Source organism: Lontra canadensis, unplaced genomic scaffold (assembly GCF_010015895.1).
Source record: "Lontra canadensis isolate GAN:19392208 unplaced genomic scaffold, GSC_riverotter_1.0 scaffold204, whole genome shotgun sequence".
In the NCBI taxonomy this organism is placed as follows: domain Eukaryota; kingdom Metazoa; phylum Chordata; class Mammalia; order Carnivora; family Mustelidae; genus Lontra; species Lontra canadensis.
The window spans coordinates 362,280-433,958 of NW_022631198.1; the positions used below are offsets into that span (position 1 = coordinate 362,280).

At 43.9% G+C, this 71,679-nt stretch overlaps 2 protein-coding genes and 1 non-coding gene across 5 annotated transcripts in view; 2 read left to right on the top strand and 1 right to left on the bottom strand.

The window, feature by feature from the left end:
• Positions 1-3,452: 3,452 nt before the first annotated feature.
• On the top strand, positions 3,453-34,269 carry SLC6A4 (solute carrier family 6 member 4). Its single transcript, XM_032848453.1, has 14 exons — positions 3,453-3,713; positions 15,152-15,605; positions 17,777-17,911; positions 19,057-19,276; positions 20,124-20,262; positions 20,800-20,934; positions 21,261-21,364; positions 22,633-22,760; positions 23,731-23,843; positions 24,472-24,603; positions 25,618-25,717; positions 27,603-27,703; positions 31,668-31,835; positions 34,088-34,269. The coding sequence occupies exons 2-14, from the start codon at positions 15,263-15,265 to the stop codon at positions 34,160-34,162; spliced, it is 1,893 nt and encodes a 630-aa protein (XP_032704344.1). The 5' UTR covers positions 3,453-3,713; positions 15,152-15,262; the 3' UTR covers positions 34,163-34,269.
• Positions 34,270-49,809: 15,540 nt separating this feature from the next.
• Positions 49,810-71,679, bottom strand: part of NSRP1 (nuclear speckle splicing regulatory protein 1) — a 58,136-nt gene continuing 36,266 nt past the window's right edge. For all 3 annotated transcript variants that reach the window (XM_032848429.1, XM_032848430.1, XM_032848431.1), the window contains 5 exons: positions 61,056-61,112; positions 55,926-56,054; positions 54,083-54,290; positions 53,007-53,115; positions 49,810-51,400 (listed from right to left, as the gene is read on the bottom strand). In XM_032848429.1, coding sequence (XP_032704320.1) covers positions 50,338-51,400; positions 53,007-53,115; positions 54,083-54,290; positions 55,926-56,054; positions 61,056-61,112 — 1,566 coding nt within the window. In that variant the 3' untranslated portion in view covers positions 49,810-50,337. The remainder of the gene's footprint in view (positions 51,401-53,006; positions 53,116-54,082; positions 54,291-55,925; positions 56,055-61,055; positions 61,113-71,679) is intronic.
• LOC116861703 lies at positions 70,871-70,951 on the top strand. Its single transcript, XR_004381532.1, has one exon. It is a non-coding gene; the product is annotated as a small nucleolar RNA SNORD116 (small nucleolar RNA).

A 71,679-nucleotide genomic window follows, 5' to 3' on the forward strand; every position in this document is an offset into this window, starting at 1 on the left:
CAAATGCCTCACTCTTTCCAACAGCTGTGTGGTATCCCAGCATTGGCTGTGCCAAGATTTCCCCCGGGGCCCTGGTTTTAAGGGCACCCAGAGTCTGTTGAGAGTAAAAGGCATTTCCGGTCACGGTCCTGCTGTGTGTGGAGCTGTGGGGAGAGGTGGAGCCCCTTCCTGTGGGGACTCGGGGCCTAGCAGAGGAGGTGGGCCTGTAGGAGAGGGGCACAGGGGCTCTACATACGGGGGGGCACACACACAGGGCTGCGGGGGCCCTTCTTGGGGCTCCATGCTTCTCCTGGCTTCCACTTCTCTGCCAAGGTCAGAGGTAAAACAAATCAGCTTGCCTCCAGAATGTGGCCTCAGCTCTAGGTGTTTACTCTCAGATGAGGGAATTCTGTAGGAAGGAAGGAAGGAAAAACCAAAAACCCCGGTTCAGAGATGTTATAGCTAGAACACGGGGTAGTCACAATAGCTGTCAAACGTGGAGGAAGAGGCCTTGTTTATCGGAGGCAGGCGGCTCCTCAGGTACGGGGCAGAAGGGGCCAGGAAAGGCGACCAAAGCATCTTGCTCAAGGCCGAGCATGAGCCAGTCCCGCATTCTTGCCGCTGCCTAGCACGTCCCCCCTCCCGGGACTCCAGGTGAGGCTGCCGCTCCCGTGCCCTTTCCTTGTTTCTTCTGGGTCCAGGAGGAGCAGCTGCAGGGGAACGCCTGCCCTGCCCTCTGAGGGGATGAGCGCAGGCCTCGCTGGGCAGCAGAGCTTGGCCTCCAGGCGCCAGCCTCCACACGCAGCTGAATGTGAACAGAGTCACCCAAACTATGTCACCTCCCTGGCGAACTGGGGGGCGGGGTGGGAGTTTGTGCCTCAGAAGGGATGGCACAGGCAGACCCATCCACTGCCAGGGCTGGGAATGCTGAGGAAAGGCCCAGAAGAAGGGGTGGGCCTCGTCTTGCATTAATGCATTAAACAGAAGGAAGGCAGGACAGACGGATGGCCCCAGGACTTCTGGAGGGAGAGGTTTGGCCTTACAGGGTTTTTCCTGGTCTGGCTCCACAGGGGAACGGTTTGCTGGGCCTTGAGAGACCCAGAACCTGGGAGTTCTTGATGGCCGTGTTTATGTGTGGTGAGGGAGAGGGGGCTGTGTTTCTTCTGCAGAGGCCAGAGCAGGTCGAACTGAGAGAAATTATTGCTGAACCACGGTTGCCCAGCGGCTCTTCTCCCGGTCATGGTCATGCAGGTTCACCCCAGTTCCGGGCATCTTCGACAGACTCATCGCTTTCTGGACACTGGCCAGTCGCTGAGACTCACAGGTTCTCCAGTTTCCGACTTCCACCTCCTCCCTGTTCGTACTGGTACCTCCTGGCCTCATTCCTTCTGATCTGAGGACCCCGTCTGCCTCCAGTACCCCCGCACCGCGGCCTGTAGCCTGGCTGGAGCAGACATGGGATCCTTCCCAAAATGCTGATTTCCCGCCAGTAGACGGTGACGTCTGTCCGCTCCCCCCATGCGGACGGAGGATGAGCAGTGAGACCAGGGATTTCACCAGGGAGAGTCAGCTCCTGGAGATGACTGGGAAGTGGTGACAATGACAGTGAGAGGAACGATAGGGAAGGGTTCGCTTTAGGGAGGAGAAGAGGGCTGGGTTTGAGGAGGAGCAAGAGGAGAGAAGCCTGGCCTGGATGGTCCAAGGCCAAAGAAAGACGATACAGAAGTCTCCCTTGGGAGGAGAGGAGCACAGGGGGGCAGGCCATGCACCTGTCAGCCTCTTCACAGCCCCGAGCTGGGTGGTGCCCACCATTCACAGGATCCCTATTTTACACACAAGGGACCCGAAGGCCAGACGGATTGAGGTAAGGGAACTTACCCTGTGTGGGAACAAACCTACATAGACGGTCCAGGGTCAGAGCTGAGATTTAATCCAGGCCCGTGGGATCCCCACTCTCTAGACCAGCACTGCACCAAAGAAGGCAGTAACCACCCTGGAGTGGGTATCAGGATCTAGAAAGAAGGCCAGGAGTGGTGGGGCCAGCAGTTTTATGATACTGTGGAGTCGTGTTAAAAAGCCACATTGGAACCAAAGTGGAGGACAGATTCTGGAGAGCCTTAGCCGAGGCCTAAAGTCACCCCCCCCCCCCCGCCTGTGCCCCCCCCCCCCCCGTCTCCTCTTCCCTTGGTTCTGCCCTGTCCCCTCCTTGGAACCGCACCCTACATTTCTGCAGCCCGTTGTTCATACTGTGCTTACGCATGAGTTTAATAAGGCCAAGCAGATCCCCGGGAGCAGGAACTTGTTCATCTGAAAGGGGATCCCTGGGGATTTGGCCCGAGATGAATTTCCCAAGATCGCCCAGGAATCACCAGCCTGGCTTTGCAGCCCTAAATGCCAGTCGGCTCACCACAACCTTGCAATCGCCCCCCTGGCGTCTAGGGGGCACCAAAGCCTCACACTGATTCCTTCTAGGGCGGGAGAGGCCGCCGGGGCCCCCGCAGACACCTGCTCAACCGCGCCGCGTATGTGCTGACTCGGTTCCTCCAAGTACATAGGGGCTGCAAGCTTGTGATTCTTTTCTTCCTTCTACTTTGCTCGGTCCCTGGCTGCCTTTGGGAGGAGGGTGATGGGCTAGTCTGTGCCCTCTCATCTCTGCCTCGGGCATCCCAAAGCAAGGACTCCATCTGTTCTTTTCAAAGGTTAAAAAAAATTCTAAAAATCACTTTTAAACTTAGATTTTTAAAAAAAAATTATCAAAGCAATGTTTTCACACGGTTCAAAACAATACGCCCCTGTTGAACCTCTTGAGATAATTAAAATACTGTAGAAAGTTCTTTACTGTAGCCACACCAGGGGCATATCCCCTCCGGCATCACCACCCGGACAATCTGTTCGATACAGCTTTGAAGCATGGCTAGTTAACCAAAGGAGAAATCATTCATTCATTCTGTCTGTCTGCAAGTAACTACTGAGCCACTAGGTCAGGGACTGCTAGAGGCCTTGGGGATGGCCAGAAATGAGACGAGGTCCCTTCTGGCCCAGCGCACATCCCACGGTGGGGCCGATGAACCCCAGGAATGCCAGGTGCTAAGTCCTAGGAAGAAAACAGAGCAGGATTCAGGGTGAGAGTGATGGGCAAGTGTCCGTGGTCCAGAAAGATCGCTCTGCAGGAGTGATTTTGAGCAGAACCCTAAACTTGGGGAGCAGCTGGTAGGGGTGGAAATATATCTGTCGGTTGGGGAGCGGCCCGCCCACCCACGAGGTGAGAGCGAAAAAGTTGGGATTCTTGGCTCTGTTGCGCCTTCTGCCAGTGCCCCCGCCGCGCGGGCTCTCTCGCTTCCTAGAGCACTGTCCCTCCCAGGGAGGGAGGCCTCCCCTCCCGTTCCTGGGGCCCCGCCCCGCCCCCTACCCCCTCCCTACGCGGTGCAGCCTCTCCACCCCTCCCCACCCCGCGCGAGCGCCGGGGCGGCCACCCCCACCCCGGGGGGAGCGCAGAGCCGCGGCTACGCGGGAAACGTAAAGTTTCTGCAGCTCAAAGTGACGCAAAAATTCTTAAAGAGCTCTTTGGCGGCGGATATCTAGAGATCAGACCATGTGAGGGAACGAGAGAGTACAAATACGGCCGCTCTGGCGCCCGCTCCGGCACAGGCAGCCGCGCCCCCGGTGCCTCGAGGGCGCGAGGGCCGCCCCGCCTCCGAGGGCCCTGGACCAGCCTCCCCACGGACTCCCGGCAGGTGGGTCGGCTTGCCCGGCTGCGAATCCCCACTCCTGCCGCACCCCACCCCGCGGGGGCTCCCCCGGGCGCTGGCTGGTGGGTGGGCGTGTGCGCGCGATGGGCTCCAGGCGCTGCCGCCGCCCTCGAGGGGAGCACGGGTGGGACAGCCGGCGCGCCCGGGGCAGGGCGCGGCCCAGGGGACCGGGGGACACTGGAGGGCTCCTTAGTCTGCCGCCCGCGGGGGCTGTTCCGATGGCGTGGGGACCAGAGCAAGACCCCGTGAAGATGTGCTTTAGGCTAAGCGTTGTCCCGCGCGTGGGGAAAAGTTGCTTTAGTTTCAGCTCGCGGCTCGGGTTTGGTCCCTTACCGCCGTGGCGGGCAGGTGGCTGCGTGCAGAGGCGTTTCTGCAGGGAGGCTTCTGGTTGACAGAAATGCCCAAGGATCTAGAAGAATCTCTGAACGGACTCTTAAGTGGGACGAGTCTCCGTGCGCCTGGGTTGTTCCCACTGGCAGAGCTGGTGCACGCTCAGCCCCCTCCCGGGCCATTCAGAATTTATGGGAATCTCAGACTCCAGCGAGCTGTTCTACAGGGTTCAAGTGTGGAACCGTCAGTTGCTGAAGAAAACGTGTGCATTTAAATATGTCAAAAACACTCTCTGGAGGGGAAGGACCCGAGGGAGCACGTCTGCTTTGGCCTTGGGTCTTTTGCGTAAAGAATTTCTGGTTCACTTGGGGTTCTGAAGAATCTGAGAGGGGGAGACTTTCTAAGAGTCAGACGTTACCAGCGTTTGTGTGTGTGTGTGTGTACTTTTATGCTCAATTTTGTCCAGAAAAATGAACCAGGTCAGTGGATTATTTATGAGTCCGCTAGCTCTCATCATGCTAAGACTGGATCAAGTATTTAATGTGTTTTGCCTTCAGTTACATAGGAAAAATGTCTAAGGAAGCAACATTGGGATTTAGGTTTAATGACACGGAGGGGCATTAGCGTTTGGGTTTTGAGCAGTGGAGGGAAACACACAGCTTTGACTCTGTCCTAGTCCTTGCTTTTGTGTGGAGTCGCTGGTGCCCAAAGGGGGTTTTCCTACCACGGACTGGGGTGGGTTTGGCTGCTCCCAATGCCCTGGGGAGAGTCCTGTTATGATAGGGCTAACTAAGCAAGCCATTTTGTATATGGGCTTTTCTTTCTTTTTTTTTTTTCCGCTGAACTCAAGCAAGAGCAGCTTGAGACTGCTTCACGATTCATCAGAAGGCCCCTCAGCGCTCTGATGATGCCCGTGGGACATTTCAGGAATCTAAGAGCAGGACAGTTCCTCAAACCCATTTCTCTCCATCTCTTGCTTAAAAAACATATACTAAGGGTGGCCAGAGGGGTGAGGGTGGGGACAGAGTGATGCTGAAGCTTCAGTGGAATCAGGAGAACCTTAGAAATTCCTCTGTGGGTGATATTTAGAGTTTGGGGAGTATTTTGATGAAACGCAGAGAAGCATGGTCAAGAGCTTCACAAATGGGCTGTGTGCCATGGTGTGGGGGTGCTTGGCTGGAGGGGGTCATCTCCGAGGGCAGGCTTGCAGAAACATCCCCGATGTCCCCTTCTGAAGAGAAACAGATGATTCCACGAATGAAGCCAGTTAAGGGCAGTCCCTTCTCCTTCGTACCACCAAATGGTTTAATTTGAGAGAACAAAGTCAGGGCTGCCTGAAGAAGTTTAATTTCAATTTGGCTTAATAAACCAATAGGATATGGTCATGATTTCACTTTTTTTTTTTTTTTTGAAGAAAGATGCCTGTGTGACCAAAGGGAGTAATTTTTCTGTCAGAAGCTACCTCACACCTTAGTTCTTCCCATCACAGCTCAGCTCCTCAGCTCCAAGTGAGCGGCAGAAGAGGGCCCCGCATAACCAGATGTCCGAGTCCCCTCCACTCCTGTGACCGTGACCCTAATCTCTCTGCTTTAAGCAAACACAACTGGAAATGATGCTGCCAAATGCCCGAGCCCCGGGACTCTGCCCAAATGTTGCCGTCCAGTCAGGGTCCCCTGGGGACCCCCAGGGGTCACCGGAAGGCAGAGGTTTGCACAAGTCAAATCCTGCACCTCAACCACCCACAGGAAACAGGAGCCTGGGTTTCCCCACCCCCACATCCCCTTTGCAGGACACCCAGGGTGTGGAGCGATAGCAACGGCCTCCAGGCAGTAAGATCTGGGTTCTGCCCATTTTCCTTCCAGTCACGCATCTGTTGCCGGTCAGCGCCGGGGTCCTCTGAGGACTGTGGTGTTTCCACGTAACAGTCACAGGCTTGGGTGTGGAGTCAAAGATCTGATAAATCGCCCTACTTCTCCATTCCTGGGGCAATTAGTCTCTGGGCTGAACCTTCTAGCACCCTAAGGAAAGAAAAGCGGGCAACTTGCCGGAAGGGACCCGGGTGGAAAATAGATGAAAGTGGCCTGTGGGAGACACCTGGCAGAGGGGATTTTCCCTGAGCAGAGGGTGAACTGCTTTTCTCCGGTGGGTGCTAGACCCACCAGAGGCTGAACACACACCCCCCTCTTTCTAGGCACAGCTTATCGTACTGACTTGGGTCCATTTTCCGAAATGATCTCTGAGTACAGACTCTGTGCAGGGGCGCTCCCTCAGCCTGACGGTGACTGGGGAGATGACTGCTCATATACTGGGGGCCAAGAACACGTTTTTAAAGCAAGGGAGTGTGCTCCCAGCCTTGTGTGGGGTGACAAAATGCGTAGAGATGAGGTCGGTGTGAGGCCGTTGGCCTTCTCTCTTCCCTGATTACCACCCCAACCTCAGCCAACGTTATTCATTAGTGGGTATTTAAGCCATGGGCTTTTATACTTTTTTTTTTTTTTAAGATTTTCTTTATTTATTTGAGAGAGAAATCATGAGCAAGGGAGGGGCAGAGGGAGAAGCAGACTCCCCGCTAAGCAAGGAGCCAGAAGCAGGACTTGATCCCAGGACCCCAGGATCATGACCTGAGCTGAGGGCAAATGTTTACCCGACTGAGCCACCCAGGCGCCCCTAGATTTTTTACTTTTAATTCATTTATTTTATTTTGTTTTTAAGTTATCCCTACACACAACATGGGGCTCAGACTCCCAGTCCTGAAATCAAGAGTCGTAGGCTCCACCGACTGAGCCAGCCAGGGGCCCCCAAGTGATAGTCTTTCTAAAAGCCAGGACTGGATATCCTGTCAGTAATCCCCGAACCCCCTGGATGGCAGAGGGAGAGATGAATCCCAGCAGTATGGAGATGTGGGGGTCATATCCCCTGGGGCCGGCCCGGTGACCAGGGTCTCCAGACACTGACAAGTGGGAGATGGCATGGGGAAGGACTCCTGGGATCCTGAGGTCCAGCTCTTTATGCCATTATTTGAGGTAGGGAGGGAAGAAGTGGGGTGGGGCTGGGGGGACGTGGTGACAAGGCCAAGGCAGATCTGGGAGAGCCAGCTGTGTGCTCTGGGGGAATGCGGAGCTGGAGGCTGGGAGGCAGGCTGCATTAGAGGGAGCGAGTCAGCGGGGCCTTTGCCTTCTTATGTTTTTGTATGATTTTTTTCTTGGCACATTCAAAGAAAAAGAACATTTTATTTCCATTACTACTGAGCTGCTGAATGAAGATAAACGGAATTTTTTCCCTCTCACTAAGGGACTCCCTCGATTTTAGGGAGGGGCTGAGCTGGCAGGGCTCCAGGTCCCCTGTGGTTTACTCCAGCTCACCCGTGGCTCTGAGGGCTCAGCCCTGCCTGGGACTTGTGTCTCCTGCACCTCTGTTCTTTCCTCTCCCCTGGGTATGTTGTTTTTGAACACTAATCCAGCTAGCTGGCTCTTTTTCTTGTTTCAGAGGAAAGGAGCAGGGGCCGGAGGAAAGGGGAGGGAGGCCCTGCCCAGAGAGAGAGAGGAGAAAGGAGATATGCTATTCTGGGCGCACCCTGGGCCCACAGGGAGATCTGACTGACTGGAGGTTTCCCAGCGCTCTGAAGACTAGAATGATTTTCCTCCCCCCAGTTTTTTCTTTTAAAACATTTCAACTGAGGGGTGCCTGGGTGGCTCAATGGGTTAAGCCTCTGCCTTCAGCTCAGGTCATGATCTCAGGGTCCTGGGATCCAGCCCGTTATCAGGCTCTCTGCTCAGCAGGGAGCCTGCTTCCCTCTCTCTCTCTGCCTGCCTCTCTGCCTACTTGTGATCTCTGTCTGTCAAATAAATAAATAAAATCTTTAAAACATTTCAACTGAAAATTCAGAGAAATGGCCTGGCGAAACTTCTTCCCTCAGAGCTGCCAGTCATTAACATTTTATCATGTTTGTGTGTCCACTGGCTCTAATTTTTGCACGTGTACTATATGTAGTTTGATTCATTCTGTATAATATGTATGACATAATTTGTGTAACAGTGAGACAATCTATATAGCACATAATTTTTGTTGTTGAAACTCAAGAGTTTGCAGACATCTAAATACTTGACATTTTGTCTCCTAAGAACGAGGACATTGACCCTACATAAGCATGGCCCCATTATTATCACATTTGGGACACAATTGGATCAACTTTTATGAAATACACAAATATCACAGCCCTTATTTAAATTTCCCCCACTCTCTCAAGGGTGTCCTCTGTAGGATAGAGGGTTACTTCTTGAGACCACAGACTCACAGGGGTCGGAAACCACCTCTTGCCCCCCACCTCTGTGCATCTGAGGCCTAGGTCAGTACTATGTAACGATGAACTGATTTTCATGAATGTCCCCAGGCCGCGTGCACGACACACTGTAAAGCACATTTCAGAACTTCTTGACCTAAGAGTGTAGGTCCCTACAGGCAACATTTCCTAAAGCAGAAGCATTTTGTGGCCTCTGTGGGCCCCTCCTCTCTGCTGCTTGACCTCAGCCCTGGGCTGCTGTGTTCTCCCTGCTCCCTGCCCCGCCTGGAAAAACGGGTGGCTCCCCCTTTCCTCTTGCCTGCACCACTCCCACTGTACTTAATTCGACTTCAAATCCCTTTCTCCCTGACCCCTCTCTCTCTGCTTGGCTCAGCTGCCACAGGTAAATCTACCCTCACTTCCTAATACCCCCCCCCGCCTTCCCTGGGGTAAGGTGGGGGCTGGTGTTCTCCACCCTCCCCCCCACCGGCTCCGTTTGTGGGTCTAATCATGTCTGTTTTACGCAAAAGTAGTTGTAGTGATCTACTTTGTATTAAGGACGAGAAAATCTGTGTTTGGAATCTGCCCCATTTTTTGATCTTGATTTCTATTTATGGCATAGATTGCATTACAACAATAAAGTAGGGTTTCGAAGGTATAAGGGGCACTCCTCAGCCTGCCCGATCTAGCACATTGGCTGTTTGAGTTTCCCAAGTCCTCTCCTGGCCTGTCCACACTGAGACACAGCGGCAGAGGTTTCGTTTTCAGCAAAAAGTTGTGAGTTGTGGGGTTCAATGTGATAGAAACTGTGTGTCCTCACCTTCTACAGCTCTTTGAAGGCTGCCCAAAGACCCCTCCATAGAACCCACCAAGTGTCTCCCCACTTCCTGTCCTCTCCTGAAGTTTAGTTCTGCTCAAGACCCAGAAAGAGTGTGAGGCCAGAGAGATGATGGGTGACAGATACCTCCCAATCAGCTTCATTGTCCCCGTACCCCCTTTTGTCGTACTTCACAAAGCTGTGTCCCACAGCTTACATTTTAGATGTTTCTGGATTTTCCGGGCAAACCAGGATTCTGTAAGTGAGTTTGGGAGGCTACCCGCCCTTTACAAGGTGGATTTCTGTAGGGAGAAAGCACATCCCACGTTCCAAACAAGCAACTCACACATGAACATTTGGAACACAGACCGCTGATGGGTGTGCCTGCTGGTACTTGTTTCAGAGTCTAAAAGCACAACCCGGACTCTTCTTTAATCCCAGACATGTCCGTCTTTTCTAGTCCAGAGTCCATGGAAATGACTGTTGTGACAGCACCCTCTCCCCCACCGCCAAGATGCGCAGCTCATCTTGCCAATGGGTGAGGAGTGGGGCAGGGCCCCTGAGAATGGGACCCTGGGGACCAAAGGGTTGTGCCTCACTTGAGGCTCAAAACCACCAGCATTGTGGCTGGGGCTCCCCAGGCCCTGCACCCAAGGAACCCAAAATACAACCTCCATTCTGGCGGCCGTGCCCGTATTTGTGTGGGTCACGACCCCTGCTACCAAAGGCATCCAAAGCGAACAGACGTAAAAGGATGACTAATGACACCTACTAATCAGTGACGAGTGACGTTCTGGTGATCATACAGAGTAGAGAGAGATCCTTTGGGCTGGGGTGGTGAGTGAAGCTTCGTGGATAGAAACTGAACCCAGGCCTCCAAGGATGCAGGATAATTCGGGCAGCAACGGCCTGGGGTGGGGATACACTTGGGGGTGCTCAATGGCCCACCTGCCCCTGATGAAACCGGGGCACCCGTTAAGCATGCAGCACCCACACGGATCTCTTGAATTATAATCTCTGGGACGGCAGCCCAGGACTCTGCTGTTTACAGCTTTCCCAGTGACCCCATGAAGAGGAGCTAATTGGGAGGAACGATCACAGGGAGGGCTCGTGGGATGGGGTGCAGTCACTTCACCTCTGGATCCCGGTCCGCCTGACCGGGGTGTGAAGCCGGAGGGCAGGAGGGATGGCATACGTGTGGTGGCCCAGTGGCTGTCAACGCCCTGTCATTTATTGACGTTGTCCCCATGCTAGACACTGACAATGTAAACAACCCACAGCATGTTCGTGCGGCCTCTGGAGCGATGTCGACCACACCACCGGGGGCTCATCCTCTCTACTCAGCACTCTGTGTGCAGAGACGGTCGAAGCTCCCCCCTCCCCCAGGCAGGGCAAGTTCTGGACAGGAGACCCTTGTCCTTTCTCGTGATGATTGGCCCAAACGGCCCTCAGGATTAGAGACTATTTAATCCCACTCCAAAAAAATTGAACTGTCGGTCTCATACAAAGAATTCTTTGGTTGGGTAAGCAGTGTTCATTTCTAGCCCTTTTGGTCCAAAAACAGCCGGGTTTTCCCTGCGCTCCCCGTTCACATGGTGAAGTCTGTTTTGTTTGAAAGGTGAGCCAGGAGTCCCTTTGGGCTCCTGGGCGTTTATGCTTTGGGCGACTGTGAGTCAGAACCCACCCACATCCGGGCCTCCTGTGACAGAAACTGCACAATAGGGAAAAAGGGATGACTTGTAGACTCTGAAGGCATCTTGGGGCTCGAAATGTGAGCTACCTCAACACGCTGCATCAGTCCGCAGGAAGCTCCGTTTCCAAAGGGAGGCACGACAGGGATTTCGAGCACCCCTGCCTCTCCGTCCTTCTGCACAAGTACTGTTTTCCCACAGTCAGAGCTTAGCCTTGTTCCATGAACTCCATGCAGGCAGGACTGCACCTGCTTTGCCTCTGAGAGCCTGCCTGGCATGTAGTAGGCATACAGTGTGCCTTTGCAGAATTAGTGTTGCCAAGACCAGGGGCTCCCCAGCAATGGGCACCAGAGCTTTGTCATTGCTCTGGTCCTCAGGGAGGTGTGTTGGGAACATCAGATGCCCTCTCTGAAGAGAGAAGGCAGATTTCCACTTGGCCGTCTGACCTATAATTACTCTGTTCTTGTGGTACGCCCATCATCTGTTCTGGGTCTGGTTTGGTTTTTGAAAATGGAAACCAAGTGTCCCAAGACATGAACTCACTTTGATCTCAACAAGTGAAGTCAAAGTACAAACTTTCTCCAGTGTTTCTGCTTAGAATGTGCTGACGGATGTCCAACGGACAAGTCAGGTCATGGCCATTTCCAAAGGTCTGGGTGGTTTCATGACTAATTGCTGTAATTACGTGCTTGTTCTGATGCTGGTTCCCCTGGCTACAAAAGCAGGGTTTGTAGGAAGGGGAATGGAGATTTGACCAGAAGTTTAAATAGAAACAATCCTTTCTCCTGAAGGGTATATGTGTGTGTGGGGGGGAAGTGGGGTGTTTTAGGCCACCCCCTGGGCTGAGAGGAAGCAGGAGTGTGGACAGAAAGCAGACTGTCAGCCTGCCAGAGGCATCACCGTGCTGCTTGTGTGCGGAGATTTGGGGATGAGGGTCCCACGTGTCAGGCTGTCATCCCACCCAGGAGCAGCATGCCGTCATGCCACCCCAGCCTGTCACTTGGTCTGCCTGGTGCAGGAGCCCACATTCGAGGTGCAAAGGAAGGCTTCTGGGGCTTTCTCTGGCCACGGAGAAACTCAAAGGCTGCCTGGAGGAGGTCACAGCTGTAACAGTGACCTCGTTTGCAACCTCTATCTACCCAGCAGGATAAAAATATCTTTTAAAAAAGAAAACTTTGAAGAGAACATTCTTAGAAGCCAATTTTCTTAACTCTTACTTCTATATTCCCAGGGCAGCCTGCTCTCAACGGTGATCTGCTGGACTCAGTAGGAAAAGGTGGCCAGTGTTCTATAGAATCAGAAAAGTAGGAAAGGAGCATGAGAGCCTCGGGCAGAAGGGGATCTGGGCCAGGCCATGGTCTCCTGGCTGTCTGGATGAGTCTCCGGGAGGAGCTTTTTTCCAGTTGGGAGAAGCAGATTAAAAAAGGAGATGTGTATCTCCTGCCCGTTTGGTGGCTTTGGGTGGCTGTAACTTATGTTTGTGCCCCAGGGTCTGTGATCAGGAGTGCCAGAGAGCGGAGCTGCCTGGAGAGTGACTGGCTTAAAGTCATGAGTCAGCCCAGGATCCCTCTTAACCTGCTTTCTTAGGACTTGGGCCATTTCAGCCTTTTGATGTAATTAAAAAAAAAAAAAAGTGCTGGGGGATATATCAGGAAACAAGGTCTTTGTAATGCTCACAACAAAAATAGAGAAGCACATACTATTCTTCTAGGAGCTGGTCCGGGCAGGTGCCAAGAAATCGAGATCATTTGCTTTAGGGGACGGACCCCTGAAGATACTGAAGAACATACATTGCTCGGAAAAGTTCAGCAACACACGCGCATTGTCCAGCCTCCCTGCAAGCTTCCCCAGGAGAGAGTGTACAGGAAACCTAGAACTTGACCCAGGCCTGAGGAAGTTCACAGAGTCACTAGCATGGCTAAGGGTTTGCTCCCCCGACCACGATACTCTTCGGAGATGGGTGACGTGTCTCTCCCATAGACCATGGGGGATGTGCCAGAGAATGACTAGATGGTATAGCTGCTCCTTGAGCTGCAGTTTTTTTGTTTAGTTTTTTAAGTCATCTCTACACCCAACCTGAGACTCGAACTCACGACCCCGAGATCAAGAGTCACATGCTCCAGGCACTGAGCCAGCTGGGGGGGGCAGGTCCCCTGAGCGGCAGTTTCAATGCAAGCAGCAATGAGGTATTCCAGATAGGGAGAAGTTCCTGCAAAAGCTCGGGGTAAAAATTCGAAGGTGGAGAAAGAAAGGTGGGGGAGGAGGAGCTTGGTCAAGGCTGGCTCTGCCCATTGGGTGCCATGGGGTTGCACATGGTAAAGCCCTTTATCTCTGTCATCTGACCTTCAAGTTCTTCAGTGTTCAATGCAGACAACAGGCCGATGATTGAGGCCGAAGGGAAGTGTGGAGGCCTGCTTCAGACAACACAACCAGAGACCACAAAGGGCAGGTTTAATTTAGCTCTGAGTTTAAATACTCTGACACCTCATCATCTCTCGAAAAAATAATGAACTTTAAAAAAATCCCTCGGCCTGGTACGTGGCGGCTTATGGTGGATGAGACAATGGGTGGTTAACCCGAGGGGTCCACGGAAGGGGACAGGGAGAGGCTGAGAGCAGCATAAAGATGGGCACAATGGGGTTTTATCTAGATCACTCCTTATCAAAATTCATGTTCGTTTGTGAGCAACCTTGAGCCCAGGGTGGGGTCAGGGGGTGGGGGCCAAGTGTGTAGAAAGGGTAGAACACGGGACACCCACCCTGTCCCCTAGAGCCATGGAGCTGGCTGGTCTCTCTATTGTTGCTGTAATCTTTCTGGCAACAATCAAGCCCTTTTAAATTTTATTTTCTGCTTTACAGAGAAAGGAACCCAGTGAACACAGAGCTCTAAGTCATTTCTCAGTCGTTTCTCGCCCTTGCCAATATTTATGTACGCAGTCATCGGTGTGAATCCATTCCTCTGCTCTCATTCTTTGCTACATTTTTATCTTCACATTTCCACGTGTGGACAGTTCAGTTCTGGTCACTGAAAGCCCCAGAGAGGTAGGAGACAGACACGGCCATTTTTTATTAGCCATCCATTTCTAGCCGTCCTCCAGCTGTCAGATTTGAAGGGGTAATAGCAGATTTTTGCAGCTGTGAACAGCAATAGCTCACCCTGGACATCTCAAAAGGTAGAATGTGACCTGAGCTAAACAGAAACCTGTTTCAACTCCCAGATTATTTCAAGAGCTTGAAGAGTTCAGGCCCAGATGAAATGAAGTGAGCTGGCAGGTCTTGGCTCCTGATGACTTTACAACAGGCCATAGGTTTAAAGTCCAAAAGGGCTCGAATTTCTGCTCCACATTTGATGTACGAGGCCTGGGTCCCGATTGCTCTGATTTCCCCGCACCAAGGCCCCGGCAGGGCTGTGGAGGTGCCGAGGTCCCGGCCAGCCCTCGCCACCAGGCTGTGTGGGCTCAGAGACACCGGCCATGCTGGCATCTGTAACCCTCACGCTCCTCTCCTTGGCTCTTCCGGCTCTCCCCGCCTGCCCACTGTTGCCGAATAACAGGTGCATCTGGCTCAGGACCGCTGGGAGAGGCTGGCAGAACCCACGGTGAGCAGCAGGGCCCTTCAAAGCCTGGGCAGACCCGCAGAGGCACGAGGCGAAGGCAGCTCTGCAAACCACAGACGGACGGGACACACCCAGAAGCAGCTAGAATCTCTAAGGGCTGGACCCCGGGAAGAGGGGAAAAGTCAGCTGAGGAGCTAAGGGTGCCTTTACTCTCGTCCTTTTAAAGCCATACCTATAATTTATGTAAAATACACGGCATGCTCGGCGTAAAGGGCTTAGGACCGTCCTAATTTATTGGCAGGCAGCAACAGCTCCTTTCTTTGGGTTTCTTTTCCCTGCACAGCATCCAGGACAAGGTAAGTGCTCTGCAGAGCATTGGTGAAGCAAGCTCTCTGTCTACCTTCTTCTGGGTGACTGGTGAGCTCCAGGATGCGGCGCTGGTCCCTCAAACTGAAGTTAGTCCCTTGTTCTTAAAGCTGATGCGAGACCTGGGTGATTTGCTGTCCATTCCTGTTTGTTTTATTGTTTCAGGTTTTTTTCCTTTTCAAATGACTTGACTGTGATTTGACTGTCTAGGTTGAAAACTGGGTTGATTTTATTGACTGCCCTATAGCAAACAGGATGTTTTACGCTTGACAGATGCTTTTGTAATCCCATTAATTAACAGAGTTTACCATGTTTGTTGAGTTAATACCAAAGACAAGGAGAATGCGTAATTCTGTTCTCCCTTCACTGTGTGCCTTTCCAACAGAGCTCTCAATCCCGCTGATAACAAAGCTCGGAGGAGATCCCAGGATCTGAGCCCTGAATTCAGCTGGGGACTTCCGCAGATGGGTGTCATTATAATCCCCTAGCCAGCAGGATGGAGACCACGCCCTTAAATTCCCAGAAGGAGCTGCCCGCGAGTAAGGATACAGACGATTGTCAGGAAAATGGAGTTCTGCAGAAGGGGGTCCCCGTCCCTGAGGATAAGGTGGAGTCTGGCCACATCTCCAATGGGTACTCAGCAGTGCCGAGCCCTGGTGCCGGAGACGACACTCAGCACGCCCTTCCAGCTGCCACCACTGCCCTAGTCGCCGAGGCTCACCAAGGGGAGCGGGAGACCTGGGGCAAGAAGATGGATTTCCTCCTCTCGGTCATTGGCTATGCGGTGGACTTGGGCAACGTCTGGCGCTTTCCCTACATCTGCTACCAGAACGGAGGGGGTCAGTATCTTGGGCCACAGAGGCTCGGAGCCGGCGATGGTCTTTAAGGTCCTCTCAGGAGGCCACAGCAGAGATCATGTCTTTTCTGTCTTGTCTAAACTGATGAGTCTCAGAACATGACTGCTTGGACTTTCAAGCTGGTCCAAAAGATGGGTTCCCAGTAAGCCCAATGTTCAGTCAGCATGTCTGAGGCTCCCTGGGTTAGGAAGTCAGATAAAAGCTCTCCCAAACCTGACCTTGCCAGATTCTCTGCGTGCTTGTGCTTCATGTGTGGAAGGGCCCCCTTCCCTTCCCATCCCCGTAGGTCCCAACTGCACGCTCACAGCGGGATGTGAGAATGGCCATCAGCCCTGTGTGGGCTCTGCTCGGCAGAGGCCAGAGAGGCTAGATCTGTCTGAGGAGAAACTGGGAAGTGGCTCCAGGGTCCCAGGCCCTCCGGGACCTTTGGACCTGTGTGTGGTCAGAGAAGGGCTTCTGCTCAGGTCCGGAGTCTTGAGTTGGAATCTAAGCATGACCCAGAGTTGAACCCAGCCACAGCATGGCCTTAATAATAACCCCAAACCAGACACTGGATCTGCCTTCTGTCTCCTCCAAGACTGTTAGATTTTTGAGGCTAGAGAGTATCTCCTTTTCCACCTTCCACCCCCAACACTTCAGAGCAGTTAACTGGTAGATTATCAAAAAGAGTAGCAGACTATAGGCAGGGCTGTGGGAGCTGCAGAGAGTAGAGTGGAGAGGAGTGAATAATGTACGGTGCCTCTGTGTTGACGCTGGACTGGCTATCAAAAATGGGACAAGGACGAGAAATGGAAGTCAAATCAGTCGTTATTTATTTTGACAGAAGCTCTGGTAGCTGATTTGGGAGGGTGGCTGAAATGAAGTTTGGGGAGATGAAATGAAGTTAGTGTCCTCATTTCCTCCATGGCCTGACGTGGAGTTGCCTAGGTTTGCCTCATTTTTAAAGAAACTAGATCCATGTGGCTGTAAAGGCAGCTGGGGGCTGGGGGGGCGGGGATGCGGGAAGCCCAGCCCTCCCTGCCCAGGAGGAGGGAAGTTATCTCCAGCTGGAGAGGACTCACCTTCTATAAGGCGCTGGGGACGTTTGTCCCACACTCATTCCCCACCACTCAGCCAGTCAAGCCCCGTTGGGCAAATGCCACCATGAGAACACAATGTGGTTCTTATTCCCAAGCCAGATGTACCCAGAGCAGTTGTAAGTGAGATGGGACCTTTCCAAGTTGCCCCAACTTCCAGTTTCTAGGTTCAAAGCAATTTCTGGGAGGGAGAGTCAGGGGGGAAAATCACAGCTGACCCACCCTTTGGGCTGAGACTCAGGCGACAGGTGAGCAATCCCCACCTCGGTGTTCCCAAATTCTGTGTCACTACAAGAGCTGGGGATGCCAGCATCCCCGGTGATGCAGCAGCTCCAGGCGTCCTCCTTTTGTGACAAACTACCCTTCTCAGCCACACCTGCCAAGGCTGCTGCGAAGGGAGCGTTCTGGCTTAGTGGAGTTACGGGAATAGAGTCCTATCAGTAACAAGGGTCTGGAGCCAGGAACGATAGGATGGCCACAGATAGGAATTCAGGAACTTGCCGATTATTGGAGCCCTGGCGCAGGTTGTACAGGTGCTCTGTCTCAAGGGTCCTGAGCTCTGGTTGCATCAGAATCACCTGGGCGGGTCGCACATTTTTGTTGTGACACCCACACCTGGAACTTCGGCGTCGGGGGTGTGGGTGGATCTGTGTCCTTAAGCTCACCAGTGATTCCGTGTGTGGCTGGCTTCCGGAAGCTGGGAAGCTCAGCCCTCCGCCACTGTCATTTCATAGGGGAGGAAACATGTTCCAGGAGGGGCAGTGACCCCGGTCCTCAGGGTGGGTTGATGTGCAACCCATTCCAGGGCCCGGTCTGTTGATCCTGAACCCAGCTTTCTTTCCATGTACTCTCGGCTGCCTTCATTAACTCTCTGAAAGCCCCATTTGACCATGGAGCTCTGGGAAGGTGCTAAGGCCAGGAGACCACAGTGTGAGGTCACGCAGCACAGAGTGGCTTCATGAGACTTGAGCATCTTAGTGCCCCATGAATCTCAGCGCGACCCTGGGTGTCCCGATCAGCTGGGCTGTCCTGGTGCAGATGTGGGCAGGGGGTGAAATTGTCTTTCATCTGCCTCAGGGGCTTTCCTCCTGCCCTACACGATTATGGCCATTTTCGGGGGGATCCCACTGTTCTACATGGAGCTTGCGCTGGGCCAGTACCACCGAAACGGATGCATTTCCATATGGAGGAAAATCTGCCCAATTTTCAAAGGTAACCAAAAGGCTTGAGTGGGTGGGTAGGTGGGTCCTGCAGGGGAGAGTATGGGAGTTGGGGACCTTCTTCCGGAATCAGCTGGGCCTGAAGGTATCTCTGGGCGATGACTTGAGTACTAAGTTTTTGACTGCTCGAGTGGTATGCGGCTGTTAGAGAAACAAAATAAATGGCAATTAAAAGCAAACCTGGGGCACCTGGTTACTAGAGCATGTGACTCAATCTCAGCATCATGAGTTTGAGCTCCACATTGGGTGTAGTGATTACTAAAAAATAAATCAACTTAAAAATAGTGATGATAAAAATAAGCATTTTAGAAAATAAATAAAAGTAGATCTAATAGAGTCCTATAACTATAGAAGATAAACTAATGGTTGCCAGAGGGCAAGAGGTGGGGGATGGGCAAAATGGGTGAAGGGGACTGTGAGGTACAGGCTTCCCGTTGTGGTATGAATCGGTCATGGGGATGAAAGGCACCACATCAGGAATATAGTGCTGTCACAGCTGCTGTCACAGCGTCGTGTGGAGACAGATGGTAGCCACACTTGTGGTGAGTAGAGCGTTACATATATATCCTCAAATCACCTGTTGTCCACCTGAAACTAATGTAACGTGTGTCAGCTGTATTCAAATAAAAGTATTTTTAAAAGCAGCCAAAATAGGGATGCCTGGGTGGTTCAGTCAGTTTAGTGACTGCCTTCCGCTCAGGTCATGATTCTGGGGTCCCGCATGGGGCTCCCCCATCCGGGCAGAGTCTGTTTCTCCCTCTGACCCTTCCCCCCCCCCCTTGTGCTCTCTCTCTCCTTCTCTCTCAAATAAATAATTTTAAAAAAACTTTTAAAAAACCTAAAGCAACCAAAATAGAGTTTAAAGCAACCAAAATAGAGTTTAAGGCAGTAACAGCACACACGTGTGTGTGTTTCTCAAACGTGTGATCCTGCAAATACATCTAAGGAATTTACCACATTGCCACCTGTCCACCACCTCCCAGAGCCTTGGGGAATGAGGGGGATGGCAGCCCCCAGCAACCCCCCACTCTGCTCCCTTGAGCTGCAAGGGCCCTACAAGGCCCCCCCGGGTCTGTCAGTCTGTCACTGTCCGGCTGCCCTGTAAACGTGCCCCCCCCCCCCCAACTCCCCTCCCAGGGATCGGCTATGCCATCTGCATCATCGCCTTCTACATCGCCTCCTACTACAACACCATCATGGCCTGGGCACTCTACTACCTCATCTCCTCCTTCACCGACCAGCTGCCCTGGACCAGCTGCACCAACTCCTGGAACACCGGCAACTGCACCAACTATTTCTCGGGGAACAACGTCACCTGGACGCTGCACTCTACGTCTCCCGCTGAAGAATTTTACACGTAAGTGCATGTAAGTGAGGGGTGGTCTGGTAGAGGCAGGCCACACCCCCGGGGGTGGGGCTTCCGCGGAGGCGGGGAGGGGCTCTTCTCTTTCCTGGTGTCCCGGAAATGAAGCCCTTAGGGCAAGAGGGGTAAGTGTAAGTGAACGAGCGGCAGGGCCGGCACCACGCTGATGTGGAGCTGGGAGACTCGACCTTGAGTGCTCCTTAATCTGGCCTTCTGCGCTGTTCCTCCCTCGCCCTCTGTAATGTGCCAGGCCAGGCTGCCCCCAGGTGCCCAGGCCGATCCCTTGGTTCACATTCCAAAATGACACCTCCGCGTCAAAACCAGCCCTCTTCCTGGGCCCCCGCTCTGGCCCTGGCACCTTGTCAGGGAATCAAAGCCTCCCCCTGCTGCAGTAGTCCGCAGCTATTCAAGGAGTTTCTGGTTTCATGTGTTCACTTCACAAGCGGGACCTACCCTTTGGAAGAGGATGCCTGGAGTACGTCGTACTCCTCAATGCGGGCCTTTCTGGCAGCTGCCAACCACGAGAGCGGGATTTTGGGGTGGGAAGGGGCGTACTACCCAGAAACCCAAAAGCTGCCCCAGCCAGAAAAGGGGTGGGGGGCTGAGAGTCGTCCCCCCGGTTGGGGGGAGGGTGGGTGGTGCTGAGTACTCTTCCCAGGGCCTGTGGGCTGGATGTGCTGTTCTGCTGCTCTGTCCCTCAGGACGGGCAGGGCCACCACTCTCTGAGGCTCAGCGAGTGCTGGGTCCTTGCGCCGCGATGTCTGTCCCTTCCCCTGGCATGCTGCCTGGGCCGCTCACTGCGCAGGCCATCTCACGTGCCTCTCTTTCTCACTGGCTCCAGGCGCCATGTCCTGCAGATTCATCGGTCTAAGGGACTTCAGGACCTGGGGGGCATCAGCTGGCAGCTCACCCTCTGCATCATGGGCATCTTCGCTGTTATCTACTTCAGCATCTGGAAAGGTGTCAAAATGTCTGGCAAGGTGAGGAGGACTCTGGTTGCCAAGGGGCCCTCGGGAGCCTGGACAGCCATAGACAGAGAGGGGCACTGTTGTCCTTCAACACCAAACACGATCCATGATGCTCAATTTCTCTTCACCAAATCTGTTCAGGAATTCTAGAAATGGACCAATCCCAGGAACCATTGTATGATTTAAAAAAAAAAAAAAAATTCCTCTAACCCCTTCCTATGGTGTCACAATGAATAATCGTGGCAGTAAGTTGTTGAAAGCCCATGATGGGCCGTGATCCGTGCTTTATATCCACTGGCTACCGTCTTGTCCTTTGCTGGGTGTTTTCCCATATTGCAGGTGGGAAGTGGGTCTGGAGGTGGGAGTATTGGCAAGCTGGGAATCCGATCCCCATCAGATTCCAAAGGCTCTGATATTTCTGCCACATCACCCTGCCTCCTATAGTTACAGAAAAGAAGAGGTCCATCTCCTTTCCTAGAGGTTTTCAAGCATAAAAGCCACCAAGACCCACAAGCTGACAATCTGTGTTTCTGCCCCCTTCCCTCACAGGTGGTATGGGTGACAGCCACCTTCCCTTATATCATCCTTTTGGTCCTGCTGGTAAGGGGGGCCACCCTCCCTGGAGCCTGGAGGGGTGTTCTCTTCTACTTGAAACCCAACTGGCAGAAACTGCTGGAGACGGGGGTAAGATAACAGGGAAAACGAGGGGTACCTGCCTGTCATTTTACTAAGGGAAACTAGTCCCTCCAGTAGGGACGACAGAAATGTAGGCTCAGTGGCACATCTGCAATAATGTTTTAAATCAGAAGAACAAGCATGAAAAGTACAGTCAAGGGCAGTGGATTGGCTTATGCTACAATGTGAGGAATAGAAATCATATTGGTTTGCACATGGTATGTGGTCGCCCCTGGGAGGAGCTCTGAGAACTGGTCTTTCCGCTTTGTGTGGAGCCAGGGCTGGAGGCCAGAGTGTGGCCCAGGCTTGGCCCTCACCCTCACCTCTGCTGCCAGGTGTGGGTGGATGCTGCTGCTCAGATCTTCTTCTCTCTTGGTCCTGGCTTTGGGGTCCTGTTGGCTTTCGCTAGCTACAACAAGTTCAACAACAACTGTTACCAGTGAGTATCTGGGGCTCCCCGGGCAAAGCTTGAAAGTGGGGTGAGCATTGTCAGCTGGCCCAGAAGAAGGTGCTCAAAACAATGGCCTAAGGCTTGGTCGGGCCCAGACACCCCACAGGTCCCTGACCAGTTCCCCCATGGCCAGAGCACCCACCAGGTCCATAGCCTTCCCCAGGCCAGTCAGGGTTTGAGAGGGGCCCCAGGCCACTTCCATTTTGTGAGAGCTTCTCACACACACACACAATTTTTTTAATTAAGAAATTCCACAGCAGATTTTTTAAAATTGCAACATATAGTAAATATTTCGATTTTACTTATTAATGTGTTTAACAAGAATTGTAATGTGATTATTTATGTACATATTCACAAAAGTATAACGATTGAGCTATTTTGAACAAGGCAAAATGCCACCATGATTTTTGTGGCAAAGTCTCATTTCAGAAATTTAGATGAAACAGGGAGTGTTTTACCAATTACAATTTCACTATCGCTCGTCATCTTTAGAGTTAACTTTGAGTGCCCTCTCACAGAGGGCAGTGACTAGCAATCTAATTGTGCTGTTCATAAGATGATTACAGAGTTCACCTTCTCTTCCAAAGGAATCCACAACTGCCCTAAGCAATGTGGCGTTGCACTGGGACACCAGCCTGAAGTTGGATGACGAGGTCTTCTTTTAAAAAAGTGTCAGGATATCCCTGGGACAGGCTCATACCTCATTTGCACATAGTGTCAAAAGTCTAAATCCAGGGACTTTATGAATGTGAGGCCAAGGCTCCCTCATGGCCCTGCCTCCAATCCAGACCCTGCTTCCAAGCAGTTTTTTTTTTAAGATTTTATTTATTTATTTGAGAGAGAGAGGACATGTGAGGTGGGGAGGGGCAGAGGAGAAGCAGGCTCCCCGCTGAGCAGGGAAGCCTGACCAGGTGGGACTCGATTCTGGGACTCCAGGATCACGACCTGAGCCGAAGGTGGTCACTTAACCAACGAGCCACCCAGGCTCCCCCAGAGCAATTCTTGTTTGAAGTCAGGAGGTCTGGGTGGTTCCAATTCACCACAGGACGTCACTATAACCAGCCCCTGGCTCACCTCCTGCCATGCATGGTGCGAACGGCAGCCCGTGCTTCGAGCTACCAACCAGTGTGAGAGGCCAGGCTGGGGCGGACAAGAGGGGACACCAGGACAGGTCCCTGCGGGCCTCGGGTGGAGACTGGTGCTCTTGAGACTCTGTCCTTAAAAGTGTCTCAGTCCCGGTGGGTTCTCTGCTCCAGAGACGCCCTGGTGACCAGCGTGGTGAACTGCATGACGAGCTTTGTTTCTGGATTTGTCATCTTCACGGTGCTTGGGTATATGGCCGAGATGCGGAACGAGGATGTGTCCGAGGTGGCCAAAGATGCAGGTGGGAACCTGTGTTCTCTTTATGTCCCTTGCTGAATGGCTGAATGGCTTGGCTGCTCTTTGGGTCCTTACAGATATCTAACTTTTGAGCTATTTCTAAATGTTCTTTAAACATTGTCCAAGGTTTTAGAGAAACTTACCGCCTTCTGTGTGCTCAGCCATGGGGCGGTGGGCGATGGGGCAGCTGGATGACTGGATGAGGGCTTTTAAAAGCATTGGGTTTGGGTCTGGCAATGAGTCCAAGTCTAATAAGCAAATGATTATTAATCCTTAGAATTTCCCCTTGGAGAAAAATAAAATATAGATGATGTAGTCACGCTACTGTATTGTGAGGTTTTCGTGGAAAAGGAGTGACAGATATTGAAGAAGTGGCATGGAAGCTTGTGGATGGAATCCCAGGGCTTTCTTGCCAACACACTTCTGTCTTTGACCTGATGCACAGCTGTGATCGTCCTTGTACCCCAAACTCAGGCACTTTGATCCAGCTCGTAAGAAGGGGAGGACACGTCCGTCACACTATCAAAAGGGACTTTAAAAATAGAAGGAGGTCTTTATTCCGAGGCCTCTATGACTCTTCTGGAATGTTTCACCTTTCCTACTGTTTTCTAGCTAATACCATCAGAGAAAGCTAAATGCTCTGGATATCAGTCCTGGCCCAGAAAAAAAAGCTCTGAGTTGTGATATGGTGGAAACTCTTATTCCCATAATGTAGCTTTGCTAGTGTTAGGGTCTTGGGTTTCTTTCCAACTGACTGAGGGTTTACACCTTTCAAGATGGCTGCGGTACCTTCCCTCACGTGATGTCAGGATGGGCAGGTGGGATGGTGTGGAGTGTGAGCAAGTGTTTTAAAGCCTATTTTACATGTAAGTTCTCATGACAGAAGTGTAATTGTTGGTGTGGCTGCGTCTCCCTGAGACGTCTTCGCAGGGCAGGTGTTGGTGACCACCTCCTCCTCTCCCGCTGTGTCTCAGGCCCCAGCCTCCTCTTCATCACATATGCAGAAGCCATAGCCAACATGCCAGCATCCACTTTCTTTGCCATCATCTTCTTCCTGATGTTAATCACCCTGGGCCTGGACAGCACCGTGAGTGAACAGGGAGGGAAGCCTGGCTTTCTGGAGGAGATGAGCAGGTTGGGGAGGAAGGCGCACGTATACTTCCCATCCCGGCCACACCAGGAGGTGTTGGCTGCTCCCTCCCGGTGCTCCCTCAGCCCCTGGTTCAGGCCTCCCTGCAGCTGCTCATGGCCCTCTAGGACCTGAGGGAGTCCTTAAAGGGCTAATGAGGGTAAGAGGTCCGCACAGGCCAGGGCTCAGGTATGTGAACTGCTATTACTGGGTGCTGTCCCTGCTCCAGAGGGACCCTAAAGGTCCCTCTTGGGTCTCGGTGCCCTGCTGCCCCACATTTGACTCTGAACCTGGCACTTAGTAACGTGGGAAGACTCTCCGCTTTGAGTTGGTCTTTCTGGCGAAGCCGCAGTCTCCCCGGGAGGCCTCACATAAAGCAGTCCTGTCTGGGCACTGTTTCTTTCTTTGATGTGCTTGGTGGGGGAGGCTTCTTTATGACCGTGAAAATGGGGTGATACGTTGCCAGCGAGGGCTGGGGTCTGTGGGGAGCCCATCATGACCAGCCACCCGCCTTCCCGTTCACTGTCCTCGAAGGTAACACACTGGCCTTGAGCCTCCCCTGTGACAGCTGGCATGTCCCTCTCAGTTTGCAGGCTTGGAGGGGGTGATCACAGCTGTGCTCGACGAGTTTCCGCACATCTGGGCCAAGCGCCGGGAGTGGTTTGTGCTTGGTGTCGTCATTACGTGCTTCTTTGGCTCCCTGGCCACCCTGACTTTCGTGAGTACCGCAACCCCCAGCTTTGAGTAGCCTCTGCAGGAGCAGCAGAGCCCCGCAAGAACCTGTCCCTTTGCTTCCATCCTCCGTGGCGCCCTGGCTTTGGGACCCAAGTAAGAGGGTTGATGCCGCTCTGAAAATGTCACCAGGGATCAGGAGGAAGGTTGTTTCCGGCAGTGTTTGTGTGTGGAATCTGCTCTGTGCTTGGTAGTTGGAGGGCTTTCCGTCTTGCAATCGACCCAGCTGGATTTCAGGCTTGACAGCGCGTCTGGAGAAGAACTGAGGTTTGCTTTTCCAGTCTTGAGGGCTGCTTTCGTGGGATTACTGCCCTGATGTCCCGATATCCAGAATATCTGGAGGCTGGCATCTCCTGTTTGTAATCTCACTTTGTCTCCTCCAGAGAATGTGCAGTGGTGAAGTCAGACCCTTTCCCATGATTTTTTTTTTTTTTTTTGAAGCGGAGGCAAATACAGTTAAAATGGAATAAGATCACACCCACAGTCTGCCTGACTCAAGGCAGATTTTGAAGACATGCATCTTCAAGCTATGACCCCAGCAGGGTTGGGTGGGGTGCAGGGGGCACCCTGAGGAGGACCCAAGGGATTGGCAAGTTAAGACAGAAGGTGAAACCAGGACCAATGTGCTCAGCATGTCTGATATTGTGAACTGGCCCAGGTCCAGTCTTTAGGGACTGGGATTCTTTAGGGCAGAGTATATAGTAGGTGCTGCATAAGTGGAAGGACATTGAAAACAGATCCAGGGACTCTTCTGAGTCTGTCTCTTAAAGCTCAGTGGGAGAAGAAGCAAGGAGACAGTGCTCCGTAGCACAGGAAGGGACGTCTGGTGCCAAGCAGTCTGGCCCACACTGCGAGGGCTGGTCTCAGAGGCAGGCTCTGGGAAATTTATATTAGGTCCAAGGTGGGACTGATCAAAGTTAAGAAGCAGCTTTCGGCCTTCCCCATGAAGAGGAGGCAGTGCGTCGGAGGGCCCTTAACTCGTTTGCTGTCTCCTTTCCAGGGAGGGGCCTACGTGGTGAAGCTGCTGGAGGAGTATGCCACGGGCCCCGCGGTGCTCACTGTTGTCCTCATAGAGGCCGTGGCTGTGTACTGGTTTTATGGTAAGATGCTTCCCTCCACCAGGCGTGAGCCTTTCTACACCAGCCTGTAGCCCCCAGAATAGAGAAGGGCTGATTTCATCCAAGAAAGCCGGGGCAGGGTACCAGACGTCACCTCCCTGGGGGTCTGGAAAACCACGCCTGCAGAGTGGCTTCTTCAGAAGCAGGTCACCATGTCCTCTACACTCCATGCCACAGATTCCCCTGGCTCGTGGGAGGACGCTGTCTCCTTCTGAGTTTAAATGTTCACCCAGCGGGCACGGGCTGACCAGTTCCATAGAGCTCACCCGTGGAGGATGCTGGAGATGCTGCGGGGTCTGAGAGTGGCACAGACAACGAAGAACCAGTGCACGGGGAATGCATTTGGAGAGGGTACAATATACCCGTATTTTACAGAGCTCCCCGTAAAGCCCCAGGATAGAGTCTGGGAGATCCTCTTCCAGGGAAGAGGCAAGAATGTTCCTGTGTGGATTGTCTGTTTTGGTAAAATCCCCAGTTCAGCCCCTGGGATGCCGGGATACAATCTGATAGGGGTGAAACTCACAGCAGCAGAGAGAGGAAGCTGACATGGGTCCATCGGCAGGGCTCCCAAGAGTCCGTGGGTGGGGATGGGATGACCTGGGCAATTGACATGAAGAGAACCAGGTTCAGGGACTCCTGGCTGCCTCATTCATAGAGCATAGGACTGGTTTGTGTTTTTTTTTTTTTAAAGTTTATTACTTAACAGAGAGAGAGCACAAGCAGGGGGAGCTGCAGGCAGAGGGAGAGGGAGAAGCAGACTCCCTGATAAGCAAAGGAGTCCAATGTAGGACTGGATCGCAGTACCCTGGGACCATGACCTGAGCCGAAGTCAGATGCCTAACTGAGTGAGCCACCCAGGTGCTCTGAGCGTGTGACTCTTGATCTCAGGGTTTGAGTCCCACATTGAATGTAGAGATTACTCAAAATAAATAAATAAAATATTTGAAGAAAGAAAGAAAGAGAATTCAAAATCGGGGTTTGATCTAAGATTGACTCCCACATTGAATGTACAGATTACTCAAATAAATCTTTGAAGAGAGAAAGAAAGGAGAGAGAGAGAGAGAGAGAGAGAGAGAGAAACCAGGTTCAGAGATACCTCTCTTCATCTTTAAAATCAAGAAGTGATTATTTCATTCTGAAAATGTATTGATTTCCCTAGTTTCTATGGTAATAGAACAGCCTTAGCCTGTTTGTCATTACACATAACATGAAGAAGGGGAGGCCCCATATTTTGAGTTGCACACGAGCCCAGTGTTTTAAAAAGAATCCCTCCCTACCTCCTCAGTGATTCTGAGGACAGAGTTCAGGGTACGGGTGTGGTTGTGGACCTTGCTGTTGCTGAGGCTCTTGGGGAATGGACTGCAGGGCACCCCGCCTTCCCGTTTCCAGTTTATCACCAGTTGGAGTTCTCAGTTCTCACATGCACATATATTTTATAGAAGAACCTTGATCTTGATCTGGCATGTGAGCGGGCAATCTGCAGTTAAAATTTCCTCTTGAATGTTTCCAATGTACGGTCCAAGTCCATCTCTGTCAAGTGGGGTCATGGATCCTAGATAAAATGTAACTTTCTTTTCTACAGTAACAGTAAAATCAGATGTGTGCTGAGATCTCAAGTCAAGCGCAGTGTGGGCACCAAGAGGGGGCTTTGGGTCCCTCCCCAAATGTCCACCTGTCCCACTCACTCCATGTAGAAAGAACGTTGCTGGCTATTAAATGCAGTTTTGTGACAAGTCCCCTGTCCCACTTTCAGACCAGATTGGTGCCCTTGAGCCCCCGCCATGACAAACTGAGAGCTGCTCACTGTCTCTGAGGGAGTCCATGTCCTCCCTCAGCCGATCTCTCTTTCTCTTGCGGGTGACTTTAGGCATCACTCAGTTCTGCAGTGACGTGAAGGAAATGCTCGGCTTCAGCCCTGGGTGGTTTTGGAGGATCTGCTGGGTCGCCATCAGCCCTCTCTTTCTCCTGGTGAGTGGCCATTTCCCTCTCCCTGGCCCCGGAGAAAGGTTCACCCCAACTGTTATAGAGAGTAAATCGTGCTGAAGTGTAACATAGTTACAGAAGAATGTGTAAATCTTAAGTGTACCTCTCATCGCAACTTTATAAATCAAGCATGCTTTCGCAGCAGGAACCATGCTAAGAAACAAAAACATGACCATCCCTTGAGAAGCCCCTCCGGTGTCCCTCCCAGTCACAAGTCCCTCCCTGTGTCCCCCAGGCTTCCCCGCTTTCTGACTTCCAGCACCATGGAAGGGTAGTTGGGGCTTGGGTGCCTGCGGCATGTGCCCATCACAACCCTGCTCAGTGAGAATGATAAATAACATTTATTGAACATGACGTGCTAGACCAGACTTCGTGCTAAACTTAGACCCATTCATTGCTCTGTGAGTCCTTACAACTGTTCCATGAAGGAGCTTAGAAGAACCTTGATCTGGCATGTGAGCGGGCAATCTGCAGTTAAAATTTCCTCTTGAATGTTTCCAATGTACGGTCCAAGTCCGTCTCTGTCAAGTGGGGTCATGCCCTCATACCCCATTTTACAGTTAAGGAAATTGAAGCCTGAAGGGTCCCAGGTCACATGTGACGTATAAGAGCTCTTCAAGACCTGGGAAGGATTTCCTCAGCTGCTCTCGAAGGCCCTGGGAGGAGGGGTCCTTGTAATTTCATATTCATTTTCTTCAAGATGCCCCACATGAAAGTCCTCAAGCGTGGACCTGAGTCAAAGGTAGAATCCATCTAATGCCCAAGGACCTGGGTGAGAACATTCAGTTCCAAGCATTGCCTCTTTGCCTTCAGTGCTCACCCCCCGGGCAGCAGGCGGCCCTGCATACCTCCCGGTGTCCCTCCGAAGGAGACACTTGCCCCAAGATGGCGAAGCTCCCTGTTCACCTCCCGGCTGTGCTCCGAGGCAGCCCTGCGTAAAGTGGCTCCGTGCCTATCAGCAGGGATCACTCTCCAGTTCTTTCATTTAACTGTAATTTTATCTTGGAATTTTTTTAATCTTGTAGAGCCAGAAAGCTTGTTGGACGGGTCCTTCCATCCAGCTCTAGCTTGTTAGGAATGTCTGGGCCAAACATTTTGTCTTAGGGACATCTCTGGCTTTGACACAGAGGTCGTTGTTCCTTCCCTGTCTTGTTTAAAACAGCAAGGGAAAATCCCTTCGTGTGTTCTGTTCTGACTTTCTCTGGGCGGCCCTTTGGTACTTTTTGTGCCCGTACATCTGGACATGAACATATAAGATGAGCAGTAAGTTCCTTCTTGCCTCTGTGATGCTGCGTGAGTCTGTCTGTACCCCAGAAGCCCTTCTTGACTTCCATTCCCCTGACCCCCGCAGGTTTCCAAAACCAAAGGAGATAGTTCTCAGTGCCCAGTGGCTCTGGGAAGTGCTCTGGGCTCTAGTGTTCCCCTAGACTTGGCCTGGTAGTTCTTATTACCTTATCAGCTCACTGGTAGACTAAAAATACGTGTATGTTTTTCTTTAAAATTTTAAAATTCGAGTTAGTTAACCGTGTAATGTAAAGTTAGTGATTCATCACTTGCCTGTAACACCCGGTGCTCATCACCACAAGCTCCCTCCTTAATCCCCATCACCCAGGCAGCCCACCTCTCACCCCCTTCCCTCCATCCACCCTGTTTGTTCTCTATCCTGAGGAGTCTTTTATGGTTTGCCTTCCCTTGCTCTTTTTCCCCTTCCCCTATGTTCATCTGTTTTAAAAACATGTCTTTTTTTAAATCCAGAAGATGTAGTTGTTTTCCGTGAGAGGGTTGGCATGAACTGCCTAGCCTGCCATCACTAGACTCAGTTCTCACATAGATGGATCAGTAATTTATGTGATTACCTGTGCTTCTTGATAATCTACTTAAATCCTTTCATTTGGTTTTCAAAGAAAGAGGAGAGTTCCTTTGAGTTCCTTGAGGGAAGAAGCTCTGTCTCTCTACTTCAGTAACCCCAACCCAGTAAGGAAAGGATGTCCAGGGCTGGGATTTGGGAGAGGCAAGTAAGGCATTCTGCCACAGGTGTCAAATTGAAGGGGGGTGAGGGGTTGTGCCAAAACTACTCAAAACTACTACATTTTAATATAACACTTTTTAAAAACCAAAATTAATGCAGGAAAGTCCTCAGTCAGCAGATTTCAACATTTTAAATAAACACAAGGCCTGACCTCACCTTGCATGTCTCACCTCGCTCACCTTACCCTAATCTGGCCCTGTCAGATCTTGTCTTTTTAAAAAATATTGCACTAAAGTATTCCCCCTTGATGACTAAAATCGACTTAACTATTGTGCCCAAGGCGAATGCCTCACAGGCTCCCCCCTCGTCCTGGCCCCAGGCTTAATAGTACTTTCATCTTTGTGAGCCTCTGTCTGTCTTGCAGCCTGGGCAAACTCGTGGTGTGCAGTCAGTGAGCTCCCATGCCCAGCAGAACTCATGCACAGACTTGGGTGAGGCCCGTCACCCCTGATCCCGGCCGTGTTTGCTTTTACTCACTTCCTCTAGAGGCAAGTGCTCCAGGGCCCAGCGAAGGGGAGACAAATCCGTCTTCCACTTTTGGGTCTCTGTACCAGATCCCTGGCTCTGCGCTTTTTAAGGCTGCCTTCAGTGAACAAGGAGTAGCTTACTAAAACTATTCTTTTTCACTGAAGCCAAGTTTCAGAAAAAAGAAAATATATATGAGCAGGGAGAGGCAGGGCCGTCCCTGCATGGGGTGTGTCTGGAGTAGCACACACTGGCTATCACAGGAGCCTGAGGCCTCTCAGAACTGGGCTGGATTTCACATACCTGACGTGAAGATGAGAGGAGTTATAGAAGGGAGGCTCTTCACGGTGCAGCCTTGCCATGTTCCAGAACTAGCTCCTGAGTAGCTGGGTCCAGGGGTGAGGACGGCGAGTCCTGAGAAGGGTCTGTGTCGGGAAAGCTTTCTCCCAGATTTAGGATAACACTGTTGGGAAGATGGATGTGTGTTTAACAACTTCCCATTTTATTACCTGCAGACAAAGAAGGAAAGATATAAATAGTTGTTGAACCACACAAATAGTTTACATCACTGCTTTCTTTATGACTACGGAGTAATAAAATTAAGAGCAGTGACGATTTCGGCCCTGTGGTTACTAGGCAGAAACTGGTGTTAACGCTCTCCCTCTAGAAACCAAACTGAAGTAAGAAAACCTATAAGCTGAGTGTTGGGAACACACCGTGGTGTTTTTTTTGGGGCGGGGGGGGGGGGATATTTTCATTCGAATTTTCTTTCTCCTTCCACGATTCCAGTCATGATGAGGGCCGGGGCGGGTGGTCACTCGTGGCTGAGACACGTCGTGGCAGGGCCATGCCTGTAGAAACCCCAGGCTAAGGCTCTCAATGCAGAAAGCAGAGACCTCAAGAAAAGAGGGGACACGTATACCCAGGAGCCCAAGGCCTCTCCAGGTCTTGAGAACCTTAGTATCTCTCCTGGACACAGGTAACTTCCATCTTACAGCTGGGAAATGCAGGAGGAAGTGAAAACAGAACCTAAAGAACTGTGAGGCCCCAGGACGGGCAGATGCTGTGGAGAGGCCACCCAGATCATTCTTCCACTGTCTGGCAAGACAGGGCCCAAATCACTTTTCATAGTTGCCGGTGTTTTCCCCTTTGCCCCAAAAGGATTACTTTAACTCCTCAGAAACAACGTTCTGAGGCCTTGGCATCCTCGCTTGAAGGGTCGAGATGGGGGGTGGAGAAGAGAATCAGTACAAGCACCTGGCTGTTTCCTGGTTGCAGCTCGGGCTGAGCAGTGAGTGGATTCTATGCGTCAGAGTTCAATCGAGGATCTGGCACATTTGGGGGATTTCCTGAAAGGATCCCAGCTTTAGCATCTGGGGTCCGTGGTATCAGAACTGCCCCTATCTGCAAGGATGTCATTACGATTTGTAATGTTTCTTGGCATTCCGGTTCCAGTTCATCATCTGCAGTTTTTTGATGAGCCCGCCCCAGCTCCGACTTTTCCAGTATAACTACCCTCAGTGGAGTATCATCCTGGGTTACTGCATAGGGACCTCGTCTTTCGTCTGCATCCCCACATACATAGCGTACCGGCTGATCGTCACTCCAGGGACATTTAAAGAGGTAGGTGCTCGTGCGTGTGTTCCGACTAGTAGTTGTTTTGGGAGAAAAGGATTCTCTGGTTGTGCTCGGTTCAGAGGAGATGAGTCCCCCATGTGAAACTCACCCGTTGGCTCTCGGTCTTCTATATTTATATGTCTACACCAGTGGGCGACCTGTAACAGCTGCCACTCCCAGGAGCCTTCAATGCAGTGATGAGAGAGAGAGCTGATATTTGCATGCCCCACAGCCCACAGCTTGAGCTGTGTATAGCGTTCTAAACTTCTCAGATGACCACTTTGCCTTCTGCTTGCCATCGAGCATGGACATCAGATCTGTCACGTCTGAAGCAATACGCACTTTTTATGTTTTCTGTTTTATCACAACCTCATTCCTCCCCAAGGGCCTTGGACCCTGGTGTTGCTTGAAATACACACTCAGACCCAGAACTGTTGAATTTGTTCCTTTAAATCATCCTTTATTGCAGTTCCTTGGTTTCATTGATTACAATCCAGAGGTCATAGTCAGGGGCGATCTGTTTCTTAGATTGTCACCTTGCAAAAGGTCATGGCCTGGCAAATTTTGAGAGCAATGGTAGTGTGGCAACTAGAATGCTACCAAAACAGGGAAAACAAAAGTGGCCTGGCATTTTGGGAGATCAGCAACCAGAAGGGCAGCAGCACGGGTGGCTGGGGACTAGGACACAAAAGCCAAAAGTTCTACATTTGTTGTTCATTATACCGTTCCACCATACATCTTAGTGCTCTCTGCTCTTCCTGCACAACACGGCTCCCCTCAAGACTAGTTAGAAGGATCTGCGTCCAGTTCCTAATTAGCAAGACTTAATTCTGCTTAATCAGTTACAGCTTAAATACTCAAATACTCATCTATAGGGAGGGATGGTTTGTGAAATTATGTTTTCAATGAACTGAGACATCCAGGGCTGATAAGGGCTACAGCAACTTCTTTTTAAGGGGATTTCTGGTGTGAGACTTCAGTTCTTGAATGTGAACTTGATTAGGAACGCAAAATATACAGTTTTGTTAATGTCATTAACTATGCGGATGGAACTATTTGAATTCCATAGGCCCTGCTCCGTAAAGAAGAACAAACTCCCAGAATCAGGGAATAAAAGATTGAAGGACTGAAACTAATGTAATATTGTATAGGAACTATACTAAAAAAAAAAAAAAGAAAGAAAAAGACTTTCATTTTCAATGCAAAATATAAAGGATGAGTAGCAGAGCTTCACCTACAATCCATAAATCAAAAATGCTTTCAGATCCACTTTTGCCCATTTCCTGTACATACTCTCAGCCATCAAAAAATTTACTAAGCAGCTTCATATTTTTCTAAGCCTCTGAGTTGCTGCTGTTTTCCCTTCTTCATGTCACCCTGATGCTAAGTTTTACATGGTGGGCTATATATTTCATACCTAAGCCCATGTGTATTTCAGATCGTCTTAAAGCTTCTGTGTATCTCAGCTGTTTCCAAACTAAAAATTCCTAAAGTCTTCCCTGTAATGAGCCCTATGTCAACATGAGTTTGCTTTAGGAGTGATGATTTAAATCATCACATCTTTTTAAATTTTGTGATAATTTGTACCTTTGTATGAACTAACCAGTACTTCTTCACAGGCAGATTCATGAGATCAGGGACATCCTAGCCATTGCAGTGGCTGCATTCACATCATGCGTCTGGTGTGTGTGCAGGGCGCAAGGAGCCTGGCTGGGGCAGGGGTGCAGGGGGCAGGGGGTGGACAGAGTCCAGCATTCTCTCTGCTCCCTGAGCCGTGTGTGGCCACAGGAAGCCTCCTTGGTCCAGAGAAAAAGATTTGCTTTCCCAGGTCCTTGAAAGCATGTTATACCCCAGTGGAGGTTCTACTGAAAGTTCATCATTTTCTCCCATTAATATTACAATGATTTTTATAATTAGTTGACAGATGCTTATACTTTCTGAATATGTCATTTTTAAAGTTGTATTTATTTAAGTGATCTCTACACCCAACATGGGGCTCAAACTCCTGACCCTGAGATTAAGAGTCACAGCTTCCAACTGAGCCAGCCAGGGGCTCCCTGAATGTATCATTTTTATCTATAGTTGGGAACAAATAAATTGGGAATGCCTTTCTTAAGGAAAGTCAATGAGACTATTCCCATTTACTAGTAAATGCCATTAAAATGCTATTTAAATGTTTTCATATTAATGTTGAAATATTTTTGCAATACTATTAAGTTTTAGGGAATGTTTTTAACATTGTATTTTCTTCCCAACAGCGTATTATTAAAGGTATCACTCCAGAAACAGCAACAGAAATTCCCTATGGAGACATCCACTTGAATGCCATATAACATGCTTCAGTGAGAGGAAAATGGCTTCCCAACAACTTCTTCCTCTGATTCTGACAAGTCATGCCTCGCCTTCTCCCCTCTCAGTGAACGAGTTTCCAGCTACACCTGACAATAGAAAGGCCTTCTTCATGGAGAGACTGTCCCAAAAGACTATGGTGCCCAGACTCTTATGGCCTCCAAGTACTTGTTTCTGGGAAATCTCCTGGACATATCACCATGTTAGCTCTATGACCAGCTAAACTGGACTCTTTTGGATGTGTGAGGGTGTATATGGAGGTGATGAGAGCCACCATCTCATCAGTTAGGATTAGGTTTAGAATCAAGTTTGTACAAGTCTCCTGCATCGTTTCTTGTTATGATCATTTGTATCTGATATCCACTTGCTTCTAAAGATTTCACTGTTGATGAATGCATAAACCACGTAGGAGAAAACAGGGATGCTGTCTTGTTAGCCATATATTTTCCGAGTAGCATAGAATTCTATAACTGGAATCTTCTAGAACCCTGTAACCTGTGTGCCTTTGTGGAGTCAGGAGAGGAAGATGTAGAAACTAAATGGAAAAATAATGTATTCATGTGAGCATGTGTGTCTGTGTATACTGTTGTCTCGGTGTATCCTTCTCTCTATTCCAATACTTTGGGCCCATTACAAACTATATGAATTTCCTCTAATTTTTCTTACATTAACAATTCCACCTACTCAAATGTGTGTGTATGTTATTATAAGGGTATCATTGCCACCTCTGCCTTTTCCAGTGACACACTTCAGCGCACACCTTCCTTTATGGGCCCGTGTTCGGCATTTGCTGCACTTCATTGCCATCTTCCTGTCCCTGCCAGCTAAACATGCAGGATAATGTTCCACAGGCAAATCCGGCCCATTTCATTAGTGACTGTGGCTTGGCCGTAAACCGCTTTGAAGGTGGATACTGACAAATGCTTCTTTGGTGTTCAGGTGACCATCTCGTTTAAACTGTTTCAGATGACCTGGTTTGACTGCTCGGGTTACTTCCATTTGTGAAGAGAGGATTAAATCCAATTCTTGCTTACAGGGTATAAAGGTCTGGTACCCTGACCTTAACCAAGGTTGCCCTCAATCCAGAAGTAATTGGAGACTCTGGATTAGCCTTAAATGGAATTCCCCCAACACTTCCTAGTTGACTACCAGGATTGTGAGCCTCCAGATAATATTCAAGATTGAGGCTAAACTAAGTAAGGCTAATTGGAAAAGGGTCAGTTAAATGAATAACCTGGCATTCCACATAAAACCTTGAATACAGATCAAGTAAATTTGAACCCGGGTGGCTTATGGCTTTCAGATGTGTAAGTAAAGAAGTAAATTTACCTTGTAAGATTTCCTCACCAAAATCTTAAAGGGAACAAACCTAGTCAATGATAAAAGGACTCAATCATCTTGCTGCACATCATTTCAGTCCTCTATATATATAGCATTTAATTCTAACAGCCTTATAGAAAGAAGACCCATCTAGCAGAGACTTGGTTTTATCCAATTATAGATTTTCCTCTCTTGGCTTCTTTCCCCCACAATCTCTGCCCCAGCCATCTTCTTGTATTCTCCTTACATCCTTCTATTTCTGATTCTTTGCTTCTCCCAGCAGGATATTTTCCTTATAGAAGTGAGCTGCTGAGAAGTTTCCCAAAATATTAGAGGAAAAGCGTAGAGGGATTAAAAAGTCCCTCACTGACCTACCTTCATTATCTTTACTCTTTCATTCCTTCATGCTCATTTCCATTCTCTTCGCTTTCTAGCATGCTGAAAGGAGAGGGGTTGTTTAAGGGGCAGCGTAAGTCAGTGGTAACTAGCTTTGCAAATTTAAAGAACTACTTTATGAAGATACTCAGATACGGATTCTTTCTGTCCCACACACTTATGCATGTTCCAAAGACATCATTTTTAAAAAAGCACTTTTTCAAACAGAATTAGAGTTCTGCCAAGCCAGGTGTTGAAGGGATTATATAGGTGTTTTGAAAAGTTTCAGACTTCACTAGACTTAAAAAAAATAATGAAATCTCTGTTCTGCACAGTTTTCATTTACTTGATCCCTATTTATCAGTACTACTACAGATTTTTTTTTAAAGGAAAACTTAGAAGTAGGTAGATGGACTTTAAAACAATCTTTTAAAGACCTTTTACATCTAATGTATTTACATAAAAGTAAAAAATAAAATGGAATTGAATTGAAAGTTATTTCACTACTGAAGTTAATTTTTTTTTTCTGTGATTATAAGCAACACCCAGGAAAGACAATACAGAAGATAAAGGCATGGAAGGCAGCCAGGGGAATTCAACTGATTAAGGTTGTTTCCTATACTGATAAGCAATGAAGCCAAAGAATTAATCTCATTTCCAAAAAACTAACTTCCCTGGTGGTCTAGTCGTTAGGATTCGGCGCTCTCATTTCCAAAAAACTTACAATCTACTTAAAATTTATTCTATTTGTTGTTTAGAATGCATATGATTGGTAGCCTAAATTCATTGCCCTGGCTGCCCCATCTGAGAAGCACAAAGTCAACACAATAGCTCCAAAATCAACTAGTGAAAATCATATCAAATAAAATCTAACAATAAGGCCAAAAAAAAAATGTTTTTTGGTGAGATGAGTCACCCCCTCACCAACCTCTTTTTACTAAACTTGTTAATTTGGTTAATCTCAAAATTTAAGCTTTAATATGAATTTCCATTTAACCTATCCATGCCATCCCCAAGCCTGAAAAGGGAGATTACTCTTCTAGAAGTAAGGATACATCTCTCTGATAAGTAGGAAGGAGTGACCTGATATGTTCCACCTGTTGTATAATTGATTTGGGTTTCACCATCAAAGCGAGGCTTAAAATTATGGAATGCAATGGCTTAACTGTGGTGTTCTTACCCCATATCTTGGTGCTTAGCTACAGAATTGGACAATCCAAGCCTTGTTCCCTTCTTAGCATATGTCTACTCGTAAATCAACAACTGGTGCATAAAATACCAGAATTGTTCAGAATGATGGTGGTCATTCATATGGCAGCAATCGGAGGACATTTTTCACCATCCCTTTCTCCATTCCTTTTTTTCTTGGTTCAGGGGCTAGTGGGGAAAAGCAGTAGGTTCCCCCCGAGAGACTATGTTACAACCTGTCATCCCATAAGTAATTAAGTAATAAAAGCAAAATAGTCCTATGCTCAGTGGGAAGTTATATACTTTAAAGTCAACATGGAAGGGGATGGAGCAAGATGGCAGAGGACTATGAGACATAAATATCATTGGGTCCCAGGAGTTCAGCTAGTTACCAAACCATTCTGAACACCTACAAACTCAACAGGAGACTGAAGAGAAGAGCAACAGTTCTAGGAAGAGAAAAGCGACCACTTTCTGGAAAATAGGATGTGCAGAGAAGTGAGTCAGAGGTGATCTATGGGATGATAGATTGTGGATGGGAGGGGCCAGCTCCCGGGAACCATAGAGCAGCAGAGCACAAAATTGGAACTTTTAAAAGTCTGCTATACTGAGGGACGTCACTCCAGAGGCTAAGGAGGGATGGAGCCCTCACGGGGACAGTATGGTCTCAGTCCCTCAGGGTCACAGAAAGACCGGAGGTGTCTGAGTGCAGCAGAGCTCTCAGGTATTGGAGCAGGGAAACCGGATGCAGAGATGGACCTGAGTAGTGGGCTTTCAGCTCAGGGTTACCTTAAACTGTGATCTGGGAGACAGTTGGACCACTATTTTTTGAGCAGGGACCCCACAAGTGGCAGATCCAGGGAGACTCACGTTCCTCCTCCAGGAGTGGTAGAGGGCAGCAAGAATTTGCTGGGTTTGAAGACTCCAAACGGGGCCATGCACCAGAGATAGAAATGCTCGGTCACAAGTTGGGTGAGCACGGATTGCGGCCGGAGACCAGAGATTGACTGCTTTTCTCTGAGGGTGCACTGAGGAGTGGGTCCCCGAGCTCTCAGCTCCTCCAGGCCGGAGATTGGGAGGCCGCCATTTTCATTCCCGTCCTCCAAAGTGGTATGGAAAGTGTTCAGGGAACAAAAGCTCCAGAGAGCAAACCCTAGCAAATTACTTAGCTTGGCCCCTGGCAAGGGAGGTGCAATTCCGCCTCAGGCCAAGACATTTGAGAATCTCAGCAACAGGCCCCTCTGCCAGAAGATCAGCAAGAACACCCAGCCAAGACCAAGTTCACCGATCATTAAGAACTGCAGAACTCCAGAGCTAGGAGAAAGCAATACATAGAATTCATGGCTCTTTTCCCATTCCTTAGTCTTTCAAAGTTAAATTTTTTTTAATTTTATTTTTTTCTTATTCTATTTAAAATTTTTTTCCTCTTTCCTATTTTAATTTTTTAAACTACTTTATCTTATCAATACCTTTCTAAAAATCTTTTTCAATTTTCATTGTTATTTGTTGTATACATTTTTTGTATACATATAGGTTTTTCTTTCTTTAGAATTTTGGGATACAGTTTCTTCTAACAGATCAAAATGTACCCTATCTAGTGCATGGCTTTGTGCTAGTCTCCAGCCTGATTACATTCTCTTTTTTCCCCCCTTTTTTCAACCAAATTCTCCTTTTTTTAAGATTTTATTTATTTATTTGACAGAGAGAGATCACAAGTAGTCAGAGAGACAGTCAGAGAGCAAGGGGGGAAGCAGGCTCCCTCCTGAGCAGAGAGCCCAATGTGGGACTCGATCCCAGGACCCTGAGACCATGACCTGAGCCAAAGGCAAGGGCTCAACCCACTGAGCCACCAGGTGCCCTCAACCAACTTCTTATCAATTTCTTTTTTAGAATCTTTTAAAATTTTCATCATTACAGTCATATTCCATCCTTTCATTGTGTTTCATTGTGTCTACCCTTTTTTTACATATATATATACATATATATGAATATATATATGTATATATATATGAATATTTCTTCATAATTTTGGGAGGCAAGTTTCTTCTATCAGCCCCAAATGCACCCAAAATCAAGTGTGTGGCCCTGTTCTATTCACCAGTCTTATAGATACAGATATATATATTAGATATATATTAGACTAGTGAATAGATACATATAGATATATATCTAGATGTATCTATATATAGTTATATATATATATATAGCTATAGACATAGATAAGTGATACCATAGATATAAGTGATACCATAGATACCATATATATAGATATATATCTATATATCACTATATCTTTATCTATATATATATACTTTTTTTTCTTCTCCTTTCTCCCTGCTGGTTTTGGGTCTCTTCTGATTTGGTTAGTGTGTATTTTTCTGGGGTTGTTGCTACCCTCTTAGTATTTTGTTCTCTCATTCATCTATTCTTATTTGGATAAAATGACAAGGCGGAAAAACTCACCTCAAAGAAATGAACAAGAGGCAGTACTGATGGCTAGAGACCTAATCAATATGGACAATAGTAACGTGTCAGAACTAGAGTTCAGAATGACAATTATCAAGGTGCTAGCTGGGATCAAAAAAAGCATGGAAGATACTAGAGAATCATTTTCTGGAGAAATAAAAGCATTTTCTGGAGAAATAAAATCGCTTTCTGGAGAAATAAAAGAACTAAAATCTAATCAAGTTGAAATTTAAAAAGCTATTAATGGGGTATAATAAAAAAATGGAGGCTCTTACTGCTAAGATACATGAGGGAGAAGAGAGATTTAGTGATATAAAAGACTAACTGATGGAAAATAAAGAAGCTGAGAAAAAGAGAAATAAAAAACTACTGAAACACAAGGGGAGAATTTGAGAGGTAAGTGATACCATAGATGAAACAATATTAGAATAATTGGGATCCCAGAAGAAGAAGAAGAAAGAGAGAGGGGCAGAAGGTATATTGGAGCAAATTATAGCAGAGAATTTCCCTAACTTGGCAAAGGGAAGAAGCATCAAAATCCAGGAGACACAGAGAATCCCCCCCAAAATCTGTAAAAAAAAAATAGGTCAACACCCTGTCATCTAATGGTAAAACTTACAAGTCTCAGTGACAAAGTGAAAATCCTGAAATCAGCTCAGGAGAAGAGGTCTGTAACATACAACAATTAGATTGGCAGCAGATCTATCTACAGAGACCTGGCAGGTCAAAAAGGATTGGCATGATATATTCAGAGCATTAAATGAGAAAAATATACAGCTAGGCTATCACTGAAAATAGAAGGAGAGATTAAAAAAGCTTCCAGGAGGGCGCCTGGGTGGCTCAGTGGGTTAAAGCCTCTGCCTTTAGCTCAGGTCATGATCTCAGGGTCCTGGGATCGAGTCCCACATCGGGCTCTCTGCTCAGCAGGGAGCCTGCTTCCTCCTCTCTCTGCTTTCCTCTCTGCCTACTTGTGATCTGTCTCTGTCAAAGAAATAAATAAAATCTTTAAAAAAAAAAAAAAAAGCTTCCAGGAAAACAAAACTAAAAGAACTTGCAAACACCAAACCAGGTCTACAGAAAATATTGAAAGGGGTCCTCTAAGCAAAGAGAGAGCCTAAAAGTAACAGACCAGAAAGTAACAGAGACATTATACAGTAACAGTCATCTTACAGGCAATACAATGGCACTAAATGAATAACTTTCAATAGTTACCCTGAATGTAAATGGGCTAAATGCCCCAATAAAAGACACAGGGTATCAGAACGGATACAACAACAAGACCCATCGATATGCTGTCTGCAAGAAACTAATAGACCCAAAGACACTGCCAGATTTAAACTGAGGGGGTAGAAAACAATTTACCATGCTAATAGACATCAGAATAAATCCTTATATCATGGCAATGATATCCTTATAATACTTATATCAAGGATGGCAATCCTTATATCAGATAAAGTAGATTTTAAGACAAAGACTATAATAAGAGATGAGGAGTGACATTCATGCTAAAAGGGCCTGTTCAACAAGAAGATCCAACAATTTTGAATATCTATGCCCCTAACATGGGAGCAGATAATTATATAAACCAAATAATAACAAAATCAAAGAAACACATAAACCATACTATAATAATAGTAGGGGACTTCAACAACCCCCCTCCCTGAAATGAACAGATCATCTAAGCAAAAGATCAATAAGGAAATAAAAGACTTTTTACATGACACTGGACCAGATGGACATCACAAATATATTCAGAACATTCTATCCCAAAGCAACAGAATACACACTCTTCTCTAGTGCACATGGAACATTCTCCAGAATAGATCACAACCTGGGTCACAAATCAGGTCTCAACTGGTACCAAAAGACTGGGATCATTCCCTGCATATTTTCAGGCCACAATGCTTTGAAACTAGAACTCAACCACAAGAGGAAAGTTGGAAAGAACTCATATACATGGAGGCTAAAGAATGAATGGGTCACCCAGGAAATTAAAGAAGAACTAAAAAAAAAAAAAAAAAATCATGGGAACAAATGAAAATTAAAACACAACTGTTCAAAATCTTTGGGACACAGCAAAGGTGGTCCTGAGAGTAAAGTATATAGCAATACATGCCTTTCTCAAGAAATAAGAAAGGCCTCAAGTATACAACCCAACCCTACACTGAAAGGAGCTGGAGTAAAGAAAGCCTAAATCTAGCAGGAGAAGAGAAATAATAAAGAACAGAGGAGAAATCAATGAAATAGAAACCAAAAGAACAAATCATGAATGAAAGAGGAGAGATCACAACCAACGCCAAAGAAATACAATTATAAGAACATATTTTTTTTTAAGATTTTATTTATTTATTTGACAGAGAGAGATCACAAGCAGACAGAGTGAGAGAGAGGGAAGCAGGCTCCCTGCTGAGCAGAGAGCCCGACGCGGGACTCGATCCCAGGACCCTTAAATCATGACCTGAGCCGAAGGCAGTGGCTCAACCCACTGAGCGACCCAGGCGCCCGCAATTATAAGAACATATTATGAGCAGCTATACACCAGCAAATTTGACAATCTGGAAGAAATGGATGCATTCCTAGAGACATATAAACTACCACAACTGAACCAGGAAGAAATAGAAAACCTGAACAGACCCTTAACCAGTAAAGAGATTGAAGCAGTCATCAAAAATCTCCCAACAAACAAGAGCCCAGGGCCAGACGACTTCCCAGGGGAATTCTACCAAACATTGGAAAGAAAAATTAACACCTATTCTCCTGAAACTGTTCCAAAAAATAGAAATGGAAGAAAAACTTCCAAATTCATTTTATGAGGCCAGCATTACCTTGATACCCAAACCAGACAAAGACACCATCAAAAAGGAGAATTACAGACCAATATCCTTGATGAACATGGATGCAAAAATTCTCATGAAAATACTAGCCAATAGGATCCAAGAGTACATTAAAAGGATTATTCATCACGACCAAGTGGGATTTATTCCAGGGCTGCACGGTTGGTTCAACATCCACAAATCAATCAATGTGATACAATACATTAATAAAAGCAAGAACAAGAACTATATGATACTCTCAATAGATGCTGAAAAAGCATTTGATAAAGTACAGCATTCTTTCTTGATAAAGTCAACATGGAGCTCACACATCATTAAAACACAAGGTGAGTTACACAAAAGGCTTTTCACTAGGAAGTTGAGCTTATAAAGTGCTTATCTGAGAAGAATGTTAGAGAATTTATAAATCCAAATATGGGAAAAGAAATGTTACAGAGGAGATTATCCCTAAACTGTAGAAAGCTTAAAAGGTCCACTTGAAATGTTCTGGGTTTTGACATTTTTTTTTCAGTATCAGAGATAAGTATATTATCTTACTAAAATTCAGTATGATTAGCTCCATGGATGGAATATTTCAAATCTCTAAATTTTTTCTTTTCTTACTTTCCCTTCATTGCTTAACTCTCTCTAAATTTTGACACTAGAACAATATTTTAAAGTTCAGATAACTACATTACAGGCAGAGCAAAACTGGTGATCTAGCTAATTGCTCTTCCTGGGATCTGGAAATTTCTAAATGAAGGTGAAGTTATTTCCTCTGTTAGAATGAAATAAAACTCGTATCAATTGGTTTAGTGGGCATTTACCTCCATGAAAAAGATAAACATTTTAGGATAGAATCTTAAATATGTCTGTCCTTCTGTTTCATATAATTGGGATCTATTTAGTATTGTTTCTAAACTGGGTGTTTCAGAACAACTCACCTTTTCAAGGGAAGTCTTTTTTTTTTTTTTTTTAAACAATTCACAATATATTTCAGTTGGAATTTCAGATGGTATTTCTCTTACCAACACATCACAATATCCATGCCAAATTGATTGACGAAATTATAGTAGATCATTATTTCTAGCAATCTGTAAACACTGACAGCCCAAACAACAAATATTTGTGGAGGAGGAGTTATTCCATCTTTATGCTAAAATACCTAAAATATTATAATCAAATAAGAACATTTTTCTGGTTTTTTTTTAAGCTATTTTGGGGGTGTCTGGCTGGCTCAGTTGATAGAACATGTGATTCTTGATCTCAGAGTTTGGAGTTCAAGCCACATGTTTGGTGTAGAGATTACTATAGAATAAAATCTTAAAAAGAAAAAAAAGCTATTCTGAAAGATGCATCTTATTAAAACTCAAATAGTAGAAGTGCACCTTAAGAAAACTTGATATATGAAAAAATTTTAAGATAAAATTAGGGACTTTAGGAGTTTTGCAGTTATTTCTCCAGTGGAATTTAAAATAGGATTTGAGGGGTGCCTGAGTGGCTCAGTGGATTAAGCCTCTGCCTTCGGCTTGGGTCTCAGGGTCCTGGGATGGAGCCCTGCATTGGGCTCTCTGCTCAGTGGGGAGATTGCTTCCCCCTGTCTCTCTGCATGCCATCCTACTTGTGATCTCTATCTGTGTCAAATAAATAAATACAATCTCTAAAAATAAAATAGGATTCGATTGGGGCACTTGGGTGGCTCAGTTGGTTGCGTATCTGACTCTTGATTTCAACTTGGGTCATGATCTCAGGGTCATGAGATTGAGCCCCCCACTGAGCCCTGCACACAGTGGGGAGTCTGCTTGGGATTCTCTTATCCCTCTGTTTCTCCCTGACTCAGACACTCTCTCTCAAATAAGTAAATCTTTAAAATAAATAGGATTTTACTTATAAACAATTTTTCAGCACACTTTGTATGTTGGACATATGAGTGAGGTACTTCAAATCCTGGATTATGGTTAATTGAATTATATAAATGGTATTTCTTTCCCCTCACCCTTACTTTCTTCTTCCATATTACCCACAGCTAACATGATGTAAATTCTTTCTTCTATTCACTTCTATTAACAGTGGTAAAATGAAATTTCTCAGTTATTTTTTACATAAACATTTTTAAACTTCAGTGGCAGAACTAAGTTTTATTTGTATAAAAGTAGAATCCCCTCTTTAAGACACATAGCATGCCTCTGTATTCATTTATGCAGTTTAGTCATAAATGGTCCAGGTTAGATGAGCAATCTCAGCAAATACCTTATGTTGTGAACTGTCAACTGTATTAACTTAACATCATGATACGTAGATTTGTTGTCTCACAACAAAAACAAAACTTCCAAACTCTTAAGGTTAAGATAAAAATCTCAATCTTAACTGTATATTATCAAAACATTTACACCATTCCCCAACACTGCATGTCATTTGCAAATACTTAGTATCAAAACTACCTAGAATTAGAAATATTAAATTTCATTAAAGCTAGATTACTACAATTCTTTGCAATTTGAGCAGAACTTTAGTTTATAATGTGTTTTCACATGTATCATCTCACATGATCATCAGAGTGCTGGGTGGTGTTGCCAATGAGGAGCCTGAGTCTCAAAGTCAATTAATCTGCCCAAGTTCACAGCTGAAAAGTTCCAGGACAGGACTTAACGTATGCCTTGGTTTTCTGATTCACGCCAAAAGTTATTAACTTGCATGCTGTCTTTAAAATCATTACCCATCAAAGCCTAAATACACAGATCCTAAATTCAAAAATGAAAATCATGATGGATATATTTTCAACAAATAAGGACATTCTCCTTCATAATCATAGTACAACCATCAAAATCAGGAAAGTGACATTGATACCTCACTGCCATTTAATCTCAGACCCCAATGACGTCCTTTCAGCAAAAGGATCCAGTCCAGAATCACACGTTTCATTTAGTTTCATGTCGCTTTTGTCTCCCTCAGGCCAGAACAGGTTCCCAGTCTTCCCTTGACTTTCACGACCTTGAAACTTTTGAAGATTACAAGTCAGATATTTGGCAGAATGTCCCTCAGTTTGATTTGTTTGATGATGAATTCCTCATGATTAGATTCAGGCTACATATTTTTGGCGATTATTGTGGGAATATTGCTGTGTTCCTCTATCTGGTAGAGCACAATCTGATTTTGTCCCATATTGATGTTAACTTCAATCACCCAAATAAGGTGGTGTCTGCTAGGCTTTCCACTGTCAAGTTTCTTTTTTATTAGTGTTTTGTAGGGAATGTTTCTCTGAGATTGTGCAAATATCCCCTTCCTCCTCTTTTATTCATTTTTTATGGATTCCTATTTCGTTCAGTGGGCTATAATCATTAATTTTGATGCTCAAATCATCCCATATTTAGTCAGTGAGAGTCTTAGCAAGCTGTCCCTTTGACATGCCCCCATCAGTTAGAACACGTCCTTACTTTCTGAAGTAAAATGTTCCAGGATCATTTTGTACTTTCCCTGACACAGCCTTCCCTCCAGGAAGCCCTGGTTCCTTTTAATGAATAATGTATTTAGAAACCAAAATTTAAGGGGTAGGTATGATCATTGCTATTGGGCTGTCACTGATCCCAAGTCCTCTCATTGGACAGAACAAAAGTATGTGTGTGTGTGTGCGCACGTCTGCACGTGTACGTGCACACCCACACACACACACTTGCATCCATAATTATTTCTCCATCTCTACTGTGAAAACTGAGTTCATACTAGTATCTCCAATTCTAACCCAACACTGCAAAGTTCTCTCTAGTTTTCTGTCTATATACGTATAACCCCTCCTAGGACAATGAGAAACTTGACTTCCATTATCCTGAATACATTTACCTATTTGATCAGTGTCCCTGAAATGTGAGCAATATTTTACAGCTGCTGGTTTCCTTATCCCACTTGGGTCTGACACCTCATGCTGGGTTTGTTTCCTGAGCGAATGCCCTTCTCACCTTGCTCAGGCTGACCACCTGTGTTGGCAGTCACACCACCACTCTATGGAGGCCTTCTCCACCACACCTGGGCTCAACGTCTTGCATAGGCCTCCTCTTTGCATGATTACCCGTCCCCCCCACCGCCCTCATTTGGGCTGATAGAGTGTAGGCTGCTCCTACGTAATTCTTTTCTTCACTAAAAATTAGGTGTTTTTTAAACACTCAGTTAAAACACTGGGTGTTTTTAGTGACACCCAGCTCTGGGCCATGACAGCTTTTACCCCGCAAAACACCACTTAATGGACTGAATTGCTAGGGAAGGGATGATCAGAAGGGGAGAGGATCAGGTTACATTCATAATTATAATTATAGCCTTAAAAAGCCATCATATTTTCTTAAGGGGCAAAGTGAGGAAGGGGATTAGTAGTATAATGGGATGGGCAGAGCTTGGACAAAGAAAGCATCTTTCAGGGGAGAAACTTAAGTGTATTTTTAAACTCTTTTCCCCAACCCACCATCTTTCCTGATAACTATTCCTTATTTCTTCTTTTAGGCTTTGTCTTCTTAATACAATGAACAAGAATCTGACACATCTGGCACATACCCCTCGATCTGCTAAATGCATGAAAATATATTGTATTTCATGTCATTCATCTGGCCTAGTTTCCCTCCATCTGAAGTATGAGTGATGCCATATATTTTTCCAAAAGCAAAAAAGTTCCCTCCCCAATGCAAAGAACAACCAGATGGGATTGAGAAGACAAGCGCTCAAGTCCTTTCTCAGCAACTACCAAACTAAGTAACCTTATATAAGTCACTCAACCTCACTGGTCCCATCTCCTCACGGTAGTAGTAATATAACTGATGACAAATACTGGTATTTACTGGGTGCTTACTAATGTTAGGCACAACATTGCATGCCTTGTTTTAAGCAATTCTCACATCAATCTTATGAAGGACACACTTCTATTTTTTATTTTCTAAGACTTAATTTTAAGTAATCTCCAGACCCCACATGGGGCTCAAATTTACCACCCTGAGATTAAGAGCCGCATGCTCCACTGACTGAGCCAGCCAGGTGCCCCCAGACACTTTTATTAGCCCCATTTTACAAATGAGACTGAAGCTTAGAGAACTTAATTTGTCCAAGGTTATGCAGCTAGTTTAGTAGACCCTAGAGCTCTAAGTCTCAGCTCTTAAACATGATGTCATAGTGCATTAAAAACATTTTAAATTGGAGGGGTTACATTAGATGATCTCTAAGGTCATTCCAGTCTAAAAATTCTGATTTTAAGAAATGCTTAAGGGATATTAAGATAAAAGAAACAAACTTTGCATTATAGTAGGCAGTAGGCATATAAAGTTGAGATTGGATCTTTGCCCTCCAACAACATACTGTCATATTATAACACATAGATGCAAAGGAAACAGGGGTGCTACTGAAACGGTTATTAAGAGAGGCTTTATGGAGGCAATATCACTTTAGTTCTGTTTTAAAAATAAGAAGTTAGGTGGAAACATACGTGGCATTCTAGGCAAAGTCAAGTCTGTAGAAGTCATGGTTATCACGAAACAGCACTATGTATTTGATATGACTGCAGTGAGAATCAACAAGGGGAGGGAGTGTTGCTCGGTGGGGAGTCTTTTTCTCCAAGTAAATAAATAAAATCCTTTTTGTTTTTAGGATTTTATTTGCCTGAGAGAGAGGGCAAAAGAAGGGGGAGGGGCAGAAGGGAGAAGGAGAAGCAGACTACCTACTGAGGGGAGCCTGATGCAGGATTCGATCCCAGGACCCCGAGATCATGATCTGAGCTAAAGGCAGGTGCTTAGGCGCCCAAATAAATGAAATCTAAATCCCCCTCCCCAAAAAAACCACACATCACCAACAAATCTAATGAATTTCTTACTCATACTAGCCCAAATCATACTTCTCAAATAACCGCTGCCCTATGCGTAAGCCATTCTATTAATCAACATCTCTGTAGATTCTTCCTGTAGAAATGAGTAAGATTAACCAGGATGGCCAATGTTGTTACTCTGATACATGTATTAGAAATTTTAAGATTATAAAAATGTTGTGGGATATATTACACATAGAGAATCTATAAAACATATTTACAATGAAAAGAACAGCCAAGTAATTACCACCCAAGTCAAGAAAAGGGTAAAATGAATGCCAGAGAGGCAAAAACATCCATGTATCTGGAGATCATAACAACATCTGTATTTAATTTGTAGTTTGTCCCTGAATTATGTCAAATTTTGTTGATAAAAGTAATATATAGCCTTTTCTATCCAAAGCATCCAAGCTGCTTTGTGAAAAGTCTCTAAACTACTGGGGGAAAGAAATCAAGTTTCTTATCAGATCTGACTCATCTCTCCCTCCTTGACTGTATCTTACATACTATGGTTAAACTAATCTAATCTATGGCTCTACTTATAGCAACTGCAACAAAGGAACCATATTCCCTACAGAGGGTGAAGATTTTTAGCCTGTCACTCATGGTCTTCCATCATTTCACTTTAACTTTTTCATAGTTACGATAGGACTCCCCTTGTGTACACGTATTCAGTGCTTTTCAACTGTTTGTTACTGATCTATTTTATTTTTATTTAAAGATTTTATTTGAGAGAGAGAGAGAGTGAGCACACACACACAGGCAGAGAAAGCAACAGAATCCCGGCTGAGCACAGAGCCTGACTTGGAGCTCAATCCCAGGACCCTAAGCTGAAGGCAGACGCTTAACTGAAAACCACCCAGGTGCCCCATCAGTGGTCTTTTTAAATTATTAGGATGCAAATGATGTTTAATGTGTTAGTCAAGAGATATGGGCATTAGATTTCTTGTTAGTTTCCCTTCTTGGATTTAAAGGTATAATAAAATGATTTATGAATGCTGAATTTGATCCTTAATATCATGTCTATTCTAAAAGTCCTTTTTTTTTTTTTTAAAGAGAGAGAGCAGGGGGAAGGGCAGAGAAGGCGAATCTTAAGCAGGCTCCACATCCAGCACAGGAGCCTGACGTGGGATTTGATCTCACAACCCTGAGATCATAACCTGAGCTGAAATCAAGTCAGACACTTAACCCACTGACCCACGCAGGTGCCCCCAAATGTTAAGTTTATTAAGTATATAAAATAAGACAGGCTCTTAAATCAGCTACCTGAATCTCCTCCATCTTTTCACCCTTACCTAAAACTGACTGAAATAACATAACCAATTAACTTGACAGGGTTTCGGAATTAAAAAGTGATTTTTTTTTTTTAAAGATATATTTACTTGACAGAGAGACAGCGAGAGAGGGATCACAAACAGGGAGAGTAGAAGGAGAAGCAGGCTTCCCGCTGAGCAGACAGCCGGATGCAGGGCTCGATGCCAGGATCCTGGGACCATGACCTGAGCCGAACGCAGACAGACGCTTAACAACTGAGCCACCCAGGCGCCCCAATTAAAGTGATTTTTTACAATTTTTAAAAAAGAGGAATTGCGGCATAAATGAGTGACATACTGTAAAAATAAACTATGTGCATGAATTAAATGTACAAACACATCACTATTTTTATTTGCATTTAAGCCAAATGCGCTGTGAGATAGTTACTTAGGATATCTGATCCATTTTATCCATTAATACAAATTTCAGAATGTAAAGTATAACAACAGTTTCTACTTTATTGTTCAAATCCACATATTTTTATCCAGAATACAGTATTTATAAAATACCTCCTGCAACAAAACCAACATTATTAGGGGGTTGTTTGAATTATTTTTTAATGGCTATAGTAGAGCCTACTGTCCTCATTAAGTAACTATAGGGATTTAACATTCTTTAAATTGCTTGAATACAAACAAGAATGTGGTACTGATAATTAAATATGTATCAATTCATTCCAACATTCAAGATAAAAGGACTTATTTTTTTTACTTAAACCAAAAATGAATTTTGAAAATATATTTAAAAATGCCGTCCAACCTCTGTTAACACACTCCTTTATGCCTTCACAAAGTATGGTCCAGGAGTTACGATTTTTGTGCTTCCACAGTTCTTTGTATTTGGGCAGTTATCAGTCATCTTCTTTCTCAATATATGTCTTTGCATTAACCCGTGCCATTTGCCTGGCCAGGTACCTGTCTCTAGCCGACATTACAGTTTCTGCATTGCTTCGCTTTGCAAACTTGTTCCCCACCTCAGGTGGTCTCTCTTGTTCTTTGCCCATCTCTTGGCTTCCCTCTGTGAGTCTGTGTTTTGCTCCTAGGGATGTTTCAGAACTGGAGGGTTTCTCTGGGTTTCTTTCTTTGTCCTTTTCCATATTTCTCATTTTACTGGATCCTTCCCGGTCAAGAAACCTATCCTTTGCCCTAGAATTTGGGCTGCTTTCTTTTTTGTCTCGGCTTCTTTCTGAAGGTTGAACACTCACTTCCCGTTGTTCTCTATCTCTGTACTTGTCGCTGTTTTCATATCTTTCTTTCCTTGTTTTCATATGCTCTTCCTTTTCTTTGCTTTTCTCTTCCTTCTCTCCTCCTCTCTCACTGTGTCGGTTGTGATCATTTCGTTGTCTATCTCTGTCTTGTTCTCTTGGGGAGTATTTCTCCCTGTCTTTCTCCCTTTTCCAATCTCTGTCACTTCTTTCTCTTTGGTCTCTTCCCCTCAGTTTATCTTCATATTCATGCCTCTTCCAGTGAGAACCTCTATGACTGGCCTCTCTGTGCCTGTGAGAATCCTTCTTTTCTTTTCGGTAATCATGGTTAGTGTAATAGTTTTCATGATCCCTGGACTGTCTCTCTTGGTGCTGATCTTCCCTTTTCTCATGAACTCTTGACTTGGACCTTTTTGTGTGGCATTTGGTACCATGCTCTCTTTCTTCACTAGAAGACCGTGAGTGCGCTTGATTTCTCTGATGCTTGGAGTCACTCTCGGAGGGCTCTGTGACCTTTTTCCTTCTGCAGTTCACTTTATTATTTTCTTCCATTTCATCATTCTCCCTATTAGCATCAAAGTCACTGTCTGCATCTGGGTTTTCCTCTGCTTGCACAACAGTTTGGACACTGCTTTTCTCATGTGGTATTCTGTTCTCTGAACTTACTTCATCCGAATAACCTCTTGATTTCTCTTCCTTTATCCCAGATCTTAAAACAGATAATATAACACAAAATGCCACATTATCACTATAGTAAGCACATGAAGTGGTCACGTAATTTTTCTCAATACTTAAACCAATATAACTACTAAATGCAAAAAGGTGCTATTTACCCTATAAACATCTACAAACTAGTATTTTCCAACCATTCAGAGTATTTTCAGAAAAAGTTAGAAGTAAATAGAGCAAATAAGCCTTTCTGTATTGGACCACTAGAACCTTCAAGCATAAGTCTGTGTAAGGTCTTCATTTTTGTTCAGCATGATAAAGAATAATTGGGAATAGTAGGATATATTCCGGATCTAAGTGCTATTTTCACAACATGAAGTTCAAGTTGCAGCTTTGACAGATTCTTATTCCTCTCTTTTCAAAAAATCCAAGAATAGTCCTTGAAATAGCTGAAGATATTTCACAGCAAAATGGTAGCAAAATCTAATTCTAAATATCACTACATAATTTCTTATGATTAAAAAGGCATGAGCATCCTAATATAACCCCTGGCACCTATCACAACAAAATAGGAATACGTGAATTCATCTGATTACAATAAAAACCACCAAAAATTATTTACATCACCTACATTTTCCCAACTGGTAAATGTGGCTAATTTATTTACATTAGCCACACATTTATTCTTACTGATTACATAGTAATAGTACTAACAGAAGTGTAATTCTCTGGGAATTGCTGGCAGAACTGTCTTGGCTAAAGGATTATTTAATAGCTAGGAATCCCATTATTAGACTCTGAGAAAAGTACAACTATAAAATGACATTATGGAATTTCATGGCTGGCCTCACAACTATTCCAGAAGAAACTCTTAATAGAAATTCTAATTTTCTACTCAAAAATCTCTCTTCAAATACACTTCCTTAGACTCCTAATTTTCATCAGTTTTGTAATCAAACCCAGAATTTGGCAGGGGGAGGGAAGGTGGAGTATAAATCTAATTCTGGCTCTTCAGCCCTAATTCTACTCTTTCCTTTTCCTAGCAACACAGACTTAGATCCTCTAATCTCAATGTTTCTGTTCCAAAAAACCACTTACTCAGGTACAAGCTTAGGACAAATTCTCCCTTTTAACTTCAGCTTTATACTTATGATAGTCATTTCACCATTCCTACAATACCTTATGATTTTATCAAAAAACCCCTCCAATCCTTATTTTCTATGCCAGTGCTAATGGGCGTATCTACAGAATGGTAATGTTCATATCTGCTCCATCTAATATGGTTGCCACTACCCAAATGTGGCAACTGAGTATTTGTAATGTAGCTACATATTAGCTAGTACATTTCTAGCCCTTGATAAGTGAATCTTCTGTTTTATAGAGGCCAAGTTCTATTTACGAAAATAAACCACTTCCCTTATATACTATTTGAATATACATGTAGGATTACAGCAGAACAGAAATAAGTAATCTGTGGGTTTTTAATTAAGAAAGTGTAAATCCCTAACAATTTCATTAGGTCAGGTTTGGCTGACAACACAATATGCAATACTGCATTCCTTTATCTTTCAGAGGGTTAAAGTGATCCCATAATCACAGATCATGAATGGAATCTTTCTTCTACTATTCTATACGTCGCATCTTACCTGGCTTCACGAAAGCTGCATGTAGGTACTTCCTCTTCACCAACTGCTTGATTTAACAGGTGTCTATAAAATCCACTGAGATCTTTCTGCTTGGTTACATCCAAACGTGCTAAGAGGAGGCAAGCAAAGTGAGAGAAATACATTCAACAAGGCATAACACAGTTCAGTTTTTCAGATACAGAGAATGTAACACACATAGTGTATAAACTACTCTCTAGATCTAGTTAGCAAACTTTAGCCTGCAGGCAAAATGTGGCTTACTGTTTTTATAAATAAATTTTTATTGGAATGTAGACTTGTTCACTTATTGTTCAAGGTTGCTTTTGCATTAGAAAGGCAGAATTGAGTAGCTCCAGCAGAGATCATATGGTACACAAAGCCTAAAATATTTACTTATCTAGTCCTTCACAGAAAATCTGCCAACTGATATTCTATATAAACACATAATACATGCTTAGAATATTATAGATTTCATTTTCTTCTATTTAAAATTGATGAGCATCTGTTAATTAAGCTATTTATAAGTATACAATGCACTTAGGTCTTGAGAAATGACCATGAGCACAAAATACTGAAGTAAAACATTAAGACGTTCTCTGGCTCCTGCACATCTATGTTCTTTCTTGAATTAACGTTACTATTTTTCTAAATGCCTACCCAGTTCCCCGAGTGATGTTACTTTAAGTTTTCTAAACCCAGAAAATATATAACTAGGATTTAAAACTTGGTTTATAGTGCTTCTGACAAATATTGTGGTATTATGACTTGTAATAAAGGTTTTTACATTTGGAATTATTTTCTAAGGCAAGGACTTGTAATGGCTATAGTTTTAAGCAACAAAACAAGAGATGTGAATTCCAGTAGAAGTAACAGTTACTAAAAGTACAGCTAAGTTTTTAATCATCTTTTCTCCATTTTATAATATCACAGACTATCGTATCTACACCTTGAATTCATATAAATGAGGACCACAACATCTAGAATCTAGAAGTTCAGGGACAGAGTAAATGGCGAAACCACAGGGCAGAATTTTGCTGCTTCTGTTTCCTTCTCCCCTCCTCCCTCTTCCAATTCACCTTCGAGTGCAGCAGCCCTTTTTTCTCTTTCTTCCTCTTCAGCTCTCTCTTGAAGTTTTTTCTTATAGGCAGATGTCACAAATGCCTCCTTATCATCAAACTCTCCCTTCTCCATTTCTCGTTCTCTCTGTATTTTCTTTTCCATTCTCTTTTCCTGTTCCTTTTTTCTGATCTCAACTGCTTTTAGTAAGTTGTGAATATATTTGGGCTAGAGGAAAAAATAAGATAATTCAGGGAAGAATCAAAGATAAAAATTAAGAATATTCTGTTTTTATCATGAATTTATTAAGATAACAATGGCTAGTCCAAATAAGTGGGACGCATCCTCTCAAAAAATATAAATTTATTAGCAAGACTGAAACAAAAAATTCTTTTCAATAAAAATTTAAGTGTAAAGACAAATTATTAAAAGTGCTATTTTACTTTTTTAAAAATCTCAAACTAATTTTTCCACTATGTTTTAACCCTTTTTACAGGTATTGTCTCAATACTTCAACAGAAAGTAAATCAGAAAGGTTCTTACTAGTTTTTCATATTAGTTGAAATATGGTTATTTAAAAGAATAGATGGGGGTGCCTGAGTGGCTCAGTCAGCTCAGGTCTTGATCTCGTGATTTTGAGTTCAAGCCCACCAATGGGCTCTACATGGAGCCTATTTAAAAAAAAAGCTGCAATTTTACACCACCACCCTACTCGTACTACTATAAAATGTAAAGATCTTTAACAATCAGTCTGTGCTTGTGAAAGAAATAGAATGTTAGAAAATTTGGACTTATATTAAGACCCCACTCTCAATCATTTTTTTGAAACTAAAAATACGCTATGTGCAGATAATTCAGCTGTCAGCCTGAAAGCAATAAAGAAATGAGAAGATGATAAAACACAAAATATGAACAGGAAGAGGAGTTACTAAACAAAGATTTTCTAAGGAAAAATTTCAAAAATTTATTTGTGGGGCGCCTGCGTGGCTCAGGCGTTAAGCGTCTGCCTTCAGCTCAGATCACGATCCCAGGATCCTGGGATGGAGCCCCGCCATCATGCTGCCTGCTCAAAGGGAAGCCTGCTTCTCCCTCTCCCACTCACCCTGCTTGTGTTCCCTCTCTCACTGTGTCTCTCTCTGTCAAATAAATAAATAAAATATTTAAAAACAAGACAAAACATAAAACTCTGTTTAAAAAAAGTTTATTTGTGAAGGTGATAAAACAAAAAATCAAAACTTAACTGTTTTTATTGTTAGATAATTTACTCGTTCTTATTAGGATACCAAATGTACGGCTTCTTGAGTTCTAAATCAAATCTATGTTATCAGGAACTAGGGGCTCTTCACACTTCAAATACCCTTATAAAAGGTTTTCCTTAGGGGCGCCTGGGTGGCTCAGTGGGTTAAGCCTCTGCCTTCAGCTCAGGTCATGATCCCAGGGTCCTGGGATCGAGCCCCGCATCGGGCTCTCTGCTCCGTGGAGAGCCTGCTTCCTCCTCTCTTTCTCTGCCTGCCTCTCTGCTACTTGTGATCTCTGTCTGTTAAATAAATAAATCTTAAAAAAAAAAAAAAAAGGTTTTCCTTAGATCATTCCTCATGCTAAGGAAGATTAGATATAAAATGCAGGTCAAGGGGTACCTGGGTGGCTCAGTCAGTTAAGTGTCCGACTCTTGATTTTGGCTTGGGTCATGATCTCAGGGTTTAGTGAGATCAAGCCCCACGTCAGGCTCCACAGTCAGTGGGGAGTCTGCTTGAGATTCTCTCCCTCTACCCTCCCCCCACTTGTACATTCACGCTCTTACTGTCTCTAAAACAATTAAATAAATCTTTGAGGTCAAAGAAATTTGTATTTTCAGCTACAAACCTTCCGGTCTTTTCCCAAAAGCAATTTGGGATTATTTTCTTCCTTTTTCTTCTGCATTTCATCATAAATACTGTCATATTCATATACAGTAGAATCTTCTGCAAGGGCCTTCTGGATTTCTAGTTTGGTCTAAAACAAACAAACAAACAAACAAACATGTCTAAAAAAATATGAGCCGGCTGAAACATACCATACAAATTCTTGGTTAACTTTTCTGAGAGAGAATCATGAATCAGATATATATTACAAAATTCAATTATATTTTAGACTAAAAATATAAACATCAGTCTGGAGCCAGGCTGCCTGGGTTTGAATCCTGACTCTATAACTTATAGGCTACTCTGAGTAAGTTTGTGTAAAATCTTTTCTTGCCTCAGTTTTCATCTAAAAAAATTAAGAAAATAATTGTATCCACCTTCTAAGTTGTATTATCTGCTTTATATAGTTCATTCATATATGATTTTTAAAAACAAGCAACAAACACCTCAAACCAAGAGCAGTGAAATTCTGAACTTGGCTTCACAATATTTATTTACCAATGACCTAATACAAATATTATAGCTAAGGATGACATTTAATAGGTTTTCCAGTGAAACAGGGAGTCGGATAATAACCATCATCAGTTCTGTGCACTTGAAGACCAGATAAAAGAACAGAAGGAAAAAAATTGTTGTCTATTAAAATAACCCATTCCTTAAAAGGAATCTGAATCAGCAAAGAAGTTACACTCTCACTCTTCGCAGATGATGTGATACGCTCTGTGGAAAACCCGAAAGACTCCACACCAAAATTGTTAGAACTCATATAGGAATTTGGCAAAGTGGCAGGGTATAAAATGAATGCAAAGAAATAGCTGCATTTTCATACACTTAAAGTAATAGAAAAAGAGAAAAGGAATCGACTCCATTTACAACTGCACCAAAAACTGTAAGATACCTAGGAATAAACCCAGCAAAAGAGGCAAAGGATCTGAAAACTACAGAGCCCTCATGAAAGCTACTGAGGAAGACATAAAGAAATGGAAAAACATTCCATGCTGATGGACTGGAAGAACAAATGTTGTTTAAAAGTCAATGCTACCTAGAGCAACTATACATTCGATGTAATCTCTATCAAAATAACAACCAGCATTTTTCACAGAGCTGGAACACACAATGCTAAAATTTATATGCAACCAGAAAAGACCTTGTATAATAGTCAAAGGAATGATGAAAAAGAAAACCAAAGCTGGTGGCATCACAACTCTGGACTTCAGACTATTACAAGGCTGTAATCATCAAGACAGTATGGTACTGGCACAAAAACAGACACATAGAATGGAACACAATAGAGAACCCAGAAATAGATCCTCAACTCTATGGCCAACTAATCTTCGACAAAGCAGGAAAGAATGTCCAATGGAGAACAGACAGTCTCTTCAACAAATGGTTTTGGGAAAATTGGACAGCCACATGCAGAATAATGAAACTGGACCATTTTCTTACACCACACATAAAAACAGACTCAAAATGAATGAAAGACCTCAATGTGAGACAGGAATCCATCAAAATCCTTGAGGAGAAAACAGGCAGCAACCTCTCTGACTTCAACTACAGCAACTTCTTGCTAGACATGCTGCCAAAGGCAAGGGAAGCAAGGGCAAAATGAACTACTGGGACTCCAGCAAGATAAAAAGCTTCTGCACAGCAAAGGAAACAGTCAACAAAACCAAAAGGCAACCTACAAAATGGGAGAAGGTATTTGCAAATGACATGTGAGATAAAGGGCTAGTATCCAAAATCTATAAAGAACTTACCAAACTCAACACCCAAAGAATAAATAATCCAGTCAAGAAATGGGCAGAAGACATGAAAGGACATTTTCTCCAAAGAAGACATACAAGTGGCCAACACATTAAAAAAATGCTCAACATCACTCAGCATTAGGGAAATACAAATCAAGACCACAATGAGATACCACCTCACACTACTCAGAATGGCTAAAATTAACAAGTCAGGAAATGACAGATGTTGGCGAGGATGCAGAGAAAGGGGAACCCTCCTACACTGCTGGTGGGAATGCAAGCTGGTGCAGCCACTCTGGAAAACAGCATGGAGGTTCCTCAAAAAGTTGAAAATAGAGCTACCCTACAACCTAGCAACTGCACTACTGGGTATTTACCCCAAAGATACAAATGTAGTGATCTGAAGGGGCACGTGCACCCCAAAGTTTATAGCAGCAACGTCCACAATAGCCAAACTATGGAAAGAGTCCAGATAGCCACTGAAATCTTGCCATTTACAACGACATGGATGGAACTAGAGGGAATTATGTTAAGTGAAATAAGTCAGAGAAAAAATTATATGACTTCACTCATATGTGGAACTGAAGGGATACCTGGGTGGCTCAGTCAGTTCAGCACCTGCCTTCGGCTCAGGTCATGATTCCAGGGTACTGGAATGGAGCCCTGAGTTGGGATCTCTGCTCAACTGGGAGTCATCTTCTTCCTCTCCCTCTGCCCCTCCCGCTACGTGTGCTCTCTCTCTCTCACTCTGCTCTCTCTCAACTGATAAAATCTTTAAAAAAAAAAAAAAATACGTGGAGGGGTTCCTGGGCGGCTCAGTGGGTTGAGCCTCTGCCTTCGGTTTGGGTCATGATCTCGGGGTCCTGGGATCGAGCCCCACACCGGGCTCCCTGCTTGGTGGGGAGCCTGCTTCCCTCTCTCTCTGTCTGACTCCCTGCCTATTTGTGATCTCTGTCAAATAAATGGATAAAATCTTTTTTAAAAAATGTGAAATTTAAGAAACTAAACAGAGAAGCATGGGGGAAGGGAGGGAAAAATAACAAAAGAAGAAATCACGGAGGAAGACAAACCATAAGAGACTCTTAGTCCAAACTATGGAAAGAACCTAGATGTCCATCAACAGATGAATGAAGAAAGAGATGTGGTATATATATATAACAGAATACTATGTAGTCATCAAAAGAAATGAAATCTTGCCATTTGCAATGACGTGGATGGAACTAGAGGGTATTATGCTTAGTGAAATAAGTCAATCAGAGAAAGACAATTATCATATGATCTCCCTGATATGAGGAAGCTGAGAGGCAACGTGGGGGGCTGGGGGTTAGGAAAAGAATAAATAAAACAAGATGGGATCTGGAGGGAGACAAACCATAAGAGACTCTTAATGTCACAAAACAAACAGGGTGGCTGGGGGGAGGGGGTAGAGAGAGGGTGGTGGGGTTATGGACATTGGGGAGGGTATGTGCTATGGTGAGTGCTGTGAAGTGTGTAAACCTGGTGATTCACAGACCTGTACACCTGGGGCTAATAATACATTATATGTTTATTAAAAAAATTATAAAAAATAAAAATAAAAAATAAATCAATTTTAGAAATGTGTGCATTAAATCATTTGAGACTGTTGAGTTACACATTATATTCCAGTATGAAACAAAGATATTATCTTAACATTACTAAACTACGTAATTCTGTGCCCATTCTCCAGGCTGGCAATAAACATAATGGCTAAAAGCGTGCACTTTGCAACTGTACTGCTTGGGTTGAACTACGAGACCTCATAAAAGTCACATAAATCCTTTGCCTTCATGTCCTCAACCACAAAATGAAGACTGTAAGAGCATCTATCTTACATAATTATTTTAAGAAATTAATTCTTAAAAAGTAGTTGCCATCTGGGTATTCTGTAAGATTAAGGAATCTTGGGGTGCCTGGGTGGCTCAGTGGGTTAAAGCCTCTGCCTTCAGCTCAGGTCATGATCCCAGGGTCCTGGGATCGAGCCCCACGTCGGGCTCTCTGCTCAGCCAGGAGCCTACTTCTTCTTCTCTCTTTCTCTGCCTGCCTCTGTGCCTACTTGTGATGTCTGTCAAATAAATAAATAAATAATCTTAAAAAAAAAAAAAATTAAGGAATCTTAATCTGACCTCCACCTCAGAAACCAATAATATATGTTAATTAAATGAAATTAAATTTAAAAAAATTAAAAATTAAAATAAAAATTATTTTTGTTATGTAGCATTTCAAATAGAAAAAAATAGCATATACACACACCCATGCAATAAAATGCACACTCAAGAATGTGTCACCCAGCTTAAGAACTAGAATATTACAAGTATCTTCTAAGTTATCTATGTGCTCCTCCATGAATCCCTGTGCCTACTACAGAATTAAATAATATTCAAAATTGAATGCTTATTTTCTCCCCCCTTTTTCCCCATATATGTATATGGCTCTAAATAATGTACTGTATGATGTGCTATTGTTATCAGCTTTATATAAATTATATCAGCTTCATTAAAAAAAAGTAGTTGCCATAAAATCTGGCACATTAGAAAGTGTTTAACAAATTTATCCTTATGCAGGATTCAAGGTAGAGAAGGGAGAAACAGATGTCAAAAATTAAAGAAAACGTGAAGGGGGGAAAAATTAAAATTAAAAAGAAAGGTACCATGACATTGTTTAGTTTCATTATGTTCTGCAGCAGCTAAATCTAAGATACAATGGGCGTAGTAGAAAAATCAGTAGACCTTCAGGCCTAGTTCTGTAATTAGTTGTGTGATCATGAGGGGTAATTTGTCCTTTTGAAGTTTCAGATTTCTTAATCAGGACCATGGGCAGGTTTGTGAGAATTTTAAAAATGTAATGTGTGTATAAAAAAGTGCTTGTAAATATGACCAGAGCACTATACAAATATAAAGTATGAGGCAAATCCATTGAAAATTATCAGATATTCCCTATTCTTAATAGATGAATTTCAAATATAAAATTATGAAACCACTTTGGTGTGAAGAGATTTTTTTTAAGCAAGTAGGCTCTCTAGTAAGAATTATTAAACCATATAATCCACTGTTAAGACTACTGAGTCATCTGAAAAGAGAAATGGGTTTAATCTACAACACAGCAATGAAGAGTTAATTCTTCATTGTGCTTTTTCCTTGAAAATGTATCACAAAAAACTGAAATATATGTAAATCAAGAAACATCTTAAACATTTTCAGAAAAGAAGGGTCAAGATAAAATTATTTCTTTATACAAAACTACTCTGCTCAGTCTTAGGACATAGATGCCAAAACTCATACTGAAATACTTATCTCACCAAATACATTTAATTCACTCAGCCACCTTACCTGTTTCATTGCTTGTTTCTTAGCAGCTTCCCTCTGAAGACTTTCACTCACGGAGGTCTATAAAACATAAAAATGTTGTCACTGTTTAATACAATTTAAAACTTCTTTTCCAGTATTCTGTTGGCAACTAGTTTCTTACTTATACAAAAAAAACAGAAAAGTATTAGGAAAAAAATATTATAATTAAATTAACATTTTCAAGGTCTTTTACCAAAACCTAAGGAAACAAATGAATTTTCTGGTAAATCAAGAGCATAGTCTGTAAGGTGTAAGAGAAAATAGAATGGTACAGGAAACAATAAGGTAACATGGCTTTTTATTCCCAACTTCACCACTAAAGCACTCAGTCTCTATGGATTTCAATTATTTTGTGTGCACATGTGAATGTGAGTGTGTGAGTGTGTATGTATTGACTGGGTGGGAAAGCACTGGTTCCTTCCATCATATTTAATGGTATGATTCCCAGCAACAAAAAGCACGTTTTTTTAATAAAAAAAAAAAAAAAAAAAGAAGAAGCACGTTTTTTTAAAAAAACATTCACTATTAAATATAGTATATCAAGTTCTTAGTATATGCTTAAGGCTTAGGGGCAGCCAGAACTATCTGGGATTATAATCATTCAATAAATACGTACTAAGGCATTGTTCTAGTTCCTCTAGATAGTAGGGAAAATAAGAACAGTTTCTATCCCTGAGAGATAAATGGCCTGAGAGGGAAGACAAGTAACTAAACAGGTAATTATAATATAGATGTGATAAGCTATATAATAAAGGAATTAAAAAAAAAAAGGGCTGTGGGAGCAAAGAATCAAGACGGCCTTCCTAAGAGATATGACATTAGACTTTAATCAAAAAAATTTAAGACAAGGCAAGAGGTGTTTAGGAAGTGGTAACCACAGGGCAGAAGTAAATATTCACAGCTAAGAAAAAAATATATAATTAAGCTACTTAAAAAATGCTTTCTCTTAGAAGTATAGGGTTTTGTAAATATACTAACACTGAAAAGTATACTTTAAAAGGGTGAATTTTATGTTATATGAATTTTATCTTAAATTAAGTCTGCTGATGAATTTATCTTTTATTGAAAAATATAATCCTCAGCCCTAGGACTATAGTTCTCTAGCCTACAGATATTTGCTGCTTTCAGCTGTACAGTACGAACTGGTGCTTCCTTTATTTTCCATGGCAACAAACAGAACAAAATAAATAAACCCAATTCTAGTTCCCTATGACCATGGAGATAAAGTTAATTTACAAAGGCCATACAAGTAATAGAACACATACTTAATCAATTAAAGGAAGTGGATAGGCAAAGAACTAAGGACATTTTAGGTGACAGTAAACGGACTACAACTAGACAAAAAGATACTGATTACAAAAACAACAAGAGCTAACATTTATTGAGCCAGGTGGTATGCTAAGTGTATTACTTGTATATTATATGTATTACTCATTTAATACAAATTCCTGTCATGTGATAAATTTCTCATTAGAATATCAATTTTAAACATTAAAATATTAAATATTTTAATAAGCATATCTCATGAATTCTTTCCAATCTATTTTTAATGTCTCAGTCTTTCTAATCAGCATAAATTAAGTATTTTTTGATCACTGACTTAGTAATGTTTTAAGGACTGACTAGAAGAGTAAGTCCCCAAACATTAGACTTCTACTTGCTTTTATTATTTTTTCCTATCTCTCCTCTAGTCAGTCATAGTTTACCTGCTGTCACTTTCAAATTGGTTGCTTCAACCTAAACTACTGAACTTAGAAAAATAAAACACAACTAGTACTTTTTAGACTCATATAATACAGAATAAACAGATTGGGAAGGGCCTTTCCAATGTAAAGTATATACACTTTGAGACATAAGTGGTTTTGTCTCCTTTTTTATAAATGTTTTGAAGGATGATGTCTGTCTGTGTGACCTTTGAAAAAATCAGTTATTACTTACAGGGTGATAACATAATGGAGGGAGTAATTTTACAAATTCTATTCAAGGACTTGTATTCCCGGAATTCTAACAGCATCATCAGTGGATAAAGAGGTAGTGGATAAAGAGGTGAACCTAAGCTGAAAAAGGAAGATTACCTCCTTTTGAAGCTCATTTGATTCTCAGTTTTCTAACTGAAGGAACTCTGACAATGACTATTAAAGTTTTAGGGGCGCCTGGGTGGCTCAGTGTGTTGGCCTCTGCCTTTGGCTTGGGTTATGGTCTCGGGGTCCTGGGATCGAGCCCGATGTTGGGCTCTCTGCTCGGCAGGGAGCCTGCTTCCCCCTCTCTCTGCCTGCCTCTCTGCCTACTTGTGATCTCTCTGTCAAATAAATAAATAAAATCTTAAAAAAAAAAAAGTTTAAAGTTTTCACTAAAATCCCAACAAATTGAAAATATTTGGGCACCTGGGTGGTTTAGTGGATTAAGTGTCTGCCTTCAGCTCATGTCATGATCCCAGGGTCAGTGGGGAACCTGCTTCTCACTCTCCCTCTGTCCCCTTCCCCTTTTGTGCTTGCTGTGTCTCTTGCATACACTCTCTCTCATATAAATACATAAAATCTTTAAAAAAATTGAAAATATTTTAAGTTGAAATGCATTTAATACACCTAACCTACCCAACATCATATCTTAGCCTAACCTACCTTAAACATGTTCAGATCACTCACATTAGCTACAGTGGAGCAAAATTATCTAACACAAAGCCTACTTTGTAATATAGGGCTGAATATCTGATGTAATTTACTGAATACTGTATTGAAAGTTAGTAACAGAATGGTTAAATGGCCACAGAAGAGTAGTAAGTGAATGGAGTGTTCACCCTCATGATCACATGGCTGACTGAGTGAGATGTGGTTCACCACCAGTGACCTGCATCATGACAAAAGAGTACTGCTTGTCACTAACCCAGGGAAAGATTGGAATTCAAAATTTGAAGTACAATTTCTACTGAATGCTATCACTTCTGCACTACTGTAAAGCTGAAAAATCCTAGGTCAAAGTATTCTAGGTCGGGGACCATCTATGGTTTCTATAAAAAGGAAGGAGGAGCGCCTGACTGGCTCAGTTGGTACTGCATGCAGCCCGTGACCTTAGGATCATGAGTTCAAGCCCCAGGTATCACAAAACACTTTAGTTCTTGCCACAAAATATTCTAGCCTACAAATGGCCTAAGGAAAAATAGCTGTTACATAATATGATTAAGGATGAATGTGAGTGACCTAACCATAAAATAAGTCATTAACTGATTACTTTCAAAATTAGCAGGCCTGCAGACTTAACAGAAAGAAAAGAGAAAGGACCCAAATACATAAAATCATGAATGAAAGAGAAGAAATCACAACCAACACCCAAGAAATACAAACAATTTTAAGAACATATTATGAGCAACTATATGCCAGCAAATTTGATAATCTGGAAGAAATGGATGCATTCCTAAAGACATATAAACTACCAAAACTGAACTAGGATGAAATAGAAAACCTGAACAGACCCATAACCAGTAAGGAGATTGAAGCAGTCATCAAAAATCTCCCGACAAACAAGAGCCTAGAGCCAGACGGCTTCCCAGGGGAATTCTACCAAGCATTTAAAAAAAAAATATTTAATTTATTTATTTGATAGAGATCACAAGTAGGTAGAGAGGCAGGCAGAGGGAGAGAAGCAGGCTCCCTGGTGAGCAGAGAGCCTGATGTGGGTCTTGATCCCAGGACCCTGGGATCATTACCTGAGCCAAAGGCAGAGGCTTTAACCCACTGAGCCACCCAGGCGCCCCATCTACCGAGCATTTAAAGAATTAATTCCTATTCTCCCGAAACTGTTCCAAAAAATAGAAATGAAAGGAAAACTTCCAAAATCATTTTATGAGGCCAGCATTACCTTGATCCCAAAACCAGAAAAAGACCCCATCAAAAAAGAGAATTACAGACCAATATCCTTAATAAACACTAATAGGAAAATTCTCACAAAAATACTAGCCAATAGGATCTGACAGTACATTAAAAGGATTATTCACCATGACCAAGTGGGATTTATTCCAGGGCTGCAAAGTTGGTTGGTTCAACATCTGCAAATCAATCAATGTGATACAACACATTAATAAAAGAAAGAACAAGAACCATATGATACTCTCAATAGATGCTGAAAAAGCATCTGACAAAGGACAACATCCTTTCTTGATCAAAACTCTTCAAGGTGTAGGGACAGAGGGTACATACCTCAATATCATCAAAGCCATCTATTAAAAAACCCACTGTGAATATCATTCTTAATGGAGAAAAACTGAGAGCTTTTCTGCCTAAGGTCAGAAACACGGCAGAGATGTCCATGATCACCACTGCCATTCAACATAGTACTAGAAGTCCAAGCCTCAGCAATCAGACAACAAAAAGAAATTAAAGGCATCCAAATCGGCAAAGAAGAAGTCAAACTCTCATTCTTTGCAGATGATATGATACTTCATGTGGAAAACCCAAAAGACTCCACTCCAAATCTGCTAGAACTTGTACAGGAATTCAGTAAAGTGTCAGGATACAAAATCAATGCACAGCAATCAGTTGCATTTCTTTACACCAACAAGACAGAAAAAAAGGGAAATTAAGGAGTCAGTCCCATTTACAATTGCACTCCAAACCATAAGATACCTAGGAATAAACCTAATAAAGAGGCAAAGAACCGGTACTCAGAAAACTATAAAGTACTCATAAAAGAAACTGAGGAAACACAAAGAAATGGAAAAATATTCCATGCTTATGGATTGGAAGAACAAATATTGTGAAAATGTCTATTCCACCTAAAGCAATCCACACGTTTAATGCAATCCCTATCAAAATACCATCCAGTTTTTTCAAAGAAATGGAACAAATAATCCTAAAATTTATATTGAACCAGAAAAGACGTCGAATAGCCAGAGGAATGTTAAAAAAGAAAGCCAAAGTTGGCGGCATAACCATTCCAGACTTCAAGCTCTAGCACAAAGCTGTCATCATCAAGACAGTATGGTACTGGCTCAAAAACAGACACATAGATCAGTGGAACAGAATAGAGAGCCCAGAAATAGACCCTCAACTCTATGGTCAACTAATCTTCCACAAAGCAGGAAAGAATGTCCAATGGAAAAGAGTCTCTTCAACAAACGGTGTTGGGAAAATTGTGGACAGCCACATGCAGAAAAATGAAACTGGACCATTTCCTTACACCACACACAACAACAGACTCCAAATGGATGGAAGACTTTAATGTGAGACAGGAATCCACCAAAATCCACAGGCAGCAACCTCTTTGACCTCAGATGCAGCAAATTCTTCCTAGAAACATCGCCAAAGGTAGAGAAGCATGGGCAAAAGTGAACTGTTGGGACTTCATCAAGATCAAAAGCTTTTGCACAGCAAAGGAAACAGTCAACAAAACCAAGACAACCTACAGAATGGGAGAAGATATTTGCAAACAACATATCAGATAAAGGGCTAGTATCCAAAATCTTTAAAGAACTTATCAAACTCAACACCCAAAGAACAAATAATCCAATCAAGAAATGGGCAGAGGACATGAACAGACATTTCTGCAAAGAAGACATCCAGATGGCGAACAGACACATGAAAAAGTGCTCCACCTCACTCAGCATCAGGGAAATACAAATCAAAACCACAATGATATACCACCTCACGCCAGTCCGAATGGTTACAATTAACAAGTCAGGAAATGACAGATGCTGGCAAGGATGAGGAGAAAGGGGAACCCTCCTACACTGCTGATGGGAATGCAAGCTGGTGCAGCCACTCTGGAAAACAGCATGGAGGTTCCTCAAAAAGTTGAAAATAGAGCTACCCTATGACCCAGCAATCGCACTACTGGGTATTTACCCTAAAGATACGAATGTAGTGATCCGAAGGGGCATGTGCATCCAAATGTTTATAGCAGCAATGTCTACAATAGCCAAACTATGGAAAGAACCTAGATGTCCACCAACAGATGAATGGATAAAGAAGATGTGGTATATACAATGGAATACTATGCAGCCATCAAAAGAAATGAAATCTTGCCATTTGCGATGATGTGGATGGAACTAGAGAGTATTATGCTGAGCAAAATAAGTCAATCAGAGAAAGACAATTATCATATGATCTCCCTGATATGAGGAAGTTGAGAGGCAAAGTGCAGGGTTTAGGGGGTAGGGAAGGAAAAAATGAAATAAGATGGGATTGGGAGGGAGACGAACCATAAGAAATTCTTAATCTCACAAAATAAACTGAGGGTTGCTGGATGGAGGCGGGTAGGGAGAGGGTGGTTGAGTTATGGACATTGGGGAGGGTATGTGCTATGGTGAGTGCTGTGAAGTGTGTAAACCTGGCGATTCACAGACCTGTACCCCTAGGGCTAATAATACATTTTATGTTGATAAAAAATAAAAAAATTTTAATTAAAAAATGGTTAAAAAAATTAGCAAACCTGCAATTATTCTAATTTTATGTTTGAAGACCAGTTGTTCACAAAATAATAGAAGGGAGTATTTATTAATAGTGCCTTCTAATAAAACTACAAATTATCATTAGTTTCAAATGTAGGAAGATAAAAATTACTCCCTGTAAGGGCCTTCACCCCCCCCTTTTTTTTTAAAGAGAGAGTGCAAAGAAAGCAAGCTCGAGTGTAGCAGGGAAGGGCAGAGGGAGGAGAGGGAGAAAAAAAGACTCTTAAGATTTCAAGTAGTCTCCACACCCAGCGCAAAGCCCTACCAGGAACTTGATCTCACCACCCTGAGATCATGACCTGAGCCAAAACCAAGTGTCAGCTGCTTAACTGACTGAGCCACCCAGGTGACCTGGGCCTGTATCTTAAAGAAAACACAATTCAAGTTAATAAATTGGCTCTTATGTAAACATTCCAACTGTCATAAAAGTGCAAGAACTGCTATTGTACCACACGAATCTTTCAAAATAGGTTTTGTACCAAAAACCTCAGGGAAATAACCTTTTATAAAACCTGAAGTAGTAGTTCCTTGCAAATATTTCAACTTGATTCAACAAACATGTTCTGAGAGCCTACTATGTGTACAGCACTGAAAGTGGGAACAGAACCATATCTGATCAACATCTTAATTTTTTATGTCTAATCTAAGAGTTGGTAGGTTTCTTTTAGCTTAATTTCCAAATAAGAAATCAACATGAAGAGATAAAATGCCAGGTCCATTTTAGAGATACTAATTATAACAATACCCTCTTCTCCACACACACACATGGTTATCAAGTATATAAACTGCAGAAGTAGGAAAATCACCGTGACTGGCTATTCTTAGTCTTTACTACCTCCCCTGGTAGTTTGTTTTGTGTAGAGAATAAGAATTATTTAAATGGGTACCTGGGTGGCTCAGTCGGATTAAATGGCTGCTTTCGGCTCAGGTCATGATCCCAGGGCCCTGGGATGGAGCCCTGCATCAGTGGGGGGTCTGCTTCTCCCTCTCCCTCTACCCCAACCACCAACCTGTTCTCTCTCTTGCCCTACACTCTCTCACAAATAAAATCTAAAAATAAAAAAAATTATCAATCTAATGTTTTATTGGGATACAGTTGGACAAACATGATCTAATTAAAAGGGAAATGGTTTTTAAAACCTTCACAATTAGTTCAGATAAATGCAAGAGAAACCACATGATTTTGCATTTCTTACATCACTATGCATGTTTGGATGGGTTGACTCCTGGGCTTTTGATAACTGCTACAAGAGAAATAGCTTTATATGTATTACTAGAGCTCCTTTAGTAATACATGGAATAGAGTTTAATGACTCCAGGAAAGAAATAAGATACTGGACCATTAATTTATATTACTGAATTACCTTTCTTTAGTCACAAAAATTTTCTTTACAAAGTGAAACAAAATTAAAAAAAAAATTCAGAAAAGGGTTCTGAATATTCTTTTGTTTTTCTTTCAGAAATCAATCTTTTCCCATAACTAATAAGTCACAAATTTTTAAAAAATCATATATAGCCTTCTTTATTAAATAAGACATTTACTTATCCACTTATCCAAAACAGTTCTCAACTAAAGAAAAAACAGTTAAAGAATCAGTCCTTCCTCAAATGGGTTATGGCTATAATTTTTGGTTGTGCTCTGAGAACTCAGAAATGAAAACTTCCTGTTCTTTATTATTTTTCTTAACTTAGCAACAGATCATTTACTAAAGGTCCTACAACTCAGCAGTCTCTATTATGAGCTTTGTTTGTCCACATTCACATGATTCTCATTTAAGTACAAAGCTTGTTTAAGAGCTGCCAAAAATACACAAAATTTTTATTATATAAGCTCAGAATGAAAAAATGGACATGGCTATAAACAGAAAAATTTAGAAAATATAAATGACCATTAACTATATGAAAAAATATTCAATCTTACCAATAATTAAGGAGATGAAAATGAAAATAGTAACTTTTATCATCAATCAAATTGGTACAGATTTTTAAAGTTATATCATCCAATACTGGCAAGGTAATGAGTACACACTCCTATGCTATGAAAGTGTGAAATGGTTCCAATTTGGCAAAATGAATTAAAAGCCTGAAAAAATATGTTTCTTTTGAACCAGTAATTATTCCACTTTCAGGAGTTTGTTGTATAGATTTTTTAAAAAAAGATATACAAAAAGATTTAGGACCTATTATAGTCACTGTATTATATAATGGGATATCCATTCACATTAGTGAAAAACTTGAAGCAACCTTTCAACATCAGAAGATGAGTTAAGTGAGCTGTATACCCTTCAACACAAAGTTCTGCAGCCATTTAAAAGCCTGTTTTCAACAACATTTAATGGTATGGGCAAACTTTTATGCTATATCCATGTTAGTCCATGTTCACTACTAATCATTCCCTCTCATATTATGGCCACACTGCTTCTTGTGTCTTTGACCTTGATTAAAACCTTCCCATGATGTCCTCTATAATCCCTGGATTCTCATCCTCTTTGATGAACCTTTATTTCCTTGACTGAAACTGTCTCTTCCCCAAAGATACCCTTTCTTCTGAGGCTGCTCATGGTTTACATACTTCACATTAGGAAGACACTGTGTCTCCTCCTGATTCTAGTGTCATACACTGTGGGTAAAAGTAAAACCTCTACTCCTTTGAAGTTTTTGCTTTATATATAACTGTTACCTTTATCCCTTTTTACTTTCAATTTATGAATCCTTTACTACTATCTCTGACACCTTGATCTCAGTTTTCCTCTCTGCTTTATATCATGCCATCATCATCACAGATAATCCGTACAACACAGTGACCTGACATTGTTTTCCTCAGGTCCAGTTATGATGGTTTCCTCTCCAAGTAGCTACCCTATCACTGTCACCCTTGTCATTATCTGTGACTGCTCCAGCTCTGAAACTATAAATCTGGACAACCAAACCAACAACCACCACTACTTTCCCACCAAATTTCACTGTATAGAAGATGTACATTATTTCATATACTTATATTGATGAAATCAGGATACACTTCATACAGCAGGCATCATCTAACCGCTGTTGAGCAAGAGGTATTCTTAGTAGTTGGTTCTACCTGCATGTGTGTAAATACTAAAACAGCATCAGCACCAAAATCTGCAGAATGAATATCATCAAGTGTTGGTAACATAACATTTCTTAAAATTATGCAATTACAGAGATAATTTACTCTGGAGTCCCACTTGGGCTTACTACTTAACATGCCTAGTTCATTACCTACAAATACCCTCCTTATGACCATACTTAAGCTTGATGTCAGAAAGAATGATAAATTTAGAAAAATGCAGTCATCAATGAATCTGAGTGAAGAAATAAGTTCAAAAAAGACTGATTGATCATGACTCCTTCATATGCATTCCTTGGAAAATCTGAACAAAATGAGTGAGAATTCACTACAATCAAGAAAACAAACAAACAAAAAACTTCCAGATTTGAAAAAGTTTTAGGAACCCTTAACTAATTATTTTTATTCACATTTTGATTTTTAATATATGTGTAAGAGTAACCAGAGGTAAAAATTTACATACTATTAAGTCTAAAAGAACTTTCAATATTGTATAGTAAATATATAATTAGAATTCTAACTTATAAGAATATTATAGTTTAATTGGTAGTGTTTTGTTAATGATGCATAAAGTAACAGTGCAACTTACAATGCTTCTGACTTCAACAGAATATATAGCTCTCTTGCTCATTTATTTCCACTATCTTTTCTTTGCTCTTACAGATGCCACTAATCCCTTGATTTTTCTATTTTTTATTAATCTTTTTTAAAAAATTTATTTGACAGAGAGAGATCACAAGTAGGCAGAGAGGCAGGCAGAGAGGTGGGGGGAAGCAGGCTCCCCACCGAGCAGAGAGCCCAATGTGGGGCTTGATCCCAGGACCCTGGATCATGACCCAAGCCAAAGACAAAGGCTTTACCCCACTAAGCCACCCAGGCGCCCCTATTTTTTTAATTAATCTTTAAAGTAGTGAATCTTCCACTACTCTTGCCAATAATCTAAACCCCCATTGCCCATCTTTTATACCTATTTGATAAACATGAGTCCTGAATCCATGCAACCAATTGCTGTTTATAGTAGGCAGCTAAACACTCCTGGAAAATATTATTTCTTAGCTTCCAACTGTAACTGG

Coding starts and splice junctions, on each gene's coding strand:
- SLC6A4 (XM_032848453.1), top strand. CDS start 15,263: ATGGAGACCACGCCCTTAAATTCCCAGAAGGAGCTGCCCGCGAGTAAG. Junction 22,761..23,730: donor CGAGGTGGCCAAAGATGCAG/GTGGGAACCTGT, acceptor GCTGTGTCTCAG/GCCCCAGCCTCCTCTTCATC. Junction 24,604..25,617: donor CCCTGGCCACCCTGACTTTC/GTGAGTACCGCA, acceptor TCTCCTTTCCAG/GGAGGGGCCTACGTGGTGAA.